Below are 67,823 nucleotides of genomic sequence, written 5' to 3'. Positions count from 1 at the left end.
AGATGTCTGGTCCTTTGGCATCCTCCTGACGGAGCTGGTAACCAAAGGCCGTGTGCCTTATCCAGGTATGGCCCACTGGGGCAGGTGCACCCCCGGGGTGGGCTGGGCGGGGCACAGACCGGGGCTGACCTCCTCAGCAAGGCTTGTCCCGTGCCTCAGTTTCCCCCTCAGAGGGACCAGTGCTGAACTGGGCTCCTACCCAAACCACAGGGCAGTGCCACTCTGTGCCTCAGTTTCCGCACTGGCTCGTCCCAGGGGGTGCTGTCACTGAGCAGGAGGGTCCTTGTCCCGCAGGGATGAACAACCGAGAGGTGCTGGAGCAGGTGGAGCGGGGGTACCGCATGCAGTGCCCGGGGAGCTGCCCCCCTTCCCTGCACGAGGTGATGGTGCAGTGCTGGAAGAGGGAGCCCGAGGAACGGCCCACCTTCGAGTACCTCCAGTCCTTCCTCGAGGACTACTTCACTGCCACCGAGCCCCAGTACCAGCCCGGGGACAACCAGTGACCCTCTGCTGGCACTCCCAGGAGGCTCTGGGGTGGCCTTGGGATGAATCTCTTTTTTTTCTTTAGAGGTGGTTGCTTCCTTTGTCTGTGCCCCCCAAAACTACTTTTTGGGGTGCTCAGGGTGGACACAGGGCTTTGCACAAGGATTCTGGACTCAGAGAGAAGACAAAACTGTGCACCCCAGCCCCTCCTTCCCCCACTCCCTTTATTGCCTTCACACACAGCTTTGAACCTGAGAAGGGCTTTGGCTGCAGAGGGGACTGTGGGGAACCCCCGTGAACCCCCCAGACACCCCAGACCCAGAGAGTAGCAGAGGGCTTGGGGGGAGCTCCCCATGCCAGCCCCAGTCTCTTCTGGGAGCACAGCTGGGTGGGGTTCAGCCCCCCCTAAGTCCTGGCACTGACTGTGGGAGGCCATCTCAATCCTCCCTTCCTTGGTATCTCCTTTAATTTATAAGATTTTATATGCCTCCTCCAAGCAGCCATCGACCCCACCAAGGGATCCCAGTACTTGGGGGACCCCCTTGTCCCCCACCTTATTTCCTCTGCTTTATAGTAGAGCCAAGTCCTGAAAGACAAACACCCACCCTGATTGCACGGGGGGGAAAGGGAGTCCTGGCAGGGGGGACACCGGGAGTGCTGGGGGCCCAGGCAGGCTGGGGGCAGCTCTGCCCCAGGGGCTGCTCCCTCCTGCCCCGCGGGGGCAGGACGAGGGTACGGGATGGGGGCAGCCCCGCAGCGCTCGTGGCTGCAGCTTGGCTGTGCCCTCTGCAGCAGGGATCAAGGGGGGACTGGGGGAGCGTGTGTCAATGGGAATGCGGGGTGCCCCCCTGCCTGCTGCCCCTCCAGACACCCCCGTTTTGAGTGGGGCCCCACTCCTGTGCCCCGTGGCCAGTAACGGCCCCGCACCCCGAGGGCAGGGCTGTGGGTGGGCAGTGCCATGGAGGGGGAGGGCAGGGCAGGGCAGGGATTTGTTGTTTATTTTTTTTAATGGAGTCTGTAAATACTGAGAAATAAAACCTTTCTAACAACCTGGGGGCAGCCCGGCTCCTTCTGCCCCTGCCCTGCCCCAGGAGAGATGAGCTGCCCCAGGTGGGCAAAAGCCCTGGGGGTGCTCAGAGCTGGGGGGAACGCTGAGTTACAGGATTTGGGGCGGGAACCCCCATCCCGGGAGCGGGGGGGCTTGCACGTTCAGCCAAGGCAGGACTGAGTGATGCCCCCTCACCCCCTCCAGCCCCAGGGCGCAGGTTTGGGGGGCTCCTCCAAGGGGGTGAGCGGGGAAAGCCCCCCTGCCCCCAAGGCCATGTGGGGAGGGGATGCACCAACTTCCCTTGCAAATAAAAGCCTGAAAACGCTGGGTTGGGAAGAATTTGGGTTTGCAAAGCTGCCCCCACGCAGAGCACCCTGCAGCCCCCCAGCACTCCCCAAGAGGGGACTGCCCCTCCTGCCAGCCGTGACAGGGAGGGGTCCTGTGCTGGCAGGCTGGGGAGGAAGAGGTTAATTTTCCTTGTAGCTTGGCCTCCCCAGCAGGGCCCAGCTGTGCCGGTAATGAATTCCTCAGCACTGATGGGAAGGAGGGACCGGCCCCCACCCCACTCCGGGGGGGGGGGGGGGGGGGCGCTCAGGCTATGGGGAAAATGCTGAGAAAATCGGGAGGGGGGCAGGGGGGCAATGCTGCTGGGTTTGGGGACATGCCAGGGCTGTGGGAATATGCTGAGGTGTTTGGGGACATACCAGGAGGCTTGGGAACATGCCACCATCCCTGGTACCCCCGGGCATCTTCACAGCTCCTGCTTCACCCCAGCTCCTACAAGGGCATTTAATCCACATGGTGGTGGAGTGGAGCAGGGCTGGACGTGCCCCTGCCTCCCCATCCCAGGGAAAAATCCCTGGGGAAGGGCCAGGCCCCCAGCCAGGAGGGTGGCAGGCTGCCGGGGGCTGGGGGACAGAGCAGATAGCATGGCAGGGACAGGAGAGGAGTGGCTGGCACCAGGCAGCCCCAGGCACAGCCCTGGTGCCTGATTGTGGCCAAGGGCTCTGAGCTCCACACCTGGGGCTGGGCCCCGAGGGACACAGCCAGGGCCACCCCATGGGCACTGCCATCCTCTAGTATGTGCCACACACAAGCTCTGGCACCCACCCAGCACCCCAAACCCCCTCTCCCTCTGGGTGGGCACACACACCTCACCCACCCAATGTGTCCTTTGTCCCCACAAGCACGGGGATGTGTGCTGTCCCCCTCCATCACTGGGGGGGACAAAAAGCCTTCAGACAAGGGGAGCACCCCAGACCAAACCCAGGCACGGCACTGGGACAAGGCAGGGGTGGAGTCCCCAGTCTGTACCCCCTGGTGCTGGGCAGGGTCCATTTGATTCATCCCCTGTAATTATAGTCCCTGTTTAATCCCAGGGCCGGCCTGGGGGGCCATGGGGACCCCAACCCCAACCAGGGAGCGATGGACCGAGAGGTGCCCTGGTGTGTGAGCTCCAGCTGTGCCAGCCCCACCTCCATCCCTGTTCCTGCCTATTCCCACCCTGTTCCTTCCCTCTCCTGCCCATTCCTGCCTGCTCATGCCTTCAGAGGGGCTGATCCCACCGTTCTCTGTCCAGCTCCAACTTGAAATGATGCCACCCTCCACGTTCCAGCCAAGGCCCCCTGTCCCCAGCAGTGCCAGTGGCAGGAGGGGGTCAGGACCCGTGTGGATTTGCCGTGTGCTTTTCCACCCACGGTAACCCCTGTGCCACCACAGCCATGTCAGCAGAGAGTGTCCCCATTTTGCTGTCATTGCTGTGAAAGCTCTTGGGGATGTGGGGCCCGAGATTGTGGGAAGGGGCTGAAGGGGGGACCCTGTCCTGGTCCCCATCCTTCCATCCTCCCCCTCCCCCAGCAGGAGGGGTGAGGGGCTTAAAGGATTTTGCTGCGGGGTGACCATGGGCTGGGCAGGGACATCGATTTTATGTTAATGCTGAGGGGTATTGATCAGGGTGGAGGGGCGACTGTGGGTGGGCACTGCCCGGGATCACCCTTCACAGAGCTCCTGCAGCTCCCAGCAGGGCCCACCCTGGGGCCAGCAGCGATGGGGAGGTGGGCAAGGACGCTAGGACCCCTCCAAAGGTGCTGCAGGCTTGTTTATGCTTCGGAGCTGATGCTGGGGGCTTGAGGGGAAGAGCAAAGCTCAGGGCTGGGGGCCGTGCTCTGCCCCCTTCCCCTCCCGGCTGGCTGGTCCCTGCAGCTGCAGCACGTCCAGAGGGGAGAGAGAGCAGCCCAGCACCCCTTCCCTGGCCCTGCCCTGCGCCCGAGGGTCTGTCCAGAGCTACCAGGTGCCCCCGGGGCTCTGGGACCCTGCCCCCCATGGTGCTGAGCCCCCTTGCCCCGCCGCTGCCCACACACCGTGCCCAGCCCAGGTGGCCCGGCTCCGGCCGGCTGCTCTGCCAGCCCGGGCCAGCATGGGGGGGTCTGGAGCCAGTAACCCCCCCGGTGCCAGGGCACAGGTGTGGGGATGCTGCAGATGGCCGGCGCTGCAGAGCCTGGCACAGGCAGCCGCAGCAGGGGCCGCCCTCCCCAGGGGCCCCTCGCCCCCAGGTGCTGCCGGGGACCCTCGGGGCCGGACAGGAGCCATCCCCACCCACAGCAGGGCGGGGGCTCGTCCCTGTGCCCCCTGGCCCCAGCTCCCCAGGGACTGGCAGAACCCGCAGAGCCCTGGGTCGTGGACTGGAGCCACGTCTCCGCGGCAGCAGTGGCCAGACAACAGTGGAAAATGGCCAAAAATGTGGGTTTAGGCTTGACCAGGCTTGAGCCTGCCGGTCCAGGCCTGCAGGCACTGTCCCCTCAGAGGGGAAACTGAGGCACAGATGGATTTATCTGCAATCACCCAACAGCTCAGCAGCAGTCACTGTGAGGGGACACCTTTTCCCACAGAAAAACAGCAGATACTGGGGAAGAGCCGTGCACTGACAGCAGCAGCATCTGTGATAGCAGTCTGTGGGGAGCAGCAGGATTTGGGGACAGAGGTTTTCTGAGTGTGGGAATGGTCGGGTGACAGAGCCAACACAGGAGATGGGGAGGGGCACAGCAGGAGCCTTGCTCTGCTGCCCACGGGGCTGCTCAGAAATGGTTTTATTGGGAGAAATCGGGAGTGGTTTTGCTGCTGCTCCAGGGCAGCCTGGTGCTGGAATTCAGGGACGGATTGGGCTTTTCTGCCGCAGTTACCTTTGTGGAGACAAAACCCGGCTGGCCACAACTCTCCACAGACGTTGGAGGGGCAGGACCCCCCTCCCCCCAAACCCCATCAGGGTCTCTGGACTGGGCTCCCACAAGGGCAGCTCCTGTGTCCCAGCACAGCATCAAACACCTTCCTCTGTCTCCTGGCCCTCTATCCCCGTGCCCTCCCCCCGGTCTCCCCCTCGGCACCCCGTTGCCTCCTACCCCTGCTCCCACCCGGGAGCTCTCGGGGTGACAGCTGCCAGCCCCCAGCCCAGCCAGGCGCATCCTTCGGGGGCCAAACCCGGGCAGCTCGCCCTGGCCCCGGGCACGGGGGGGCTGCTCGGGGTGGGAGGGGGTGGCTTGCGGGGACACGGACCGAGCTGGGGACAGCGGTGGCAAAGCAGCCGCTAGATGGTAGCGTAAGTCCACGCCAACGCTGCTGACACAGCACTTGGCGGGGAGAGCGCGCCCGGGTGACCCGGGTGGCCCCGGGGACCCGCCTCCGCCACCCACCTCCCCGGCTAAAGTGAAATCCTGGCAGGGCTGAGCGCTCGCGGAGCTGTGACACGAGTGGCATGGGCACGGCTCACCCCCCCAGTGTCCGCTGCCATGGCTGGAGCCACCTGTGCCCACGGGGACAACTGGGGGACCCCGCTGCCAAACCCACCTCTACCCCAAACTCAGACCCCAAACACACCCCCCAAACCAGCACAGGGCATGAGCCTGACGTGGGAGGGATCAAAGCCGGGCCTGGGGACGGGCAGGATGACCCACAAGGCACCCAGCTCAGTGTGGGGGTGCTGGGCACCCACGGGAGTCTGGCAGGGCCGGGTGGGGGTGTCCCTCCCCTGCAAAGCACCTCATTTAACTCCTCTTCCTCCTCCAGCCCTGCCTGGGGCTCCATGCCAGGCTGATATATATATTTTATGATAACTATAGAGATGCACTTCAAACCTGACAAAGGACTTTGACAGTTTTAAGCATCTCTTTGATTAATACATGACCTTTTAATGCTTTGGATTAAATTAATAAATCTTTTACATTCTAACCCATTCTGCTTGCAATGTCATGGGTTTTGCATGACCTCTCTCTTCCCTGCCCTGTCCCTCTGTCCCTCTCCCCCGCCCCTGCACAGGTACAGTAATCCACAGCCTTGCAATATTCATGGGGCACAGAGCCCTGCAAAGCGAGAAGGGAGGGGATACTCCTCGGTGGTTTTTTTTTTTTTGAACCGTCCCTAAAAATAGCAAGAAAATTCAAAGCTGACATTCAGGGCGAGGGGACGAGGAAGCCTGCAAAGTTGCTCACTCAGCCACCAGCAATTGCAGCGATCCTGTCTGCGTGTGCAGATTCCTCTGCTGACCGGGCTGGAGCCCAGGCCTGCACTCTGCTCAGCTCCCAGGAGCAGAGCAGCCTGCTCCCCATCCCTGCCAGGGTGGGCAGAGCCCAGCCAGCCCCAAACCCAGCCCTCTGACCCTGCTGGGCTGCACTCAGGGGACACAGCTGCACCTTTCCAGTTGCAATAGGTCCCAGCTGGAGGACAGCTCTCAAGCTCACCAGTTCATCCCAGTTTAGCAGTGAAGCTGGGGTGAGCAGTGTGTGTGTCTGGAGCTCAGATTCCTTCCTCACTGCCTGTTGATCCAAAAACACGCGTGAAACCCCAACGTGCCCCACGCAGGCGAGGCAAAGGGCTGCTGTAAAGCCGGGTGCTGTGTCTCTCCCTGCACCCATGTGTTATTCCATCGATGACTCACGTGTTATTAGCAGCCAAGCAATATTCCCAATTCCCTGGAGTTAACCCTTCACTCGTCACTCACAAAACCACGATGTCATAACAAACATCACTAGTATTATCTACTTTAATTATATTGTATCTACCCAGCTCCGGGAACATTAACAGAGAAGGCGACTTGGTGCTGGGGAGATGCTCCACGGAGCTGTGAGGAGGGAGGTTATGAGGTGCCCAGCAAGTTGGGAGGCAGCTTCCTGCCCTGTCACCACTGTCCTGAGGGGCCTTGGTCACCACCTTTCCTCCTGACATTCCCTTTAGCACATGGCCAAGAGAGGACACAAAAAAAATGGAGGCACAGGGTGTTAGCAAACAGCAGGGATAATGCCAGGTCTGAGAGAGAGCTTTTGATTAAAAAAAAAAAAAAAGAGTTACAAGTTGGCAGGGGGTCGGGGGAGAGAAGAAGAAAGGAAAAAAGGATGTGGTTGGCTCCATGGGCACACTGGGCACACTGGGCTCCATGGGTACACTGAGCTCCATGGGCACTCTGGGCTCCATGGGCACACTGGGCACTCTGGGCTCCATGGGCACACTGGGCACACTCAGCTCCGTGGACACACTGGGCACGTTGGACTCCTTGGGCACACTGGGCACACTCAGCTCCGTGGACACACTGGGCACATTGGGTTCCGTGGGCACATTGGACTCCTTGGGCACACTGGGCACACTCAGCTCCGTGGGCACACTGGGCACATTGGGCTCCGTGGGGTGTGTGAGGCTCAGGGGTGCTGACCTGGAGACAGCGCTGGACCTGCGCACCCCAGATTGTGGGGAGGGGGCTGCAGAGAAGGGTGTGTGTGCCCAAACCCTGCCTCCCTGCGGAGGGGGCGCGCAGTGCGGGTGCAACCCGGGAGAGGGCAGCAATGCCCCGCGCATCCCAGAGGGACCGCGGGGAGCGGGGGCAGCCGGGGGGTTGCGCTTCCCCCGGGGTGTCCCCCCCAAAGTGTCCCCTCTCTGTAAGGATCCCCTCTCCCAGAGCGGCGCTCCGCGGCCGCGCGCCCATTCGCGCCCCTCCCTGCGCGCTTCGCAGCGACTGGGAGGAGAAAAAAAGGGGGGGGGGAGGAAGGAGGGGAAAAAAAAGAGGGGGGGGAAAGGAAGGACTACAAGGCCCGGCATGCCCCGGCGGTGCTGCACGGCTCCCCGGGGTGCCGGATGCTGGCCGTGCCGCTGACAGCGGAGCGAAGCGGAGCCGCGGTCCCCGCCGCGCACGGAGAGAGGAGCGAGGGGCTGGGCGCGCCTGGCCGCCGGCTCTGCTCCCCCCCTTTTATCCCAGCCCCCACAAAGCCGGGAGCGGCAGAAGGCAAGAGAGAGGGAGGAGGTGGTGGTGGAGGAGGAGGAGGAGGAGGAGGAGGGAGGAGGAGGAGGAGGAGGAGGAGGAGGAGGAGGAGGAGGAAGGGGGGAGGCAGCGGCAAGCTAGGGCTCTGCTGCGCTGTGTCTTTCTTTGCTTTCCGCAGGCGGCGAGCGGCGGAGGCGCAGAGGGGAGGTCGGTTCCCCTCCGCCTCCCGCTCCGCTGCCTTTTGTGTGTGTGTGAGAGGCGAAGGGGGGGGGGGAGAAAAAAAGAGGAGGAAAAAAAGGGGGAAAAAAAGGTGAAAAAAAGGGGAGAAAAAAAAAAAGGAAAAAAAGGGGCAAAAAAATAAGCTGAGCGGTAGAGGGGAGAGAAAATCCCGGAAAAAATAAAATAGAGGGGTGGAGGGGGGGAGAGGGAAGGAGGAAAGAGCAGGCAGGGGACGGAGGAGGGGGCGGGCTGGCAGGAGCGGAGTTGCCTGGGGAGAATGTGAGCAGGAGGCGCTGGAAATGCTCTCGTTGAAGGTGGCGAGCGGTGCCGAGGGCTCCGGGACCCCCGCGGCCGGTCAGGACGCAGCCCAGGCGGGCGGCAGGAGCCTCCCCAAGCGGGCGGGCTCCGAGGGGCGCGGAGCGCAGGAGCCGGCGGGTGAGTACCGGGGACCCCCGCCTTTGTGTGGGGCTGGGAGGGGGGGAGGACACACGGGACACCCCGTTTGGGCAGAGCGGGGGGGGGGAGGAGGCGGCGTGTCGCGTGCATGTGTCCCCCCCCGCGCCGTCCCCTCCGCTGAAGTTGCGCGGCGAGTTGGTGCCAAATTGCCGGAGTTTAATGGCACTTGTGGTGGGGAGGGGCGTGCGGGCGCGGGGGGCCCGGGGCGAGCCCCCCATTGCGCGGGGGCTGCCATGGCCGCGAGTTCGGCCGCCTCCCCCTGGACGCCCCCCAGCTCTGCCCCCCCGGGTGCGAGCGGTGAGTGACAGCTGTCAGAGCCGGCTCCGGCCGCTAGAAGGCAGAGCCTGTCAGCAGCGCGGGGGGCTAGGGGGGCTCCCCGGAGAACAGGGGGACCCCCCGGGGCACAGCCTCCCACGGCCTTCCCCTGGCAGGCCGGCTCGGGGGAGCGGGGGCTGCCCAGCGGGGGCACTCCCGGGAGGCTGCGGAGCGAGGGGCGCGGGAGGCTCCCCCCAGCCCCGTCGGTGAAGTTGCGTGGTCCGTGGCGCGGGGCTCGGCGAGCGGTTGTTACTCCCGTGCCTGTCATCCCCCCTCTGATTTGTTTTTATCGATCAGCTGATTTACCCCCGCCCCCCCCCCCCCCCGCGAGGCCCCTCGGTGCTTGCGACAGGGACCACGGGGGACCGCGATGGCTTTGGCGGGGACTGGAGTCACCCCACAGGGTCACGCTGACGCCAGACCCTCTGTGCTTGATGTCCCCAAGGCCAACGCAGGTGGAGACACCTGAGTCCCCGCTTGTTTATGTGCTGGGGGGACGACGTGGCTGTGCCCACGACCAGGTGGCCTCGTGAATCCAGCCCGCCTGGCCGTGGCTGCCAGGACAGCCCCCCAAAAGCAGCGGGGTGAGCTCATTGTGTGCCACAGCGCGCGGTGGAGTCACTCCAGATTTATCCTGGCGTGACAGAGAGCAGAAGCGAACCCCGGGGGCGCCGGGCACAGATCCTGCCCCGCTCTCTTTCCCACCCTGCTGCCGGCGTGGTCTGAGTCGGGGGCGCGTGGTCCAAACTGGGGCCCCGTGGTCTGAATCGAGGCCCCCCCTCCGAAGCCTCTCCCCCTTTCCTCGCCCCCCCAGGTGTCCCCTTACACTGGCTTCTCCTGCTGGGCTGTGGAATTTGCAGGGGAGGGTGGTGGTGGTGGTGGGGAGCGGGGGGTGGAAGAGGAGGGCGGAGGGGGGGGCTGGAGAAGGGATGGCGCGGCGCCAAATTCCGCTCTGCCATGTCTCTGTAACCTGAATAGGCCAACTCCATCCCCGGTGCGAGTCCCCCGGGGCTCTGCCGCGCTCCGATGCAGTCAGGCGGGAGGTGGCTTTCGCTCGGCTCTTGGCGTGTCCCCCCTGTAGCCCGGCAGCCCCAGCCCGGTTCCCTCCCCGACACCGGCCGGAGCCACCGCCGGGAGGCGGCCGGGCAGGAGGTGGAGGCGGTTTGGGGGAGAGGGGTTGGCACCGTGGCGCCCACGGGGTAGCCAAGGACATCCCCGGAGCGGGGCGGCCGGCAGAGGAGAAGCCATGGAAGCCCATGGAAGGTTACGGGAAGCCTGGGGGGGCTGGCGCTGCCCTGGCCTCCTTAGAGGAGGCAGCAGAGACCCGGGGCAGGCTATTTCTGCTGAGATCCCGAGGAAAGCTCTGGGAGAATTGTGGGCTTCTATAAATAGTGTGTGTCAGCCGAGTGGAAACAGGGCCTTGAAATGCTCCTGCTATTCTCCCGAGTGCTTGGAACCAGCTCTTGGTAAACAGGGCAGCGGTGGGGAGGGCTGTTTCCTTCTTCCGGGCTCGGTAACAGGAGCGGGAGGGATGTGGGGGGGATTTTTGCCTGGTGATATGGCAGCGTTCCCCCCCTGGGGCCGGCCGGCTGGATGCTGGGCTGTGGCCGGGCTGCCCGGATGCGGGATGGCCCCTGAATGCGTCGCAGATGTGTGTCCTCCCCCACTGCCGTCCCCTCCCCGCCTCACTGCCCGCCAAACTTCGGGGCTGGGATGCGCCGTGCGCTCCGGCCATGGTCCTTGGGGAGCCGGTGATGCTGGGGGAGCTTTTCGGGATGTGAGGGCTCAGCTGGCCAGGAGATGCTCAGCACACCCCCTCCTCTGCTGGCATAGGGGTGCATGGGGTCACAGCCTGGTTCCCTCTCTCCCATCCGTGTCCATCCATCCATCTGTCCCGGCTGGAGTTGTTCCCGCTCTGCCTCGGGGCACACGCTGAGCCATGCCTTGGCCCCGTGCTGGAGGGCAAGGATTTGATCCCATGGGACCTTCCCAGGCGTGTCTGGACACCCAGGGTGCTGGGGACCTTGTTCCTCAGGGGGCTCTGCATGCAGTGGGGACATGGTGACATGTTCCCAGGGTGTTTGCTTGGCTCTGGGGCACATCCTGGCAGTCCCAGTGCTGTGGTGAGCGTTCAGCTTCCCACGAGGACCCAGCATCGTGCTCATTTGTCACCACCCCTCGCACCCACACCCCAATATTCACCTTGTGCTGCAGACACTGGCTTGAAAGCTGCCTTGTTATTATTTTCCTTAAAAATAACACAAAAGGGAAATAACTGGGCTGTGCTTAGCTCCCCACTGGGAGTTTTTAGGGTGATGTACAGTGGGCTGAACAGTGGGAGGGATCCAGCGCACTTCTGGTGGGATTTGGTGTTGGATTGGGAGTTCACCAGGGTGTCACAGGGCTGGGGGGCCCACCCCATCCCCGTGTGCTGCCTGCCCGGGTGCTCAGTGCTGGCACATAGGAGCGTGTTCAAGGCGTGGGTGGGAAGGGGCGAGCGCCAGTCCGGTGGGGTTTTTTTCCCTTCTCCATCTTTCTTTTTTTTTTTTTTTTTTCCTCCTTTTTTCTTTCTTTTTTTTCCCTCCCTCTCTGTGGGTTGAGCGTTGGGGCGACAGACAGGGAAAGTCTGAGCAATGGTCTCCGTGCTGGTGCTGTCTTCAATCACCGCGTCCCAGAATCCCTCGCTCTGGGCCTTCTAGGCACAAGGGCTTACAGCGAAAATCGGCAGCTGCAGCTGCGAGTGAAAGCACAAGAGCCCGGCTGGGTCTTTGGCATCGGCAGGAGAGCAAAAAAAAGCTGGGGGAGGCGAGGAGGGAAGGGAAAAGGCGGGGGGAAATGTGCCCTGTGGTTTTTTTCCAGGCTTGCCACCGAGGGTTGTGTTTCAGAGCATCGGTTCCCGGGCGCGGGAAGAGGCGGGAGGATGGGGGGTGCGGAGCGATGCCTCCGGGGAGCTCATTAAAATCTGTCGGCTCCCCCCTTTCGCCGGCCGAGAGAGGCTGGATGTGCAGGGAAGGAGGGAGGGACGTGCTGGGAAGGAACATGCCGGCAAACCGGCTGCCCGGTGGGGACAGTTGCCGGCCCGGGCAGGAACGCTGCCCCGGGGGCTCACCTGTCGGAGCACGTCGGCCGCGGCGTGCCAGCGAGGCCGTGACAGGGCTGGCGTGTGCCGGGGACTCCCTCGGTGCTGCGAGAGCCCCCGGGCTCGGGGGTGATGGGCTGTCCCGGTGCCGGCGTGGTGCCGAGCAGGGGATGGTGTTTGGGGCGATGCCGGGGGTCAGTGGGGTGCAGCAGGAAGGGGAGTGCGAGTGGGAGCTGTCAGCACGTGCTTGGGCAGCGTCGGGAGTGCTGGCTGTGCAGGCAGGGTTTGGTGTGCAGGTAGGGTGTGTGGACAGGGTTTGGTGCTCAGGCAAACACTGGCGTGCAGGAGGGGTTTGGTGTGCAGGTGGAGCTTGGTGTGCTGGCAGGGTTTGCTGTGCAGGTAATTTGGTGTGCAAGGCAGGGGCTGCAGGCAGGGATTGGTGTGCATGGGCAGAGTTTAGTTTGCAGGCAGGGTTTGCTATTGAGGCAGGTATTGATGTGCACAGGGAGGGTTTGGTGTGCAGGCAAAGATTGATGCACAGGGACGAGGCTGGCATGGAGATCCTGGGTGCTAAGGTGGGGCTGGGCAGGTGTTTGCAGGGGACACACCGCCCTGGCAAAAACATCTCCTTCTCCTCCCCAGTGAAAGGGACTGACAGTGTTGGGCATCCCCCTTCCCATTCCAAATCCCATGACATGCCAGAGGGAGAGTGTTGGTGCAGCCTGGCCTGGCACAATGCAGGGAGACAGAGGAGAGGCTGAATGTGGTATTGATCCTCTCAGAGGGAGAGGGAAGCAGTTCTGGCATCCTCCAGCTCCAATCCTCTGCCCTTCCCACTGCTAAACCAGCTCCAGGAAGAGAGGGCCATGCCATGCCAAGCCATGCCATGCCATGCCATGCCATGCCATGCCATGCCATGCCATGCCATGCCATCCCATCCCATCCCATCCCATCCCTCAGCTGCTGATGCCGCCTCCAGGGCCTCAAACCCCACGCACACTCTCCCTTCTTCTCTCTTCTCTCTTCCCTCTTTCCTCTTCCCTCTTCGCCTCCTGCTGACTTCAGCGCATCGGCTTGGGCTCAGCGCCTGAACATTCCTTGCAAAACCTGGGCCTAAAATATCTGGAGGAGGATGGAGCGCCTTGGGCGAGGGAGATGAGCTCCTCAGCTGCAGGAAAGAGGGAGGCTGCTGGGCTGGAGGCAGCAGGGACGCTCTGCTCCCTGCCAGCTGCCAGCCCCGCTGGCCCCCCGGGAAAATGCCAGGAATAAATCTTGCCTGGCGAAGTTGGCGGCTTGGTTTGGTTTGGTTTGGTTTGGTTTGGTTTGGTTTGGTTTGGTTTGGTTTGGTTTGGTTTGGTTTGGTTTGGTTTGGTTTGGTTTGGTTTGGTTTGGTTTGGTTTGGTTTGGTTTGGATGTGCCCAGCAGAAGCATGGGCCTGAGCACCCTGTGGAGCACCAGATGAGTGACACAGGGAGCAGGGATGGCGTTGGAGAGGGGTGACAGAAGGGCAGGGTGGCATGGAGTGTGATGACAACAAAACAAGGGGACAGGGAGAGTAGGGTCACAGGGGAAAGGGTAGCAGGGTGACAGTGGATCAGGGTGGCAGGGAGTGGGATGAAGGGGGAGCAGGAGAACAGGGTGCCATGGGAGAGGGGTGGCAGGGAACTAGGATGGCAGTGGAGCAGGGTGACAGAGGAGCAAGGCGGCAGTGAAACGGAAGGGTGACAAGAGAGCAGGGTGGCAGGAGAGTGAGCTGGGTTGGGGTGGCTGAGGAGGGACAATAACTGCTGGGAGGGAGGTGCTAGGCGGTAGCTGTGTGAGAACCAGTTTGCGAGGTCCAGATTGGCAGCAGATCCTGAACCAGGAGGAGCTGAGCATCCATACGGCCCCTGCCGAGATCAGACGCGACGACAGCGACTCGGTTTGGGGGAAGAAATTGGAGGCGGGGGAAGCTTTTTTGCTGAAATGAAATTTGAACCCCAAAGTGGGAGGGAAGTGGAGGTGGGGGGCACGGCTCTCTCCACATGGTTATTACTGCTGTTTTCCACCCAGCTGAAAGGAGAATGTAGCTTAATATGGACCCGCGGGGAGGAGAAGCACTCGGGAACGGGGATTTGGCAGGAGGGAGCTGGGAAACAGCGAGAGGAACGTAGAGGTGAGAGTGGCCAGGGCTTTGCCCAGGAAGGAGAGGACGGAGCCGGGCTGGAACAAGGCGCTATTGTTCTTGGCGAGCAGGGGGCCAGCCGCGGCCCCCCCAGACCCGCAGAGCTGGCGCGGATGTGGGGAAGGTTTTTGGGACCGGTTTTTCCCGGCGGATTGCTGGCTGGGAGTGAGAAGAGCTCACTGTGCTGGGGTGCACCAAAGGGAGCTCACGAAACACCCAGAGAGGCAAAGGGAGACTCTGGCGTTTGATGGGGAGGTGATGGCAGGTGAGAGGACAGGGGTGAGTAGGGGGAATTTTGGATCAGTGAGCGGGAGTGGGGGTGGTGGGGCAGGGGCTTGGTGGCCGGAGGATGATGTGGGAACGGGGCAAAGCGTCCCTCATTCTGCCAGCACAGCAGAATGTGCTGCCTCCTTGATGTGTGTGTGGGGTGGGGGAGGTCAAAACGGAGAGTCTGGGGACCTTGCTGGCCTGGGGACCTCTGTCATCCCATGATTCGTGTCCTGCCATGATCCTCTCTGGGCTGCTGGCACCTCTGCAGTGGTCCCCATCCAACCCTGCTATCCCACATGTCCCCTTGGTCCCTTGCCCCAGCACCTGACATCGCCGCCCTCAGCACTTCACTGCTGCTGTAGATGTCATGTGCCACGTTGCCAGAGCCACCAGCTGTCCCCCAAGCCATGGCAGTGCTTGGGGACGCCCGAGGGTGCCAGTGAGAAGGAATGTGAGGAAGCAGTGAGGCTCATGGGGCTGGAGGAAGAGGAGGAGAACGGAGGGATGTGCAGTCCCTTGGGCTCTGGGAGCAGTGGCCAGGGAGGGGGAAACAAGGCAGGGGCCAGGCTCAGGGCAAAGCTGAGCTTACTCCAGCCTTTCCTGGGCTCCCGTGCCTTGGCCCTCCCAGCACAGCTGGAAAAGAAAGACCCCCCTGCAGCACATCCCTGGCATTTGCTCCCCATCCCCCCAGTTCCCACCTCTCTGATGCTTCCAACGCAGCGATGCCCTAAAGGCAGCAGAAGCACCTTTGCAAGTGCACACTAAATATTTGAACACGCTTGGGTGGCTCTGGTGCCACTGCTGCTCTCACCCTTCCCCATCCTCTTCCCTGGCCTCTCTGGACTCCCCAAATTTAGTGGGTACCCCTCCTTTCCTTTAGTGGGTGCTCCTCCTTTCCTTCCAGAGAGGGGTGTGATATTTGCTCAGCAGCTCTTGCCCAGAATTATTTGCTCCAGCCGAGGCAGTGCTTGGCATCACCATGTCACCCCGGGTGTGTGTCATCCCGTGTCCCCCCCTCCCCAGCCCACCCGCTGCCAGCCCTGGCTGCACGTGGTGGGACCACGGCATCCGCGCGACGCCCGCCTCCCCATCCTTCATCCCTCCTCTTCCTCCCAGCCTCAGCACCCTGCAGCCGGGCTGGGCGCCCAGCGGGGCGGGAAGGCGGGGAGCAGCGTTCCCCTCCCCTCCCCGGCATTCCTTGGGAGTGAAACACAAGAGCTGGCAGGGCACTCCTGCTTTCTCTGGCCTCCGCTCCTCCGGTGCCTGAACAAAGCCCTCCTGCCTCTCCCAGGAACCTGGGGTTTGAAACAGGAGAGAAGGCTGGTGCTGCGTGGCAATGCCCTCCTCAGGCATATTTTGGGTTCTGTGGTGGGTGGGGGACAGAGGTGGGCATAGTCCCCACGGGGGGCAGCTCTGGTCAGGGTACCCCAGGGCACCCACGAGCACTATGCCTGCCTCAAGAACTGTTGGCATCCTCCCCAACCTGGGTTTTTCGTCCCCACCATCTCACTGCCATCATATTGCCATGGAAACTGAGCCCTGAAGAGTACCAGTTCAATTCCAGTTTGCCCCCAGTTTGATCGTAGTTTGGCCCCGGCTCTCTCATGACAACATGGGCTGGTGTATCCTTCATCCCATGATCCAGGATGATGCATCCCACAGGGAATGTGCGCTCCGTCCCCCTTCCCAATGTCCAACACCCCCCTCCTCACCACACAAAGCCCCCCCACCCTCCCCACCACCCCCGGTGAAACAGGCCCCTGTCGGAGCGCAGTCCCCGACAGCGAAGGTTATTTTAATGGATGCATTACTTTAAACGAACCCTCCGCCATCTGTTCCACCCCCTAATTACGCATGCAAAAAAAAGCCCATCTCACAGCCAGCGCAGGAGAAAGTAAAGATATAAGTGATTTAAATGCATGTATCCGCAGCTCCGCCAGCAGCTGGGCTGGGCTGCGCTCCTCAGCTGCCTGGTGAGCTGGGCAACTTGGAGGCAAGAAGGCAAAAGGGATGGTTCTCCTGGATCCGGCCGTGCCAGCCCCTCGGGAGGGTGCCGTGGCACTGGGTGGGTGGTGGGTGCAGCAGGCTTTGGAGCACTGTGGCTGTATCCATCCGTCCCTCATCCATCCCTCCGTCCTGCCATGGCCTCTCCCCATCACCCCCTGAAGGTTAGCTCTGCCCGCCGGCTGCCAGCCTCGGTGTGGCTGAGCCTTCAAAGCGCGGGGACACGCCACCATCCCCGGGCTGCCGCGGTGCATGGCGGGGGCTTGGGGGGGAGAACCCCCCGGCTTGGCCAGGCTCCTTGTCCTGACGCTGCCCAGAGGTGGCTGAACGGGCAGGGCATCCCGTGGGGATGGGTGTGGGTGTGGGTGGCCTCCGGGTGACACTGGGTGCTTGTCCTCTGGCTGAGGAGGGGAGGCTTTTCCCCCATGCTGCTTTTCCCAAGCAGTAGCTCTGTTTCTAACGAGCCATCCCAAGATCCAGGGAACCTTGAGCCCTGAATGCTCCCAGAGGATGTTCGACCCTGGCAGTCTGCCCTTTGGGACAGCGGAAGGTGAGAGTGGGCTGGGGGGGCTGAATGAGACCTGCTTGGAGAGGCAGAGCTCGTAGGTGATGGAAAAACTCATTTTACATCAATCTCCTGCTTTGGGGGGTCCCAGCAGGGACAGAGAGGTGACAACAGTTTAGGGGGCTGTGTCCATCCCCTGTCTAGGGGGAAATGGGGAAACCCTGCATCCAGGGCTGCCCCACTCTGACTCAGTTTCCCCATCCCCAGTACAAACCACCCACAGGGATGGGATGGGATGGGATGGGATGGGTGACTGGCATGGCTTTGGGTGACCCCACAGTGACAACGCAGGACCACGACCACCATGGCAGGGCCACCGCCTGGCGCCGGAGCCGACGGCGGTGCTGGGTGCCCGTCGTCCCCCCCTCTCCCTCCGTCTCCTTCTCTCCGTGCCTGACTGCAGCAGATGCGCCAGCTCTGCAGGAAGAGGGAATTAAGTTGGGCTGGAGGAATTTTAAAGATTGCTGCAGGCCTGAGGGTCTTAGATCCCCCCGCGGAGATGGGCAGTCATGCAGAATTAATCCTATCGGCAGCCTGGCTCGGCTTCAGCCGGTGCAGAGCTCCGGGAGAGCGCGCGGGAGCGCGGGGGGCGATGCTGGGGGCGGCTGAGAGAGCCCCGGTGCCTCTCGGCGTCGATGGGAAATTAATAATGAAAAATTAAAAGCCCCAATTCAGCCTTTCACCCCCCTCCTTCCTTCTCCCCATCAGCCTGGAGGTGGGACTCGTAGGGGGGGAGGAGGTGGGTGGATTCTGCAAAGCTTAAGGAAAACCTGTTTGCCGTAGCCAACAGAGCCCATGGTGGGAGAAAATGCTGGGGCCACATCCTCCTCCCGGTGCTCGCCCGTGTGCCACGGAGGGCTGGCACGGGGACACCCCTTTGCTGCCATCCCCCAGCCCCATCTGCAGTGAGGTCATGCAGAGGCAGGAGCAGGCTGGAGTGACAGCGGGCGGGTTGGGGTGACAAGAGGGAGGTTGAGGTGGCAAGAGGGAGGTCGTGACAGGAGCAGGTTGGAGTGGCAGTAGGAAGGCTGAGGTGGCAGGAGGCAGGCTGGGGTGGTTCAGAGCAGGCTGGAGTGGCAGGAGGCAGGCTGGGGTGCTGTGCCAGCGCAGGGGACACAGGGACACACAGACATCCCCACGTGCTGCCCCAGCCGCCCGTACCATCCAAGGGGACACCAGGGTGACATCTGGGTGCCCCGTGGCTCTGCCGGCCCCACAGGCAGCCTTGTCCCTGTCGTCTCTCCTGGCTGCTGGGGCTGCGGTGACACCGTGCCAGTGGGCTCGGTGGCTGCGTGACGCCGGGCAGGGTGGCCCTCAAGGGCTCTGCAGCTGCTGCCGAACCCTCTGCTCCTCCAGTTTATAAATAATGCAGCACCGAGGAGTGTTGGCAGTGCCCGCGCACGCCTGCAGCCCCGGCGTGGCAGCGGCGCTTTGGGGGTGAGCGACGGGTGCTGTCACCCCGGCAGGGTGACACCGAGCCGTGTCATCCCGCCGGGGAGGTGGCGAGCCCTGGTGTGTCCCCCTCGCTTTGCTCCCCACCCTGTCCCCCGGCCCCACATGCCCGGGGTGGGGGGTGGCAGTGGTGGATGCCCGCGGTGACCCCACGCGTGGGGACGTCCCCAAGCCTCACGACAGCGGCGCGGATGGCGGCGCGCAGCTTGCAGCGTTGCCATGGCGATATGCTGGCGCTAACGAGCCCGAGTAAACATTAACGAGGGAGAGCCCCACGCGGGTGGGTGCGAGCGTGGGGACCCAGGCGTCCTGCGGGGCTGGGTGCTGGGCTGGGGACACATCGTGCCCGTGTGGGGGCCCCCCGGGAGATCCCCCCAGGCGTCCCCTCTGTGTGCTCTGTGAGGCTGTGGTTTAATGGTTGGACTGGGAGCTCTGGGCGCTGGGTGAGGCCCTTGGGGGCAGGATGTCAGTCCCCTTCTCAGTTTAGGGGCACCCAGAGTGGGAAGGTCCCCACCCTGAGGTTCCAGATGTCCTGTCACGCCCCGGCACTGCTGTCCCGCTCTGGCCACGGTCACCCTCTCTGTGCAGCGCCCGTGGGTGCTGGCTTGGAGGTCAGCAAGTCCCCAGGGTGTCCCTCGGTGGGCACCTCGGGCTGTCCCTGGCAGCAGCTGCCACTGCCGTCTCAGTTGTCACCGTGACTCAACTCCCCGCGTTCCTCCTCTCCGGTGGCCACGCCGGCACAGGGACCCGCAGCTTTGGGTGGGGGTCAGGGTGGGGGTAGCCCCCGCACCAGCACCCCCACCGTGCCCGAGGTCCCCTCCAACATTTAATGGTGCTGCAGCTCATTAAACCGAGGTGCAGGTGCCCCCGGTACCTTCATCCTCCCGGAGGGCTCTTAATGAGCGGCTGCTAACGAGCTGCCCGTGCAGCCCCGGGAAGAGGCTGATTGGCGACAGGCACCGCGAGCCACGCGCGGGCTCCTTTCAGGGGCTTCCAGGGGTCCAGCGACCCCTTTGCCATGCTGGAGACGTGCACGAGGGTCCCACGTCTCCAAAACTGCACCAGTGTCACAGCAGTCACCAGTGTCACTCAAGCTGTCTCCAGCTTCAGTGTGTGCGTCGTGGGCACCTGGTGCCCTGTGCCTCAGTTTCCCCCTTCAGCCCTGCTCGGGGACACAGGGCCTTGGGGATGGGCACCAGTGTTCACAGACATGCAGAGCTGTGGGTTGAGGCTCCTGTTGGTCTTCCCAGCCCCACTGTTGTCCCCAGAGTCACAAAGCCACCTGCCCCCTAGAAGGGTGACCTGCTTGGGTCTGCCTGCATGGGGGAGTACAGGGGGTTTGGCAGAGGGGCTGTGTGGGTCCCATGCACCCCAAAAAACCCAGTGGCACTGATGCCGTGCAGGGTGCAGGGCAGTGGGGGCCCAGAGGAGGTCAGCTGTGGGATGCCTGGCTCAGAGGGGCTCTTAAGCTTGTGCCCCTCTTTTGGGGGCTGTAGTGGGGAGACCCCATCCTGCAAAGAGCCATCGACCTACACCAGGGCTGGGTCCCCCAGCTCCCCACTGAAGGGAGCCCTAATCCTCGTGACACGGTGCCCAGCTCCATGGTGGCTAATTGCAGTGTCCCCAGCTGAGGATTACAGTTTAAAGCAGGAAAGGAGCAGCAGGAGCAGATGAGCTCCTGAGCAACAAAGCTCCTGTTCCCCTGCAAAACGACTTTTATTAGGGGTATAATTAAAAGCTGACAGGAGGCAAAAATCATGGGGATGGTCAGGGTGAGGGATGAAGCCACCTGAAGGTCCCTGTGTCCCCCCAGGTGTCCCACCCGCCAGCTTCCCACTCTGACCACAGCCTTGCTGGCAGGGCAGGAGGGAGTGAGGTGCTGGGCTGGCAGAGGAAATCCAAACTCAGCCCCTATGAAAGGGGCTTTGTGTGCCCGAGAAGGAGCAGCCCTCCTCCTCCTCCTCCTCCTTCTCCTCCTCCTCCTCCTCCTCCTCCTCCTCCTCCTCCTTTTCTACTGGCCGTGGGGCCACTTTTCTCCCTGGGGGTGGCCTCAACATGGGTGCCAGAGGGAAAACAAGGCACAGAGCAGCACGGCAACCCTGTGGCCTCCTGCCCTGCCCAGACTCCTGAGATTTTCCCCATTACTTGTACCCCTGGCTGTGGATGAGGCAGTCCTTGGGGTTGTGCTGGGGTCACCCGTGGGTGCCTCAGCTGGTGCTATCCCTGCAGAATCCCTGGTCCTCTGTACCAGGCCTGGCCAAGGCACTTGCAGTAGAGAAGGAGCAGCAGGGACAGAAAGACACAAGGACAGAGGGACATCTTCCCCTGTCCCCTTCATGCCACCTGGATTGCCCTTTCCCAAAACCGCCATCTGCCTCAGTTTCCCTTTCCCCCCTCATGAGGGCTATGCCTGCCCTCCAGCACGACAGGACCCCAGATCACCCTGGGGGAGCTCAGCTGTCCTTGGTGACCCCAGCTGCCCCCACAGACGTGGCTGATGTCCCCTGGGAAGGGAACACTTTGGGGCACCCGGTGTCTGGCACCTTTCTGGGTTTGTGCTCACGGGAACATCGCTGCAGTGCCAGTGTGGTCCCGTGGCAGGGAGGGGGGTGGGTGCAGGCAGGGACCCCCAGCTGGGAGCTGGGCACTGGCCACCTTGGCCTGGCCCAGCCCCAGCCCCAGCGGGCAGTGGAGGGCTTGTTCTTTGCCTGGACAGGAAGACGAATGAATTCCATTATGGGATCGCGATTTTATTCCACGTGTCAGGGAGCCTGAGATTAACTTGCTCACCGGGCTGTGACAAACCCAGACACCCGTGTGCACGCGCTCCAGCAAGGGGGCTTCGCACACTTGCCGGGCACGGAGCTGCTGAGCCCCTGCCGTGCCCACCCGGGGCCAGCAGGGCTGTGCTCACCAGCACCGATCCCAGCAGGAGCCCTCCAGCACCTGGGAGGTGGCAAAGAACAAGGCCAGGGCTCTGGCACTGCCACTGGGCTGCCCCGTGTCCCAAAGGTCCTTCGGCCGCCCAAGGACTCATGTCTTGCAGACAGGCGAGGGGAGAAGCATGATCCCAGCAGGGCTCTGGGAGGCCATGTGCTGCCAAATAACAGGCTGGGAGGAAGGGAGGAAGTGGGACATGGGGGCCTGGGGACCTTGGCGATAGCTGATGACACTGGGGACTTGACAAGACCAATGGGCTGCTCTTATCTCAGCTCAGCCAGGTGGTTGCCCGCGTTGGGAGGACATCAGGGCCGTGCAGTTGTGTCGGGGCCGTGCCGTGCCGTGCCGGGGCCGGCTGCTCTCCCCTCACCACCCCCCCTGCGCGGGCGCAGGCAGCTGGCTCTGTTTGCTGGAGGCTTTGCGCATTCCAGTTCGTGGGTCACTCGCCTTCGAAACCTCTCCGGGGACAGAGGCAGTTGGGAGCCGTAACAAACAAGCCAAGGGCTCCAGTGACGCCCGCGCCCGGCGCTGCCTGCCAGCTCTGGGGTGGGGGGCTTGGAGAGGGCCCCCTGCTCCCCTGGGGTGCTGCAAGGGAGCTCTGGGGTGGTGCTGGGAGGTCCCGGTACAAGTAACCAGGGAGGAGGGACATGCCGAGCAGGTTCCCGTGCAGGATGCAGAGTGATTGCTTTTTGGGGAGCAGGGAAGAGTGCAGGAGGAATGCTGTGGTCACTTGTGCACTGGGGACAGGGTACAGAGTGGGGCACTGGCAGGGGGGCCTCATCCATGATCGATATGGGAAAGGGTGGTGGAGTTGGCCAGGCACAGTATGGGCGAAAGGACAAGATGGGCAGCAAGTATGAGGTGGCTCAGCATCCTGGTGTCCTGGAATGTGGGTCGGAGCCATCCCGAAGAGTTCCTGGGTCCGGTGGGTGGTGGGAGAGTGGTGGGAGCGCAGCACGGCTTGGGGAGGCTGGGCGGTGCAGGGAAGGTCAGCCTTGGCCAGATGCAGCCACTCCACCCTCCTCCAGTGCTTTGCACATTAATGCAAATGCACTGGCCTGAGTGGTTCATTAGCAGCATGTGGAATGGAATAATGCATCCGCATCCCATTAGCCTAATGAAAAAAAGGGAGCCGGCACCTGGAACAAAGCTGCCGACTCTTGGCTAGTGCTCTGGCTCGGCCATGCTGGGCCGTGGGGGCCCTCCCTCCCTCCCTTCCCCTCCTTCCCTTCCCCTCCCTCCCCTCCCCTCCCTTCCCTTCCCCTCCCTTCCCTCTGCCACCCCAGCCCTCTGAGCATCCCTGCGCCCAGCTCTGCGGAAGGGGACCCCATCCCCAGGGTGTCACCACAGATTCCATTCCCAGGATATCGCCACGGCAGGGTGCAGCCCCAGGAGGACTTCAGGGAGGTCCCAGCATCACCCCCAGCATCCCAGGGTGGGAGAGGGATCCAAGCCAGTAGTGCCACAGGGGCATCGGCTGGGTGTTGAGATGTCTCCGTGTCTCTGGGGAGTGCAGAGCCTTGGAGGATTCGGGGGCACCCGGGGTGGGCAGAGCCAGTCGCAGCATCATCCTTCTGCATCCGCGAGTGGGAGGGGGTCCAAGCTGGGAGTGCCGCAGTGGCGCTGGCCGGGTGTCGAGATGTCCCCATGTCCCTGGGGCCGGGAGCGCGGAGCCTGAAGGATTAGAGGAAACATTGCCAAACAAACCAGGCTGTGCCGGAACCAATTAGCCTCCAGCAGGCAGAGTTTCAGATGCTGTTATTTCTGCCTCTTCTCTTTTCTCTCCCTCCTTCTGTCTCCCCCTTTCCCCCTCCCCGGCCCTCCCCAGCCCCTCCTGCCCGCCCCCAGCATCCCTGCTCTCGCCATTCCTCTCCGTGTCGGAGCTTGTTTTGGGCACTGGCTCTGGAGTGAGTCATGCCGCGCGTAGGGGATTTTAAAAGCTTTCTGCTGTCGCTGGGAAGCCGGTTTGGGCTGCTCCGACACTGGGGGTGGAGCGCCATGCCTCGCAGACAACCCTCGTCTGGGGAACCCAAAAAAATCCCCCACCCCGATGCCCCGAACCCCTGGGACCCCAGGGCCCCCCCTTTGCAGGGTCGGCTCCGTCACCCCAGCCAGCGGTTGAGTCACAGGCGAAACTTTCGAGCCGTTGGAGCTTCCTCCGCCGGGCCCCTCTCCGAGGAAGTGGTCTGCCGGGGCGTCGAGCCCGGCGGGGCGGTTGCCCCGTCCCGGTGGGTGCAGCACGCAGGCGCGGGCGGCCGGCGCTGGAGCTCGAAGCGTGGGAGACCTTTTTTTTTTCCACCCCCCCCTTTCCCTCCCTCCTTCCCTCCACTGCCGCCTCCGCCGGCCCTGCTGCCAAACCCGGGGTGGGGGCCCTCCGGCACGACCCTCCCGCCAGTCCGCAGCTGGCCGCGGTCCCCCCCTTCATCCTCCTCCTCCTCCTTGCCTTGAGCTGTGCTGCTGAGGGACTGCAGCTCCCGTGGATCAGGAGGAGATTTAGGTCAAGCGCTCGACTGAGTCGAAACAGCCATCTGTGTGCGGAGGAAGCCGGCCACCCAGAGCCCCCGGCGCGGCTGGCCCGGCATCGCCACGGGGTCCCGGCACCGCCGGCACCCCCCGGACCCCGCGCCTGGGCACACAGCCTGCCTTTGTCTCCGGCAAGGGAAAAAACCCACCCAACGAATAAACAAATGGGGAAAAAAATCCCCCTTCCTGCCGATCCGTCACCCCCGGCTGTGCCGCGGGCATCGCCGCGAAGTCTGGCACGGAGCGGCCGCGGCAGCGCTCCAAGGTCGCCCTGACACGCGGTGGGAAGGTGTGTGCCGGCGGGAACCGGGCAGGGACGCGGGAGCCAGGGCCGGAGCCGGCCACGGGGCCGGGGCAGGCAGGGCGGGAGGTGCAGCAGGAGGGAGGCCCTGGCTGCCTGCCCGGAGCCCGGACTCCTGGGTTCCTGCAGGAACAGGGTGGAGCGGGAGGAGGATGGGGAGCTGGTGTCATCCCGGCCGCGGCGGGGGGGGAGCGGTTCCCTGCCCGGGAGAGCCAGGGGCTCCGCACGAGGCTGCGGCCGCTCTGCCTCAGTTTCCCCGGATGATGAAGTAGAGCAGCCCAGTGGTGGCAGCGCAGCCGGGCACCCCAGCGAGGTGGAGACCCCCAGATGCCCCTCGGCACCCCGCACCGGGGCGGAGGTGACCGCGGCCCCTCCTGCTCTCCACCTGCCAGCTTAGTGTTGCTTTCTCCATTTCCTTCCGGAGCCTTTTCTCGCCCGCCGGTGTCTGTGCCGCTGCGCCTGTGCGCACGCTGGGCGCAGGGAGAGGAAACGCCGCCTCGGCCGTGGGAGGGCTGGCGCCGGATGGGCCTCCCAGCCCCGGGCGGTTTGGCAGAGCCCAGCCGTGTGCCGGTGTCAGGCCGGAGCCCGGCGGGCGCGGGGATGCTCCCCAGCACCTCGGCCCGTCCGCTGCCCGCCCCGAGCCGGGCCCGCGCCCCGCCGGGCCCCCCGCGAGCCCCTCGGTCCGCCCGCCGAGCCTGGTAAGGAGCTTTGTCCGGCTGCGCGGCCAGTTTGCACAGTAATCCCGCCTTGGCCGGGGGATTATTCGTGGGGAGAGCTGTGGGGGGCCCGGGGAACCCAGCAGATGGGGTTTGGAGGTCAAGGTTTCCCTCGGTGCAGTGGGCTCTGGCCAGGAGGGTGACGGGGACATCCTTGTGCCCGAGCTGGTCACACAGGGACCACAGCGTTTGCCCCCAGCCTCCGGACAAAGCCGGCAAGAGCTCGGTGCCCGTGCAGGGCCCTGTGTCCAACCAAGGCAGAGCTGGGGCCGGTGCTTCCCGCTGGGATGGTGTGGAGCATCCCTGCATCCTTCTCCAGCGTCCTTCCGTCCAACTGTGGCAGCAGCAGGCATGTGCAGGCAGCTGCGAGGCAGGAGCTGCCGGGAGGTGCGGGTCCCATCCTGGGTCCCTTCCCAAGGTCCTGTTCCAGGTCCCATCCCAGCTTCCCCACAGCCCTGCGTCCCCGGGCGGGCTCGGAGGGGGCTGGTGGATGCTGGGAGCTCAGTGGTTCTTTATGGTCTCAAAGGGCTCCATTAATTCTTTAAATATCCAGCCTTTCCAGGTGGGTTTTGTTGAAAATTAATTTCCGGAGCTATTTTAATTTTGCTGTATTTAATTTGCTGTTTATTTTAATTAATTAACGTCGGGAAAATCTCTTCTCCCCAGCATCCTGCAGCCGTCTGGGGTGGCTGCACCCGGGAGGTGAGAGCAAGGGGGTGTCATGGGTGTGAGGGGCACTGGCAGGGAGGGTGCCCAGCCCCCACGGTGCCCACCTGGCTCCATCCCACCTGCCCCAGGTGACAGGATTGGCATGGGGAAGCAGCGAGCTGGGTCTCTTCCCACCATCCCTGCCCCAGGGCTCATCACAGGGCTTGCTGCTGGCTCCATGGGACGTTTGTCTCATCTCCTGGTGGGAGATGGCTCAGGCAGTGCTTGCAACCACCCTCCTCCTCCTCCCAGCGATGTCTGGGGGCCTGAGGGTGTGCATCCATGAGGATACCGTGCCATGCCGTGTGCCAGGCAGGACAGTCCTGGTTTAACAGCCCAGCTCGGAGCTCTCTGGAGCCACACCCACACAGAGGGATGGATGCTCAGCCCAGCCTCCCGCTCCGTCCCCGCTCCCTCCTGGTGCTCCGTCCTCGAAGCTGGCCAGACCCCAGCGAGGGGGTCCCTGTGGGGCGGCGGGCAAGGGCTGGGGGAAGGGATGGAGCCGCCTTCCTCCAGATCAAGGCCTCTGGTCTCTCACATGTCTAGACGCTGCCACACACACCTAATGTGGTTCTTGGCAGGAGCCGCGGCTGCTCTCTGGAGGTTAATTGCTGCGCACGGAGCTCTGCAGACAGATAACCCGGCTCCACGCTGCCCCGGACCCCGCCTCACCCCGCCCTGCTCGGCGGAGCCCCCAGGGATGCTCGCCCCGCAGGGAGGAGCGGACTGGGGGTGCAGGGCAGTGACACTGAGGTGCTGTGCCCAATGCGTGGTTTGGGGCGCAGCACTGACCGATAACGGGGGGGCTCTCCCGGTGTTGGGGACAGGCAGGGGCGGAGGAGAGGTGCTGGCAGCGCTTAGCAGGGGGTGACATGGCCGCAGGGGCTTTGGGGCAGGAGGAGGAGGAGAGAAGGGCCCCAGCAGGCCGGGCTGCCGCCATCCTCTGCCGGCTCTTGGCACGGCGGCTGGGCTGGACCAGATAAGGGCAGCGCGGCGGGGGGGCCGGACAAAGGCTCGGCCTCGTTCAGCCTGCCCGGCTGGATCCGGGCTCCGGAACGGGAGCTGGAGGGAGATGCGGCAGGGACTGGGCTGGGAAGAGCTGTTTCATTCTCCAGCCCCAACATCTGGTGGGAAGAGGGAATGGGAGGAGAGAATGTTGGGCAGGCTGCAGGGGTGAGCCCCAGGGCTTGGCCACATCCGGACTCCCTGGGATGGGCTGGATGAGGCCATTCCCAGCAACTGCTCTTGCAAAGCCCCTTCCTGGGAGCAAACACTGCTCTAATGATATGCTTGGAGCCACTGGCACCCCAGTCCTGGTCCCTGCTTGGCCCCATCCATAGGGACCAGTTTCCCTTTGGACAAATCTGTGCTTTGTCAGGCCTGGTGCTGGCTGCCAGGTGCCATCACCAAGGCAGGGTGGTGTAGACCAGGGCTGGGAAGTGGTACATTCCAAGGCTGGAATTACATCGGGTCCCTGGAGGGATCCCCAAAGCACAACATCCCCTCACCTCCCACAGGGCTGGGGCTGGCGACGAGGTCTGGGCTGGGTCCCGTGTCCCACGACTGTGTGGGGGTGATCCCAGCCCTGGGACCAGCCCCACATGGGATCCTCGGGGAATCGGGTGAAGGTTTCAGTCCAAGCTGTGTTTTGGTTTGGGGTTTCGTCATGATTTCATGGCAGGGAATTTCCGTTCGTAACCAAAGACAAGAACAAAAAAAAAAAGGAAAAAGCCGAAACCAAAGAAAAAAACCCCAACCCCTTGAATTTTTGCCAACAAAATGGGATGTTTCCATTCTTGTTTTGGCTTTTGGCAGCCCCAAACTGCAGCCAGTGGAAGAAAATATCCATGTGGAAACACTGCTGGCCTCCTCCAGCAGTGCAGTGGCCGGGCTGGAGCTCCTGCCCCGCAGCCGTGCTGTGCTGGGGGGACCAGGAGCGTGGCCCCTCCAGAGCGTGTCACCGTGCTCCCTTCCCTGCGCTCTTTGGGGAGGACATTGCCATGAGAACGGGCTTGTTGTTTCGTGGGGAGCACCGAGACAGAGCAGGCGAGCGTTTGCAAGGACACCGGTGGCACGCCGCGCTCGCGCTTCCCACTTGTCCTTGCAGCGGGTCGCTCTCTCCTCCCCAGCTGGCAGCAGAGCCCTGCTCAGCTCCAGCGTGTGCTGTGCCACGCCATCCTCCCTCTGGGCATTGCCTTCCCTCCTGGCATCACCCAGCCTCTCCCTGCTTTGCCTCTCAGGTTCTGGGGGACCCTCTGTGGGGCTGCGGTGCTGTGGATGCTGGGGAAAGGAGGAGCAGCCACTGCAATGCTTAAATGAGGTTGGGTTTTTTTCCACACATCCCCCCCTCCATCCATGCTAGGAAGAATTACAGTCGCCCAGGCATCTGTTCTGGCAGAGTCGAGCTAAAGAGCTTGTCCTGGGCTTGGCAAACCAGCCAGCACAGCCGACAGCTTTTCCAAGGGCAGCCTTGGATGTGGAGCAGCAGGTTGACATTGCAGGGAGAGGAGCCTTGTGCTGCAGGCACCAGTGCTATGCCCCTCAGGTCCTGACTGGATGGGATTTGGCAGGGAGTTCTGCAGGCAAGATGCTGCAAACCCCCTTCCCAAAAAGCAGCACCCTCTAGTAGGTCTTTGTTTGGAGCCAGGAAGAGGGCAAATGGTGCCAGCACATCCCAGGGTCCTTGTCCTTGCACAGAGAGGACAGCAAGTGCCACCCTGCAAGGGACCACTGCCAAAAAAAAACCCCTGCTAAATTCTCCTTGAAGCTGGAGAGGCTCCTCTGTGCCCCCAGGCTGTGCAGCATCCCTGTCACTGCCACATCTCCGCATTGGCCACCCCACGGTTGTCACCCCCAGTCCTCCAGAACACCGTGGAAGGGAGCATGGTGGCACCAGGAGACGCCAGGAGCATGGCTGCCCCCTGTGCCAGCAGCACCGTGCACGGGCCCTGTGCCGTCAGCAGTCGAGGCAGGGGGAGGCGAGTTGGAGTGGCTTGGCAGGGAGGTGTGGGAGCCCTGCCGGAATGCTGGGCTCGGAGCTGGAGCGTGTCAGGCACAGATGGGATCGTTAGTGGTGGTAAAAATTATCCAGCCCCTCTTAAAAACCCAGGCGCAGCAACCTGACCCCGCAGCTCCAGTGGTGGCAATTCCCACCGGAGCAGGGTTGGTGTGTGCTCCCCCCGCCCTTACCATCCATCCCGGGGATCTGGGGCCACAGCTGCCTGTCACATGCCACACGTTCCCCTCTGCAGTGCCAGGGTGAGGGGTCTCTCCCCCCTGCCCCAGGGACGAGCACCCTGACCCAACACCCACCCCAGTGCCACCGCTGCTGGGCAAATCCCATCCTTGCGGGTGCTCCCACCCTTTGTGCCATTTCCTATTTCTTTTTTAATGCACCCAAGTCTCCTGTTTGCTTTTTTAACTGCAGTAACCACAAGAGGGAAGTTTCAGAGCGGTACGAGCCCGTCTCGGCGAGGAAGGGAGAGGCAGCACCACTCTGTGCCCATCGCCGCAGCACCGTGCCCGGGGGCTTCGCCGCCATGGTCCAGCTCCTGGTGGCTGTTGTGCTTTCCATCCCCCTCTTCCTGCCGCTCATCCCCAGCTCCTTTTCTCTTGGAAGTGAGGAATTTGAGGCTGGTCTGGCGTTGCCAAAGGGCCTCAGGCCCCCCCAGCGCCGATCGATCGCTCTGCGCGCTCCTGCTCCCTGTTTTTTCTGTTTGTTTGCAGCCGCTTGAGGGCTCTTGTGATGAATCCAGCCTGGACAGAATTCAACAACAGCTGAAACGCAGCCCGGGGTGGGGGTGGGAGTGAGAGGGCAGCGGGGCCGGCCCACGCTGGAATGCGAAATGGGGCAGCGGGCAGTGCTGGGACGGCAGGATGGGATTGTGCCAGATCCCGCTGCAGGGGTGCGGAGGGACGGGGAGCACCGCCGGCACCGCCCCAAAGCTGCGGCTGCTCTAGGGTGGCAGCGTGGGGACCTGCTCGCTTGAGCATTTGGGGCGTCTCCCTGCGTCTCGCTGCTGCCCTTGGCTGCTGCTCAGAGCTGGGCAGGAGGGAGAAGGGCTGGTTCCAGTGGCTGGGCTGCAGGGTCACAGATGCAGGGGACAGAGGTCTGTGCCAGCTCCGCCGCCCACCCCGCCGTGCCAGGTGCCGTCGTCCATCCCTCAGCATCCACAGGGACTGGCTGCCCAGCCTACCTGCCATCCCTGTAAAATGGCGGATTTCAATTAAAAAGGAAACATTCCCCAAAACCCCAGTGCAAGGAGGGGCGTGAGCACCACCCTGTGCCCCCAGCCTGCTGCTGCCAGCTTTGCCAGAGGGGCCATGGAGCAAAGCGGGGGGCACAGGCACACGGGGGGCACCGGAGGGGTCTCAGAGGGCATGTTCCCCGGCCAGGGCAGTGCCTGTTGGTTGGCATGGCTGCCTGGTGCTCGGTGCAGCCCGGGGTTGGCTGCGATTCTGCAGCTGTGGCTCCGGGAGGGAGCAGGACGCGGCTGCGCCGGCGTGCGAGGGTGCGCGCAGGCGGGAGGGATAATTAGTTCCTACTATAGCACTTCTCAGTCAAAGTGCTTTTTAAAAGCCTCCATTCATTAGTCTTCACGGCTCCCCCGAGGTGTCGTGTCCTGGTTCTCTTCCCCCCTCCAGCTCCCCACCTTCCCTGGAGCAATTGGGGATCCTGAGCTGGGGAAGGGGAGGATGATGTTCCTGTTGAGGCTGAGTCCTTGTAAAACCCCTCGCAAATGAGGTGTCAGTAGTGGGGACAGTCTCGGTGGGCAGTCCCCTGTCCCAGCGGGGCTGCTGGGGTGCCATGGCCACATGAGCATTGTGGGGAAGTTTCCATAGAGGCTGAGCTGTGCCATGTTTGGAGCACCAGGGAAGAGAGTGGGAGGGCAGGGAAGGGCTGTGGGTCCAGTGGGTGCCACTGCCAACTCGCCGCCCTCACCCGCACGCCAGGGAGCAGCATGGTGGCTCCAGTTCCCAAATTACCCAGTGTGTGCTGGGCTCCCAGGGGTCACCTGGGAGGACAGAGGGGGCTGGAAGATGCCAGGGGGTGCTGGTGTGGCTCAGCCCCCAGATCTGAGCATCATGTGGGGACAGGCATGGGGGTACCCGGGCATGTGCCCCGGTGAGGCGGCAGGGCCGGAGGGGCGCAGAGGCAGGCAGGCTGGCAGTGGGCCTCCACTGCAAACCCTAACCTTATTTTCCCAGGTCCGACGCCAGTTTCCATGGAAACAGCCGGGAGCAGAAACGGGAACCAGAATCCAGAAATGTGAAGCTTTGAGCTCCAGTTTGCCTTCCTGGATTCCTGCTCCCCGTGACCCCAGCTGGGTGCTGGCACCCACACTGCTCCCGCTGTGTGTCGGGGGGCAGGGCTGCCCCGCCTGGGCACCCCCTGGCCTTGGGGTGCCCCTCTGCCCCTGCACGCTGCAGCATCCTGGGCATGGTGTGTGGGCATGGGCTCGGTGTCCCAGCAGGGATGTGTGGGGGTACTGTGGGAAGGGGACACTGCAGGCAGGGACGTCGTTGGCTGGGGATGCTGCTGGCAGCCCCGTGTTCAAGCAGCACCTGCACACATCTGTGTGTCAAGGTGCTGCACAGGGTGGGTGGGATGTACATGCCCCTGTGCTTTTGCAGGCACATCTGCTTTATAGGTGTAATGGGTGTAGGCACAGTGTGGGTCAATATGTGGTCTCTGTATTACTGGTTAGCACTGTGAAGACCCCATCCCAGGCTGGTTACCTGCCCTGGTGTCTCCATCCCCAGGATGCAGAGGGGACCCCAGAGCCTGGAGAGGGGCAGCACCAGCTGTCACTGAATGCAGGGGCCTGGGTGCTGCCCCAGTTCTGGGTGTATTTGTATGACCCGGGGGGAGCCCTGCTCAGCCTCCTGGGGCTGGGAGCCCCCAGGACTCTTCTGAGCATCCCCTGCTGAAGTGCATCCTCTTGGGACACATCTGTGTCCTGCAGAGCCAAGCTCTGTGCTGTGCTGTGTCCATCATCCAGCCCATGCCATGTATCCATCCTGCCCCTTCCCTGCTGCCCACTGGCCTCCTGCAGTCCCTCAGGTGTGCAGTGACCTGCCCCATTCCTTTGTGAGCTCGTGGCAGCCAGCGTCGGTGTCCACAGCGTGGCACATGGGTGTCCCCCGGCACCTCCTGGCCGGTGACAGGGACAGCTCAGTGCCATCCCAGTGCCAGCTGGCCCCATCCTCCCTGCAGCACCCCGCTGCTCCCCACATGCCCATTTCACCAAGCTGCCAGCAGGCTGGGACACACCGGCGCAGCTCGTGGCCGCCAGATTCCACCCCCATCCCTCTGTCCTGTCCCCCATCCCCGTGCCACACCTCAGGGGTGATGGTGGCACTGCCACCCCGCCTGTCCCCCCTCGGTGGCGTGCGGAGCCAAGGGCAGGAGTGCTCCGTGATACATCATTTACCCACGGACAGGTATTAGGATACATTATGGATAACTCACGGAGAGAGACGCTATTAATAATACAGACACATACAGAGGGAAGAAAGTGCACACTTGATTTCCATGTTGCTACCAGGAGTTGTGAGGCTGGCTCTGGCTGCCTCTTCCCACACGTGACTGCAACACAGTGGGTAGCTGACAGCCCAGAGAGCCTGGCTTGGGGCCAGGAAAAAGCAGAAAACACAATGTCTGTGCATATCCTCTCTCTTAAAATAACACTCCAACACCGTCTGAGACGAATTAAAATAAGATCAGGAGCGGTCTCGCGAAGAGAGGAAGACGAGGAGGGAAAAGCCAGGCAGGGGAATGGCCGGAGCTGGGCGGCTTCAGCCCCTGGCGCAGATGGAGAGGGGGAGTTTCGCAGGGTTAGAGTTGAAAATAATTGAAGGGGAAAAAAGCAGAGGAGAAGGAGAAGGCGAAGAGAGAGCAGTAGATGCCGATCCTGGGAGGGAGGATGGCGGCGGCGCTGGCTGTCCGGCACATGGCTGTCCTCTGGAGGGGAGCCGGGCAGGGCGGGGGATGCGAGCACAGGCTGCATGATGGAGAGCATCAGGAATTTCCTGCAGCTGAGGAACACACCAAATACCAGAATGCAAGAGCGAGCGGAGGAGAGCAGGGTGCCGGGAGGGAATGGGGAGGAGGAGGAGGGGGATGCAGAGGGCTGGAAATAACCGGCGGGGAGAGCAGCAAGGGCAGGGGGCAGCGTGTGGGGGTGACCTGGGGCTCTGGGGCTTTTTCCAGCTGTTTCCATGGATTTCTTTTTTTTTTTTTTTTTTTTTTTTTTTATTTCTCCTTTCTTCACCCCATGGTGCCTCATGTGCCTGTATGGGGTTTTGGGATATTTTGTGAGTTTTATGTCTTTCCTCCCTTCTTTCCTCCCCCTTCCCCCTGGTTATCTGTGATCAGTGACAGCCAGACACAGGGGTCCCACAGACCCCTGCCTGCCCCTGGGGCAGGATCTGGGCTTGGGGAGCCAAGAGCAGCCTGGGGAGTGAGCACATCCCTGCAGAACAGTGTCCCAGGGAGAGCAGGGGCCCTTTTGGGGGACCCTCCATGTAGGCAGTGAGGTCAAAGGCTGCCCCAGGAACCTCGGCAGCACCTCCCACACGTGCAACGGGTTTGCCAGGCTCTCTCTGACCATGCTCCTGCTTCTGCCTGGGCCAGGCTGGATTAAACACAACAACCCAAGCCTCCTGAGGCTGGTCTTGCATCCAGGTGCAGCCCGACCTCTCCCTCCTCCTCCTTCTCCTCCTCCTCCTCCTCCTCCTCCTCCTCCTCCTCCTCGGCCACCCCTAGCTTCCCCCTGCATCCCGCTCCTGGCTGCATCCAGCCCTGGCTCCCCCGGGGATGCTGGGGGGCCGGAGGGGAGGGGGGATCAGAGAGGGCATCTTGCAGTGCCGGATCCAGGTAGCCAGAAGGTCGCTCTGAAAATCTGGAAGTGGAGTTTGGAGCTCAGCAGAGCGGTGAAATCTGTCTGGCTTCAGGGCAGAGAGGAGAAGGAAGGTGGGAGACGCAGTGGAGGGAGCAGGAAGGAGGGGGGCTGTGTCCCCTCATCCGGGGGTGTGGGGTGTCCCCAGGTTAGTGCCGTGTCCAGCTGGGGCTGTGCCAAGCATCGCTGCGGGGCGGACTGGGGATGTCTGGGAGACGGAGGGTGAGGAAGAGGAGACAGAGGACCCGGAGCAAGTGCTGGAGCCCATCCCACCGATGCCGGAGGCTCTGCAGCCCCTCAGCAGGCGCCTCCCGTTTCCAGCAATCCAGAGCACGGAGTCCCTGAGGCTGACCCTCACCTGCCGGGGCCAGCCGGGCCCGGGGCGCTGGGAAAGGGCCGAGCTCAGAGCTCATTAGCAGTTCCCAACCTCCCCGCACAGCGGGTCAGCAGGGAGCAGCAGCCCGGGGCACGGGGAGAGGCTGGAGGGGCTTTGTGTGGGCTGGCACCTCCCATCATCCTGCTCAATGGAGCCCGGGAGCCGTTCCAGCTCCCGGGGGTCTGGGGGTGCAGTACTGCCCGGAGGGGATCTGACGGGAGACTGCTGGGGGCTCCCCCCACCCACTGTGTGCTGCACCCACTGTGTTTGTTCCTTCCCCTCCCCGCCCAATCACCCCATTGCTTTCACTGCAGAGCAGGAGCCTTGTCTGGGTGCAGGGAGTGCCCGCCCGTGCCGCTGCCCTGTCCCTGCTGCCCTGTCCCTCCCTGCCCACCTGCAGCAGGGTTGCATGCCAGGAATCCCTCCAGCATCCCTTTGATCTCCAGCCTGAAGGGGTCAGAGGGAACAGGGATCCTGCCGAGGGGCAGAGGGACAGGACTGCAGCGGGGGGGGGGGGGGGGTCTGGCAGCCTGGGACCCCTCCTGGGCAGTGAACCTGGGGACAAGGGGCTGTCATGCCCAGTGTCAGCCTGCCTGGGTGGGAAATGCAAAGCCTGTGCTCCCCCCAGATTTCACCATTTCTTCTTAGGCATCAGCTAATTGCCCTCTCTGCAATCGGGGTGGTGGGGGGCGATCCTTTCCCCAGATGTGTCCCCAAATCTTCCAGTTGTGCCTGCCTGGCAAGGGACACTCAGGGTGCTGGTACCTCAGGGTGGGGACAGGGGGGCATTTCACCCCCCAGCAGATGGGAGGGTGCCCCACTGCCCCACCTGCCCCTGCCCAGCCTGCCCCCCCCGCAGATGCCTTTGCGTGGGGGCTGGAGGCAGGCAGGGAGGGGGGTGGGAATACTGGCTGGAGCGAGTCTGAACCTGGCATCTGTCGAATGTCACCTTACCCAGACAGTCTGTGCTTCCCTGTCTCCATATCAACCGTTCTGCTCCAGCCACCTGCGGGGGGGTGGCAGGGAGCGTCTTTGGGAGGAGGAGATCTCGCTGCTCCCCTCACTCCCTGCAGCCTCCCTTTCCCTCCCTGCTGCCCCCCGCGTGCCAGACCCTGGGCTGTAAATCATGGGCGATGCTCCTCCAGCCTGGCAGCTGGGGGTGACCCCGGTGCCCGAGGCTTCGTGACCCCACATCACACTGTCTGGCTTCACCTTGCCTCAGTTTCCCTTCCCCAGTGCAGCTGCGGCACAGGAGGGGTGCTGGGGCCTGTTCCACCCCAGCCGCGGCGGGGAGGGCCTCTTCCAGGAGCTCGGCATTCTTCCCTGGACTTGTCCCTCTTCCCTGCGACCAGATGTTCTCACCCTCCTCCCTGCAGCAGGGTCCCGGCCAGAGCCGGCACAGCAGCAGCCTGCCCCGCACCTGGACAGCGCCGGGGGGCAGGGACAAGGACACGGCACAGCCGGGGGGCAGGGACAAGGGACACGGCACAGCGTCCTCCCTGGCTGTGTCCCGGCTCCCAGGGCACGGCTGGGAGGAAGGGCCAGCCCTTCCCGCCCCAGTTGAGCTGCGGCAGCACCGAAGGCAGTGGGGAGCTGAGCCCAGTGTGGGACAGGGGGTGGTGCCATCAGGGCTTGGTGTTGTGGGGATGCTGGAGCCTTTTGCGGGGTGCTGGAATGTTTGGGAGATGCTGGAGCTTTTGGGGTGAGCATGCTGGACTATTTGGGCAGATGCTGGAGCACTTACAGAGACACTGGAGCATTTGTCATGGGGGTGCTGGAGCGTGTGGGGGATGCTGGAACACTCGGGATGCTGGAGTGCTTGGGGTAGGGATACGGAAGTATTGGATGGATGCTGGAGGACTTGGAGAAGTGCTGGAGCATTGAGGAGACTCAATTTGGAGCATGGGGGCAGTGCTGGAGCATTTTAGGGGGTGCTGGAGGACGTGGGGATGTGCTGGGGCACCGAGGTCAGGGCATCTGTGGGCGCGCAGGACCCTGGCGGGTGCGAGGCGCGGGATGGGCTGCTGGGATCCGTGGATGGCGCTTGTGGGGCCACGCAGGCGCTGCCCTGGGGCTCGTGGGTGCTGCTGCTGGTCGGGGTGCCTTGGGAAGGCTCAGGGCGTGCAGCAGGCGGGGCGGACACACGGACAGCAGGACGGACACGGGCGCCGCTCCCTCCTCTCCCGGCCATGCGCAGCGGCTCCTGCAAGTGTGTAATTTCACCACAGTGCCTAAACCAGGGACAGAAGTAAATTGACCTTTTCACCCGTTTTCCTACCAGGGGGATTATAGCCTGTTTCCTGTTAAATCTCTCCAAGAACTGGCTCCATCCTGCTCGTGGAGAGGGGCGGGGAGGGGGGGACAGACACCCACCCAAAGTGGGGGCTTTAATTTCCCTCCTCATCCCCCTACTCCGTGCCTTCTCCACCCCATCCCATCGCTCCACCACCTCTCCTCTCATTAAAGTCTTCGGGGTGATTTCACCAACCCCGGGCAAAACCAACGTGGAAAAAATTGCTGGGAGGAAGGAACCGAAGGCGGAGAGTGATAAATATTGAAAGGGTGGGATTTCGATGTAGGCTGCAACAGCTGTGCCGGTTACAGTGTCACACTATCTCTCCACAGGTTTACTGACCCATTTCCATTCACACGGCTGCCAGTATCTTAGCAACTGCAACAGTCCCCCAAGAACAGGCATATTGCCTGCTATTAGTGACTGCTGCAACTGTGTCAAGGTTAGCTCTCTCCCTCCAAGCCCTGCCGGGTTTGTTTTTTGCCCAAAGCCAGCACAGTCTGTTCGGTGACATGTCCCCCGGCAGCCGTCCTGGGTGCTGGGTGTTCATCTCTGCCGTGGAGAGTGCCAGCGGGGCTGGAGGGCTGGTGGGATGGTGCTCGTGGGGTTGGTGATGGGTGGGATGAGGGTTTGGGCGATGGGACCTTCAGGGTGTGGGTTTGGGTGCTGGGATGGAGCAGGATGCGGGGTAGGGTGCCCTGGGAGGCGCTGCCGGGTGTTGGTGATGGGGTGGGGTGCAAAGAGTGTCCCCAAAAATAGGACTGTTGCCATCTAGTTGGGTGTCACTGTCACCCTGTGCAACTCTGAGCCCTGAGAGCCTGGAGAGGGCTGGGGGCTGTGCTGGGTGTTCATCCTTTCCATGAGAAATGTCAGCAGGGCTGGAGTGGTTGGCGGGGTGGTGATGGATGGGATGTGGGGCTGTGTGGTGGGATGGTGCAGGATGCAGGATTGGTGGTGGGAGGAAGGAGGAGGCAGGGTTGAGTGGTGCAGTGGGGTGGGATGCACCTTGGCTGGCAGGATGGATGAGGATGCACTGCTGGGTGGTGGGATGGAGCAGGAGGTGGGGCTGGCTGCGCTGGGAGATGCTGCAGGGTGCTCAGGAGGTGTGGGGTGTGTAATGTCACCCCAAAAGAGGAGGGTTGTCATCCAGCTGGGTGACAGCATCATCCCAGCCTCGGCAAGTCACCTGGACTGGGGCCTGCACCGATCCCACTTGGCTGTCACAAGCTGGGCTGGCCTCACCCTGTGCCCTCAGGGGCTCAGCACTGGGCTGGGCATGGCAGGGGATGGCACGTGTCCCTGGGTCCATGGTGGCACCAGGGGCTTGGAGGACAGGGCACATCTGTCCAGGCACCTCCACACACCAGGCTGGGACAGCAGTGCCACGTGGGTGACATCGGCTGTCACCATCTCTGTTCCCACAGCACCTGGCCCTGAGGGGAGGAGCGAGTGAGAGAAGGGTCCCTCGGTGTCCCCAAAACTGCAGTATTGGGGTGACTGAACCCACACAGCAGGGAGAGCAGCTGCTGCATCCCCAAAACACCCCACAGAGGGAGGGAAACTGAGGCATGGGGCCCCAGCCCGGCAGGCAGAGACCCCCTCAGGCAGCTCCCAGGGGCTGAGGAGCAACAGGGTGGCTGCTGGGGTGGGTTTGTGTCCTGGGTACCCCAGAGGAGCAGCGGGGTGGCTGCTGGGGTGGGTTTGTGTCCTGGGTGCCCCAGAGGAGCAGGGGGGTGGCTGCTGGGGTGGGTTTGTGTCCTGGGTGCCCCAGAGGAGCAGCGGGGTGGCTGCTGGGGTGGGTTTGTGTCCTGGGTGCCCCAGAGGAGCAGGGGGGTGGCTGCTGGGGTGGGTTTGTGTCCCAGAGGAGCAGCAGGGTGGCTGCTGGGGTGGCTGGGTGCCCCAGAGGAGCAGCGGGGTGGCTGCTGGGGTGGGTTTGTGTCCTGGCCACCCCATCCCAGCCATGTCCCCGGCAGTGCTGCAGACAGCAGGCTCCACACCGGCACGGCCGCGGGGACGGCTGCGAGGGAAGCCACAAAAATGATTTAAGGGGCTGGCGGGATTGATTTATTAAGAACAATTAAAAGCACTAAATACGCTTAGCTCAGCCAGACAGCGAGCAGGGAGCCTGGGGGGAGAGACCTGTCTGTGGATCCGGAGGGCGCGGCCGGCAGCAGGATCCTGGTGGCAGTGCTGGGGGACAGAGTCACGCTGGGCTGGGCTGGGGCAGCTGGGGAAGGAGAGGGTGCTGGTGGAAAGGCAGTGGAATGGGGTGCAGCACCCTGGGGCTGGATTTGCATCCAGGGTGGATTTGGGCCCAGGGATGAGTTTCCATCTGGGGATAAATTATCACTCCGGGATGGATTTTCACCCAGGTGTGCCCTTGCACCCCGTAGTGGGATGAATTTTCACCCAAGGATGTGTTTGCATCCAGGGATGAATAGTCACCCAGGGATGGGTTTGTATCTAGGGCTGGGTTTGTATCTGGAGATGGATTTGTATCCAGGGGAGGGGTTCACCCAGCTGTGGGGTTGCACCCTGAAGTGGGATGAATTTGCATCCAGGGGAGTGTTTGCACTCCAGCTTGAAGGGATGGAAGGAATGTCAGGGACCAGGAGGCCCCCGGGCAGGGCTGCACTGAGGAGCTCTTTGGAGGCAGTGCCAGCTGCAGGATGCCCTGCAGGAGCAGTTAGCCACACTGGGCAGGGTGTTGCTGTCCCAGTCTGACAGTGCTACCCTGGGAGCCTTGGCAAAAGGATCCCCCACCAACGGGCACCCACGAGGCTGACACGAGTGTGGGTCCAAGGAGCTCATGGAGCAGAAATCCCGGAGTGTTGTGACATCTGCAGACCTGTATCCCTCGCAGGAAATCCCAGCCGAAAGTCCTTGGAGGCTGGGAGAGTCCTTGGACGTGTCCAGGCCTGCCCAGCCCGGCTCCTCCCAGGCACCAGGGCGGCGGTGGGGGGAGCTGGGCTCTCTCCTGGGGTCCCCTGCTGTCCCCGTGCAGGATGAGCTTCAGCCAGCAGTTCTGTGTCCCTGTGTGCTGCCGGGCTCTTGGGGTACCAGGGAGGGGAGCAGAGGGCTGTGCCCTGCATTTTTCCAGTCCCAGTGGCTGCCTGCAGTGGGAGCATTGGTTTTGTGCACATTTTCTACTGTCCTGCAGGATCCATCCCCTCCACTGAGCTCACCAGGCTGGCTGTGCTTTGGGACGGGCTCCAGGGGATGTCCCGGGACCCTGGGATGCCAAGCCGTGCTACCTTCCTCCCCTTCACCCCCCCAGGGCTGTCAGGGAGGTGGGGGTCAGGTTTTTGGGGTTGGGTTGAGATCTCCCTCACAGAGCCCCCACAACCTCCTTCAGTCACCTCACCTTGGGGCTGGATGTGCCCACGTCCCCTTCATCATTTGGGTCCCTGTGCCCTGTGCCACGCTGGGCACATCCTGCTCGTCAAACCCACAGGATCGGAGGGGGCCCCCGCCCTGGCCCCCCGGATAGGAGCCCGGGGAGCAGGAGGTGCTGGGAAAGGTGCGGAATGGGAACAAAAGGTCCGCGGAACGGCTGGCAGGGGCGAGCGGAGCCGGAGGCGTTCTGCTGACCCCGCTCTGGCGGCCCCGGCCCCGGCCTCCCCCCGCCGCCCCCACCCGCTCCTGCCGACGTCAGCGCTTCCCGGCAGCGCTTCCAGGTCTACCTGGAGCTGGCTGAGAGGTGGAAAAGCCATTTCTGCCTCTGCCCCGGTGCTTGCGCCTGTGCCAGCCCTGGCCAAAACTCCCGGGGCAGGGTGGGTGCTCGTGCCTTGTGCCCGAGCGTCACCGTGGGCTCGTGTGTCCTTTTGCCACGAGGATGGAGCCGTGGTGAGGTGTGGAGTGTGGTGTGAGTTGGGAGGTGGCCGTGGTGGGGTGCCGGCACCCCTCTGCACCCCCTGAGCTCACTGGGTGTGCCCGTGGGGACATGGCTGGGAGCAGAGATGGACGGAGGTGGCCAGGGATGGAGGTACAGGAGGTGACCAGGAATGGAAGTGGCCTGGGGTGGAGGTGACCCTGCTCGGTGGCCCTGGCACAGAATTTGCCTCTGTGCTCCTGCTTGCCCAAGGGTGGCACAGCCACGGCAGTGGAGACAAAGGCAGAGCCCTTGGGACGAGGGGGCTGCCCACGGTCACCAGCGGGGACACGCTGGTGTCCCAGCAGCGACGCTGGGGCCAGGTGGGTGCAGTGACCCTCCCAGGGCCGTGCGAGCGGGGCGGTGGCGGAGCTGCGGCGGCCCCAGGACACTCGGCCGTGGGTGCCCGGGTGCCCCCGGCCCCGCCAGCACTCCCGCCGCCGGCCGCCCAAGGGTTAACGAGAGTTTGCTGCTCCTGCAGACAATTAGTGACATCTTTGCTGACAACGCCACACTGAGCCTCTGCCGCCTCCCCGGCAGCACCAGCCCGGCCGCCCCCGCGGCCCCTCTCCGCCGCCTGCCCTCGCCACCGTGGTCCGGCCGGCACCGCGCCCCGACACCGCGCCCCGACACCTCGCCCGGCGGCGCTCGGCAGCGGCGGCAGCGTTGCAATCCCAAGCGGAGCAGCCGGCTCCCCTCGCTGCCCTCTGACCCGCTGTTGCTGTGGAAACTGCATCCCACATAGGATTATGGAGCCGGAATCTGCAGGCTCCAAACCCCTCCAAATCCAGACGGTCACCGGGGTCCCCCCGCCCGCAGCTCCAGCCCCCCCTGCCCGCGGCGCCTGCGGGGAGCCCACAGGGTGCCCGATATCCCCAGTGGGGTGGCATCTGGGTACTGGAGGAGGTGGCAGCAGCACTCCTGCGTCCTCTGGTTTGCACCCACTGGCTGGTAACGTGCTGGAGGTGTCACGGTGTCACCACGAGGCCATCAGTGACCCCATCTCCCTTGTGCCATCACCTGAGCATCATCTCCCTGTGTGCCATCCCTGCATCTCAGGGGGACAGGGTGGTGTGCTAGCAGGACCCTCTCCCTCAAACAGCACCCCGGGAATGTGGTTCCACACCAAGGACCCATCCCCAGCACCTCTGAGGCAGCAGCAGGAGCGGGACACCCACCAGAGACCCCCACACCCGCAGGGACCGGCAGCGTGGGGCTCCCAGGGGGGAAGGGGGGCACAGGGGAGAGCAGAGCATGTTTGGGGAGCTCTGTGGGCTGCGCTTGTGTCTCAGCATCTCTCCTGCCACCCGAGGAGGTAGGAGCTGAATTAATCGCGATCAATTAGTGCTGCTTGCAGTCCCTGGTTCCCTCCCTGCACCAGCTTTGTGCCGTCGCACCCGGCGAGGGGGGCCCCGCTGTCCCCCTGTGCAGCACCCGTGTGCCATCGGGGACTGCAGCCCCTCCGGACCTCCAGGTGGGGACAGGGAACAAGCAGGGTGTCCCCCAGCCCGTGTGGCCACGAGAAACGTTTCTGCTGTAGAATTTGGTGGAGGGGATGAGGAGGGGGCTGCACGAGCCCCTCAAGGTCCCTGTACCAGGCTGGAGCAAGGTGCTGGGGTGTCCGGAGCGAGTGTCCGGATCCTGCAGGATACTGCAGCAAATGCCCTGCAATCTGCAGCCGGATGAGTCCCACCTTCCTTCCCCCGCAACGTGCTGCCCTGGGCTACAGCTAATCTATTGTGTGCTGGGCTGCAGCCAGCACAAGCTGCAATACAGTAAATCCTTCTGCAGTATCCTGCAAGGGGACCGAGCCCAGCCGCAGCCGCCCGCCGCCGCCAGACAAAGACGGGGGGCCCCCGCGGGGATGGGGCACAGGGGAACAGGGCACCCGGGGGTGGCAGGACCCCCGCTGCCGTGCCAGCCAAGATGGGAAAATGAAGCCCTTGAGCAGGGTGGGAAGTTCTCCAGGGAGTTTTGGGTGGTGCTGTGCATTCTCCTGGCCCCCCAGATCTGCAGGCAGGGAGATGCTCAATCCCCCGAGTCTGGGTTTTCCCTGAATGTTGTCACCACCATATTCCCCTTCAGGGTCCCAGTGTGATGCAGGGCTTTCCATGCCTGCCCTTTCCATGTGCGTGGTGCATCCTCCCCTGTGCCTCAGTTTCCCCACCAGTACAGGGCCAGCAAGCCCCTCAGTCCCCTCCCTCAAGCAGGCTCCATCACATGTGAGTCCCACTGCCCTTTTCCAGGGGATTTTGCTTGGATACTGTCATTATGGTTATTATTACTATTATTATTATTATTGGGATGTTGGTGGGGCTCTGCGGCTCTGCCGGACCCGTCTTTGGCGAGCAAGGCATCCTTCAAAGGGAAGGCGCTCCGTCACCGCCCCACAGCAGCTGCGTTCTCCTCAATTAGAAGAGGTAATGAAGCAATTTATGGGCATCTACAAAGTGATGTGTGAGTGACAGGCTGTGTACGATCCGCGCCGGGGCTCTGCCGGCAAGTTGTGTTCTTCCAATTTTAATGGAGAGCTCCGCGGTGAGGGGGGAGAGCAAACATTGGTGTGTCTGTAGGTGTGTGTGCTCCGAGGGGCTGGGTCGGGGTGCCAGTGCGGCGTGGGTGGGTGCGAGAGACCTGGCTGCTCCAGCCCCCTCCCTGGGGAGCCTGAGCCGCGGTGTAACCGGAGATGGGGGCGGCTGGGTGGGAGCCCAGCCTGGGGCTGGGGCACTACAGGACCTCTGGAATAGTTGGCTGCAGCTCCCTGTTCCCATCAGCGCCCCTGGCACTGCCCACCCTGCTCCTGCCTCAGTTTCCCTGTCGCTATCCATGTCCCTGCTGCGTGGCGCTGGCAGACCCCTTCTTCACACCCCAGATTTTGGGGGACCACCGTGGCCTCTCAGGGGGGGAGGGTGAATTGTGTTTTGGGTCAAACCCCAGCAGCTTCCACTGCCACCACCAGGGTATGGGATGGGGGTGTGCAGGCCTGTCCTGGTGTGTTGGGTGCCTGGGGGATCCCTGCAGCTCGTGCATGCTGCCATGGGGTGTTGTACCTCCAAGCAGGTGTGATCCTGTGCCACAGAGGTGGGTGCTGCACCTCCAGGTGCCAGCACACCTGTCTGTGTACCTGTAACACAGGTGTGCACCCATCAGTGCGTTCGCCAGTGCCTGTGCGTGTTCCTGTTCCTGTCTGTGTGTACCTGTACATGCTTGGCACATGTGTGACCCACCTGTGTGCCCGTTGGTGCCCACACGTGTTCCTGTACCTGTGTGTGCCCACAGCTCCGTGGGTGTGTGTGGGTGCACCTGTGTGAGGCCCGTCTGCACACGTGCGTGCAAATCCTCCCCCGTGCCTGTACCCGTGCACACACCTGCGTGTGCACAACCATCTTGTGCACATTCAGACCTGTTAGTGGGTGCACCACCTCCATACCCACATATTTTGGGGTGCCAGGCCTCCAGCGTGATGGGGCAGGGGCTGCCCCCGCCTCCCCGTACCCCTGCCCCATCACGCCGGTGTTGGCATCGTCCCCAGCGGCTCCCACACCCCAGCTCGGCCCCAGCCGGCCGCATCTCCCAGGAAACAGGATCCACAGCCAGGAGTTTCCGCTCAACTCGTGTGTGCCTCCCACAAAAAAAAAAAAAAAAAAAAAAAAAAAAAAAAAACACAAAAAAAAAAAAAAAAAAAGAAAGAAACCCCCCCCCTGACACCAGCACGGCCGTTAATCCTGCCCGGCTCATTCTGCTTTTCTTGTCTAGCCAGTTTCTAAAATTGGCCAAGGGAGGCAACTGGCTGCTCTCCCCCCACCCAGACCCCCCCTCAGTCCCCACCTGGTCTCCCCGGCGCGGTGTCAGCACCTGGACCCCGTCACCCCATCGCCTGCGGGATGGGGCTGCTCGGGCGGCTCCGGTGCCCGGTGTGGGCTGTGGGTGGGCACCAGCGGACCCAGGACCCCGCTGGGCGCATTGTCAGCATCCTCCCCTCCCGGCGGGCGCCCCTGTGCTGCCCTGGGCAGCCCCCCAGCCCCAGCGCCGGGGGAGCATGGCTGTGCCGAGCGAGCTTTCGGCATGGGCACGCGTCCATCTGGCGCCTTCCAAATGTTACTGGCCTCGCAGGATCCCGGCCCCGCTTGGCGTTAACCCGCAGCGCACCGGCGGGGAGCGGGGGCACCGCCGCTGCCACCCCCGGGGGCCTCCAGCGGGGTGTCGGGGGGCTCTGCAGCTGCCCGGGGTGCCGGTGCTGGGGGCGGGGGGTGGCGTGGGCAGCCGGCGGAGCCCCCTCCGCGCCAGCGCGGCCGCGGGTGTTACATGACCCGGCGTGGCCGGCGCTGGGCAGGGACACACCGGGGCTGTGACTCATGCTGTGGCTATAACAGGGAGCCCGGGAGGGGGGCCGCGGCCATCTGCGCAGCCTCAGGGCTGCCAGCACACTGCGGGGGCCCTGGGGTGCGCTCCCCACGCTGGGCACAGCCCCCCGGGGCACCGCCGGGAGCGGCCGGCGCACGGAGGCCGCGGGCAAGCACAGCCGGCAGCGCGGGGAGCGCCCGGTACCGCGAGCTGGCACCCCGAGGGAGGAGCGCTGGTGTGTCCTGTATCCTCCCGCAGGCAGGGAGAGGGCAGAGGAGGGGGCCCGCAGGCTGCTCGCCTCCCGCGCCGGCTCGACGGGGCGGGGGAACAAAGCTGGCACCGAGGGAAGAGCTAAATTTAGCCCATTTCCCTGCTAGCTCTGAACTGCGGCGCTGGGCTCCAGCCGGCCGAGGTGCCACCATCGCTGCGGTCCATCTGTCAGCCCCTCCCCGAGCCCCCCCAAGCCAGGGAGGGGAGTCAGACCCCTCCACGACCAAGGGAGTTGGGGGCTGCATCCTTGCTGGGCGATGGCACGGGGGTCACCTGAGCGCCCCCAGCACCCGGGGGGCAGCGGGTACCCACGTTTGGGGGGCGGTGGGGGGGTCCTTGCGCGAGGGAAGGGGCTCCTGACTGGCAGGATGGATGATTGCTGGGAGAGATGGTCGCTGGAAGGGCGTTGGTTGTTGTGGGGGGATGGTTTCTTGTGGGGGAGATGGGCATTACAGGGATATGGTCTTTGAAGGGTAATAGTCATGAGAGGGGGAATGGTCATTAGGGGGAGATGGTCCTTGCAGGGGAGACAATTTCTCATGGGGCAGATGATCACTGCAGGGAAGATGGTCGTGGCAGGAGAGATGGTCCTTGTGGGGAAGGTGGTGCTTGAAGGCCACGTGGTTCTTGCAGGGGAGAGTCCTTGGGGCAAATGGCTTGTGGGGGAAATGGCCATTGCAGGAGAGATGGTCCTTGCAGGGGAGATGGTCAATGCCCATTGCAGGTGAGGTGGCTGTTTAGGGGAGATGGTTTTGTGCAAGGAAGATGATCCTTGCATGGAAGGTGGTCATTTCAGGATAGATCTCTTCTCCTGAGGGAGGTGGTCCTTGCAGGGGAGACGGTTTCTCCTGAGGGAGGTGGTCCTTGCAGGGGAGATGGTTTCTCCTGAGGGAGGTGGTCCTTGCAGGGGAGATGGTTTCTCCTGAGGGAGGTGGTCCTTGCAGGGGAGATGGTTTCTCCTGAGGGAGGTGGTCCTTGCAGGGGAGATGGTTTCTCCTGAGGGAGGTGGTCCTTGCAGGGGAGATGGTTTCTTGCAGCAGCAGGAATAGGAGCCTGGCCAAGCCTCCCCACCCCTGCCCAGCTCAAGGGCACCGTGCCACGTTCTGGTGCTGAGGGCTGAGCCTATCCTGGGAGCCATGGTTCCAGGAGCCCCAGGCCTGGAGGATGCCACCAGCCAGGGGGGCGTGCTCCAGGAGACCCCAGTGGTGCATCCAGAGCCAGGCCCAGGAGAAGGGCCGTGTCCCCTGACTCAGCACTGTCCCCAGCAGCACGGGGGTGTCCCAGGGGTTCCTGTAGCCAGGACCAGGGGGATTGCAGGGAAATGAACTCCCCAGCCACCTTCCTGCAGCTCTGGGTTATGAGGAGATAAGGTCAAGACCTTGGGCACCCCTTGTTTAGAGGCCAGTGGTCCCAGACCCCCCTCCCAGTGCCAGGGCAGGTGTCTGAGCCTGCCCTGGGGATGTGACACCCTGGGATGATGGGAGAGGGCAGAACCCCGGTATGTGTGCCCCACATGCCAGCCAATCCCTGCTGGCACTGCAGCCCCCGCAGCATCCCCGCAGTGCATTGGAGGCGCAGGGCCCCTCACCAGCTCCCTGCTTGGGGGACACCCCAAAATCCTCTCCTAGCCCCACAAAGGGAGCTGGCGGCCAAGCAGCTCGTCTGGACCCGTTACCTAAGATGAAACCCAGGCGCCATCTGCTCCATCTCCTAATTAAGAGCATGGCAGAGGAGTCAGGGCAGCGGGAGGACGTGGTGACGGCAGGGGGGATGTGGCAGCGGGGTTCCAGCCGTGGGGTGACAACTGAAGGAAGGGTCAGGCTGCCTGCAGGCACTGTATGCCCCAGCACCCATCTGTGCCCACCCTTCCGAACCCCCGGCTCCTGCCCTGCTCCCAGTGCCAGGGTGGTGGGTCCCCAAGGGGGGTGGGGGCTCTGGGAGCTGCCAGTGGTACCCAGAGAGGACCCCAAACACCCCTGGCGCTGATGGGTGCCCCCTTCAGAGGAGGGCAGGGGGCTGGCAAGGGATGAGGGGTGGGGAGGAGGAGGAGGGAGCAGGACCCACGTGCTTTGGGGTCTGTGATGCTGAATTAGAGGGGATGTGGAGGTCGGCGTGGAGGGGGTGAGGGCGGAGGGACCCCCCGCGTGGCTCGGGGAGGAGGTGGCCGGTGGGGGCTGGCTGGGGAACACGGAAACCCTCGGCGAGCGCCTGCCAGGAAGCTGTCACTGGAGGGGATTTTCCATTGGTGTCAGCAGGCGCAGGACGGACTGGGGGAGCTGGTGGGGCGGGGGTTGGGGGCTCCTGGGAGGGGCCCGGGGGGGGCGAGGGACGGGGCGCGGAGGGGACAAGCTCCGCGATGCCCCGGGGGTGGGGGGCTTGGTGCGCGGGGGAGTTGCACCCCCGTGGTGCCCCCAGATGGGGAGGAGAGCCACCGTGGTGGGCGAGTGTGACCATGGTGTGTGAGTGTGAGTGTGCGAGGGAGGGGCACCGCCACGGCCTCCCCGCGTGCGACACGAGTGGGACACCCCCGTGCCACTCGGGGGGGCAGGTAGGGCAGGTCGGGGAAGGCCGGCTGTGCCCACGGGACGCGGGTGACAGCGGGAACCGGACACGCCCCTACGCCCGTGTGGGGGTACTAAGGGCCACCCCAAAGCTTGGCAGCGCCCCGCGGTGCCCGAGGAGCCCCGAGGCGGCGGGGCACTGCGGAGAACGCCCCGTCCCCAGCGCTGCCGCCGCGGGCGGCTGGGCACGGCGCCCCGGCGGGGTGGGAGGCGTCGGGCCAGCGTGTCCCCATCTGTGTGGCGGCTGTGTCCCTGCCGCCTGCCTGTCTCCCGGTGGCATCTCCGGCCCCACCCTGACGTCTGGGTGGCCTCGGAGCCGGGCACCAAACCACGTCCGTGTCCTGCGGGGCCATCCCTCCATCCCCCCGCCGCCACGCCGGTGCCAAGACGGCCCCTCCGTGCCCGCCCTGTGCCAGCGCTGCGGGTCGGGGCTGGGTGCCAGCAGCCTCGGGGAGCTGAGGGGGGCTTGGGGGCGCCTCCAGCCCTCTGCACACTCATGCTGCCACCCCGCGGCACCCTTTCCACCAAGGGGGAACCCGGTCTGGGCGGAGTAGGGGAGGTGGGAGGACATCCTGCCGGCTTGGACGGGGCTTGGAGCAGCCTGCTCCAGTGGAAGGTGTCCCTGCTCCTGGCAGGGGGCTGGAAGGAGATGAGCTTTAAGGTCCCTTCCAACCCAAACCATTCCACGATTCTGATTCCTCCCGCCGCCAACCTCCGTCAAGCCTGAAACCGTTAAACTAATTAAAGCTTTGCAGCAGCAGGATTAAGCCCGGGCAGGGGAGGTGGGAGCCCAGGTAGTCGATTAGTTCACCAGGCGAGGATATTGGATTTCTGCGAGGCGAGTCAGCAGTCTTCGGGGGCTGTTATCTTTGCAGGGCTGCGGGGTCAGGAGGTGGGAAGCGGAGGTGACTGCAATCTCGCCCGCTTCATCCCCCCGCTCTTCATCCTCACCCCCCCGGCCCCACCGCAGCACCCGGTCTGGCCGGCTCTCCCCCGCCCGCGGCGCCCATCCCTATCTCTCCTTCTCCCTCCGTCCCTCCTCGCTTGTGTGGTCTCGGCTGGTGTTTTGTAACCAGGGAGGAGAAAAAAAAATTAAAAGAAATTTTTTTTTTTTTTTTTTTTTTTTTTTTTTTTTTAAAGGGGAAAATAAAAAAAATAAGGAAAAAGGCCCTACCCCTGGCGAGGAAGCCAGGAATGGCGAGGTCCGGAGAGCCTAATGGGAAACATGTGGCGGCTGCCTGGGGCTGAGCGGGGAGGTGAAAGTGAGCGCGGCGGCGCGGCGAACATCCCGGTGCGCCCCGCTGCCCCCCCGCCCCGGAGCCCCCTCCCCACCGCCGCTCCCACCTGCGCTCCGCACCGCGGTGGGGGGATGCTCGGGGGTGCAGGTGGTCCCCGCTTTGGACGGTGCTTTGCACGGGGCGAGGGCGGAGTCCCGGCGCTCCGAGGGTCCCCCGCGTGTCACGGGAGACATGGCCCCCCCGTGGCACCGGAGCCGGACCGGACACCGGTGCTGTGGGGTAAGGGCCGCCACCTGTGCCCAGCGCCTGCGGCATCCCCTGCACACCGGCGATGAACGTGGGCAACGGCGACCGTGCGGAACGCGGGCGATGGCGCGTCCAGAGACCCCCCCCACGCCCCGGTGGGGACCCGCGGGCGTCCCGCAGCGTTTGCCGAAGCAGCCGCAGCTCCGTGCGCCACGGACACAGCGGGGGACGGCGGCGCAGAGCTGGGGGGTGGCACCCGGCGCCCCCGATACCCCCCGACGCCCCCCGACACCCCGAACCTCCCCTGGAGCCGCGCAGCTTGGGCAGCGGGGACCAGCTCTCGGCGGCTGTTCTGGAAAACCTCCCGTTGGTTTCCTTCCTGCCTGCCTCCCTCCGACAGCTCCCTGGGCACACCAGCAGCCTCAGCAGAGACGAGACCGGTCTTTCTAGCACATATTTTCCTGCTCCTCATAGCCCTTGGTGTAACTTTACACCGAGGTGCCCGCAGCTCCGCGGTGCCAGCGCTGCGCCCAAAGGCTGGCGGGGAGACGGGGAAAGGGGGGGATGCGGATGGACTGACAGGTTTGAATTCTCTTTCCCTGCCTTGTTGATAAGTTGTCACGCTAATCCAGACACCGGGAAGAGCCTGGATCACGCCGAGCGGCTGCGTGTGTGTGTCTGCGGGTGTGTGCTGGGGGAGGGAGCCAACCGGCAGGGATTCACACGCGGCGCTGGGGAGGGAAAACAGGAGGACGTGCTGGCACGGGGGGATTGCGAGGGGCTCGGGGGCTCCACCGTGCACCCCTGTGCCACGCGGGCAGCGGCTGGGGGTGCCTCTGCAGGAGAGTGGGGGGCCAGAGCTTTCTGCACACGCCTGTGCAATGTGCACATCCGTGAGGATGAGCACACGTGCGCCTACAGCCTGGTGGGAGATGCTGTAGGTATCTCATATGGGCAGCCCCCGGCTCAAGGCATGGACACGGTGGGGAGGAAAGGGTTGTCCTGCCCCAAAACGCCACCCTGGGCATCCCGTGATGGGGTTAAGGGCACAACGTGGGTGTCCCCGTGGGCTGTGGCTTCGAGGGGGAGGCGTCAACGGGTGGCACACGGTGTGCCCAGCCCTGCGGGCACCCAAGGCAGCCGGGGCAAGGGGCACTCCCAGGGGAGGAGGCTGCTGGGCTGATGTGCGGGGGTCTCTCTCGAGCAGATGGGAGCTCGGTCGCCTGCCAGCCCCTCGCACTGGAGAACGGTGCCAGCCCGCCAGCCGAGTGGTTCCCGCGTGCCCAGGGCTCCGGCCCCCGCCAGCCCGGCAGCGACGGCGACAGCAGGAGCTTCCGAGTGAACCTGTACTGCAAACACCCCCGGAACAGGTAGCTGGGAGCCTCACCCCAAAAATGGGGTGCGGCACCGGGGGGGCTTGGCGGCACACCTCGCTGCCGATGTTCTGTCCATCCCTGCCCGGGAGATACAGGGCGAGGGGGGATGGCCGGCTCTGCACAGCCTCCCGGCTTGGGCTTTTGGGGTGAACAGAGGGGCTACAGCCCCTGTGCAGTGGGCACGTGGTGCCCGGCACCCACTCGTGAGTGCCCGAGCCACCCCACCACAACCGTCGCTGTACCCCCTTCCCAAGAGGGGAAACTGAGGCAGGCGCCACCGAGGGGCGTCCCGGCGAGGGGAGGGGTGGCCCCGGGCAATGTCCCCGCGGGTGGGAGTTGCAGCTGTGCTCGGGGTGGGTGGGAGCCGGGGGGATGTGGGGTGGGAGGTGCTGAGCACCTCCTCGGGCGAAGCCCCCCCGCGTGTCCGGAGCGCGGCTCGCCGGGGACACCTAGTGGCAGCGCCACCGAAGGACCCCCGCCACCCCCCGCCCCGCGGAGGGGGTGCTGGGGATGGGAGGGGGGCGTAAACCCGTCCCCTCTGTCCCCCAGAAGAAAGGCAGCCTCCCCCTCTTTGCCCATCCCCCGCAGCCCCACGGTGACGGGCGGCCGTGGCAGCTCGGGAGGATCAGCCCCTCAGGGACTGGCACAGGGACTGGCACAGGGGTGGGGGGCACTTAAGTGAGCCCCCCCCGTGTGGGGCTGACCCTGCACACCCCTTCCTTTGCAGAGAGCTCAAGTGCAATAGCAGGAGCAGCAGCAAAGCCGAGGGTAAGTTCCAGCCCCGGCCCTCCCCGCAGACACCCAAACTCTGCCCCTGGGCTGGGGTGGGAAAACGCAGGGAAGCAGCTATCCCTCCTCACCTGGGAGGGGGAGTGTGCCGGAGTCTGGCACGAGCTGTCCTGGTGTGGGGAGGACATCCAGCCCCCTGCTCCTGGGCTGGGGAAGGCACCCAGTTCCCCCAAGGCCCCGTTTTCCCAGCTGTGAGCAGGGCTGTCACATTCCTGCGGTGCCTGTCGGGTCCTTGCTGCTGACAGGGCAGAGGGAGCTGGGGGATGGATATGGGCACCTCATCCCTGAGAACAGGGGGTTGGAGTGAGGCTCTGCTGGCTGTTTGTGGCCGGCAGTGCCTGTGGAGCCTCACTGTCCCCCTCTCTGCTGCCCGTAGGTCCTGGTGTCACCTTCCCTGACCCCCATGTCAGCAACTGCTCGGCCAAGCGGCACGCGGGGGAGGAGGAGGTCAGGATGCGCGTGAAGCCCCCGGGCCCAGTGGTAACGACCAGCGTTGTGCGTGGCTCGCCCGACTACGTCCGAGAGCCCAAGTTCTACCCGCCGGGACACCCGGTGCAGCGGCCCCCCGCCTGCCCGGCCGAGAAGGCGTTGTCCTGCAGTGTGCTCAGCTTCCCTGAGGGGTCGTGCCCCGCGCTCGGCCGGGAGCACCAGGCAGGCTCGCTGCTGCACGGCGACCCGGCCGACCGCTGCCAGAGCGTCCACGGGGGCACCAAGGCGGCCGAGGACCTGCTGGGCTGCGCCGGGGAGCCCCGGATCCTGGGGGGCAGCGCAGAGGAGGCATCTGCCCGCGATCGGGCTCCCAAAACCTTCCCCAACGCGACGCTGGCCTCGGGCCGCTGCAACGTAGACGGCATCCTCGCCTTGCTCCGGAGCAAGTGCGGCAACGGGCACATCAACCTCCACCCTGTGGTGCAGCTCATCGACATCATGAAGGACCTCAACCGCCTCTCTGAGGACCTAAAGAACAGCGGGGTGCACCTGGACTGTGGCAGCCTCCGTGGCGGCGGCGGGGCTCACGAGGACAGCCGCCTCCTGCCCGCTGACCGTGACCTCCAGTACAGCTTCTTCTCCTCGCCCTCCCTGGCCAACAGCATCCGCAGCCCCGAGGAGCGGGGGGTGCTCCTCAAATCCGACCCGTCGCGGCATCCCCGGCCCCCAGCGCGTGACGGAGAGGCTGACGGAGGCGGGGGGAGCACCCCGCAGCCCCCAGGACACGGTGTGGGTGTGGGAGATGTCTCCAAAGCTCCGGCAGATGAAGCTGGTTGCTCCCAGCCCGATGCCAGCGATTACTCGGAACTGGCCGAGGCGGACATCCTGAACGAGCTGGCCTCCCTGGCTTGCCCAGGGACGCAGCTGCTGGAGTCGCAGGCGATGGAGCCGCAGCCCCAGTTGCTGCCAGCCCAAGAGCTGGACTCCCAATCCCGGCTGTTGGATTCCCAGTCCCTGGAGTCACAGCCCCAGCTGCTTGATTCACAGAGCCTGGAGCCGCTGCCAGAGTCGCTGGAGCTGCAAAACCTGGAGCCGTTGGGGCTGCAGTCGCTGGAGCCGCTCTCTGAGTCTCTGGAACTGCAGTCGCTGGAGCCTCTGTCCGAGTCGCTGGAGCTGCAGTCACTGGAGCCACTGGCAGAGCCTCTGGGGCTGCAGACCCTGGAGCCGCTGCCCGGGGCGCTGGAGCCCTCGCTGCTGCCCACTGAGCCCTCGCTGCTGGAGCCACAGCCGCTGGGAGCCGTCTCGGAGCTGCTGGAGGCACAGCCGGGCACTGGGGACCCTCTGCGGCCCCACGGGCTGCAGCCCCGGCTCGGGGGGTGTCCCCTGAGCGCGATGGTGAAGCGGGGTCCCTGCGGGGGCCGGGGGGCCGGGCGGTGTGGCGAAGACCACCGCAAGTACGCCCTGCGCCGGACTGATAAGCCAAAGATGCTGTGCCGCCGGAGGAGGGCGGGGCGAGGGCGCCGGGTGGACATCACCCCTGAGAGCCACGTCCTGTCCCCCCTCACCCTGCCCGCTGAGCTGCCCCCCGGGCCCGAGGAGCCTGACACCCCGGTGCTGAGCCCCCCACCGCCATCGCCTCCCACCACGCTGGACCCCAACGAGATGCCCAAAGCCCCCACGGCAGGGAAGAAGAGCAAGTGCCGGGGGGTGAGGAAGATGGTGGTGAAGATGGCCAAGATCCCCGTGTCCCTGGGGAGGAGGAACAAGACCACCTACAAGGTGTCATCGCTCAGCAGCAACTTGAACCTGGAGGGGAAGGAGCTGGCAGCCAGCAGCTCCATGGAGCCCACGCCACTGCTCAAGATGAAGAACAATGGGCGCAACGTGGTCGTGGTGTTCCCCCCTGGCGAGATGCCCATTATCCTGAAGCGCAAGCGGGGCCGGCCTCCCAAAAACCTGCTGCTGGGCCAAACCAAGCCCAAGGAGCCCACCCCTGAAGTGAAGAAGAGGAGGAGGAGGAAGCAGAAGCTGGCCTCGCCCCAGCCCTCCTACATCGCCGACACCAATGACAGCAAAGCCGACTACTCGGATGTGTTGGCCAAGCTGGCCTTCCTCAACAGACAGAGCCAGTGCTCGGGGCGCTGCTCACCGCCCCGCTGCTGGACCCCCAGCGAGCCCGACTCCATCCACCAAGCCCCCGACACCCAGAGCATCTCCCACTTCCTGCACCGTGTCCAGGGCTTCCGCCGGCGCGGCGGCAAGGCGGGGGGCTTCGGTGGGCGCGGGGGAAGCCACGCTGCCCGCGCCGCACGCTGCTCCTTCAGCGATTTCTTTGAGGGCATCGGGAAGAAGAAGAAGGCCCCCACTGCCCTCCACGCTGACCCCGTGCACCCCCGCAAGCGCGGCCGGCTGGAGCCCGACCCCGTGGGCAAGCCCAAGCGGAAGCGACGGGCACGCAAGAACGGGGCACTGTTCCCCGAACCCAGCTCCGGGCAGAGCTTTGGGGACGGCCCCGCCACAGAGTGGGGCGGGGGGGAGAAGGGCAGCCCCTGGGCCCCCCACCACGGCCACCCCGGCGGCCAGGCTGGACGCAACGGTGGCTACCAAGGGGCCGAGGCCAGACCCTTCCATGCTGCGGGGTTGGAGTCGGGCTCCTCTGGCCGCGCCGGTTTCTACGCCGGCAGCGCACCATCCTCGCAGGCAGAGACCGGTCCGGAGCGGCACAGCCTCTTCACCGGCTACTTCCGCTCCTTGCTGGACTCCGATGACTCCTCCGACCTGCTGGACTTTGCCCTCTCCGCGTCCCGCTCCGAGTCCCGTAAGTCGGCGGCTGCCTACACGGCCCCCCCGGCCGCGCTGCCCGGCCAGCGGGGCATGGCTGCCTACGCTGCCCGCGGCGGCAAAGTGCCGGCGGCCAGCCCCGGTGCCGAGGCCTTCCACGCGGCCATGCAGGGTCGGCCAGCGTTCCCGCCCGGCCGCGCCTCCAGCGGCTACGGCGTGACCCAAGGCTCGGCAGAGTGCCGGGGCACCGAGTCCTTCCCCAAACTGGCCCCGCCGTCGGCTGTGTCCCGGTCGCCCACGGCTCACCCAGCGGCCAGTGGCACCCCGGGCTACTCCCCGTACGGCAGCTATGGCAGCGCCGGGCAGAGCGTGGCACCGGCCAGCGTGTTCCCGCCAGGGAAGCAGTACCCATCAGCACAGGACTGCCCCAACAGCAAGGACTGCAGCTTCGCCTACGGCAGTGGCAGCAGCCTCCCGTCCTCACCCAGCAGTGCCCACAGTGCCGGCTACGCGCCACCGACAGCTGGTCCCAGTCTGCCCCTGGGAAAAGCCGCCTTCTTCAACAGTGCCGAGCAGGGGGGGCAGTTCTCCAGCGCCGCGCACACGCCCCTGCGCTGCGACAGCCGGGCCAGCACCGTCTCGCCCGGCGGCTACATGGTGCCCAAGGGGTCAGCGTCCTTCCAGCCCTCACCTGAAAACTGCCGGCAGTTCCCCAGTGCCGCGCCGTGGGCCTTCCGGCAGGGCTACGGCGGCTTGGATTGGAGCTCAGAAGCCTTCAGCCAGCTCTACAACCCGGGCTTCGAGTGCCACCTCAATGAACCCAACGTCATCCTGGACATCTCCAACTACACCCCGCAGAAAGCCAAGCAGCAGACGGTCTCCGAGACCTTCTCGGAGTCCTCCTCTGACAGCACCCAGTTCAACCAGCCGGCTGGTTACCGGCGCGCCAACAGCGAGGCGTCCTCCAGCGAGGGCCAGTCCAGCCTCTCCAGCCTGGAGAAGCTGATGATGGACTGGAATGAGGCATCCTCTGCTCCTGGCTACAACTGGAACCAGAGCGTCCTCTTCCAGAGTAACTCTAAGCCCGGTCGAGGCCGACGGAAGAAGGTGGACATGTTCGACACCTCCCACCTGAGTTTCTCCTCCTCTTCCTCTTCTTCCTCCGTGTACCCCTCCAAGAGGAACACTGGACCCCGTCAGCCCCGGGGCTCCCGAGGGGCTTGTGCCTCCAAGAAGGAGAGGGGTACAGGCAAAGCCAAGTTCCCCACCAAGTCACAGGCGGTGAACCCCCTCTTCCAGGACAGCACGGACCTGGGCTTGGACTACTACAGCGGGGACAGCAGCATGTCCCCCCTGCCCTCCCAGTCCCGGGGCTTCGGGGTGGGGGAGCGGGACCCCTGTGACTACACCGGCCCCTACTCCATGAACCCCTCCACCCCCTCGGATGGGACCTTTGTCCAGGGGTTCCAGAGCGACTCCCCCGGTTTGGGGCAGCCGGATTTGGAGAGCAAGCACTTCCCTGCCCTCCCGCACCAGCTGGCGGCCCCCGGCCAGCAGACTGTGTTCGAGGCCGGTTTGCAGAAAGCCTTCTCGCCCAACTGCTCCCCGACCTTGGCCTTCAAGGAGGACCTCCGGGCGGGCAGCATCCGAAAGCTGCCCGCCTGCGACTCGCTCAAACACAGCATGCAGGGGGGGGCCCTGCCGCACGCCCCGCACCTGGCCTGCCGCGACCTGCCCATGCCTCAAGCGCACTATGACTCCCCCAGCTGCAAAAACCCCCCGTACTGGTATTCCCCCAACGCCAGCACCCGCAGCCCTTCCTACGACGGCAAGGCGGGCGCTGGCATGCTGGTAGACTTCATGGGCAGGACGGACCCCCCATGTCTGAACCCCCACTTGAGCAGCCCGAGCAGCACCCACCCCTCCAAGGGCGAGAAGGAGCCCTTGGAGATGTCCCGGGCTCACCACCGAGGACCCTACGCTTGTCCCTTGATCAATGACTTGAACATCTCCCCCGTACCAAGAGACTCAATGTTGCAGCTGCAGGACAACTACAGGTACCCCAGTTTTGCACCCCAAGGGCACCCCGTCATGGCCCCCACCCAGAAGAGCGGGTTTTTGGGACCCATGGTAGAGCAACAGCACCCTGAGGACACTTTTACGGTCACCTCATTGTAGTGTCTGCTGACGTGCCAACGGGACAACGAGGTTTTGTTACAGGGTAGGTGGGGGAGAACCTGGGAGTGAGGGTGGCAGAAGGGGACACAGGGGACCCTCAGGGCCCTTCTCATCGTGTCCCCCTCTCTCTCCATGTTGTGTTTCTCTTTCAGAGGTAATTTAGCCAGCACTTTTTTCTGGAACACTTTTCAAGTTCTGTATTTAACTGGGATTGGAACCGTTTGTTTGTTTTCTTAAAAAAAAAAAAAAAGGAAAAAAAAAAAGAAAGAAAAATGGAGAAAAAAAGGAAAAAAAAGGAGAAAAAAAGATAAAAAAGATAAAAAATAAGTGAAACAAAAGGAAAAAATTAATAATAATGGATGAAGAGAGAAACCCCCCGTTTTTCCCCCTCCGCACTCAAACCCGCTCTGCCTGCCAAGCTCCGGCTCTGCTTTCCGGACTGCCGCCCCCCCCGCCCCGCAGCAGGACAATCGGATGGACGGACGGACAGACGGACGGACGGACAGAGCGCAGGCCCGGCGCAGGGGCGCGGGCAGGGAGGGCAGGAGGGGATCTGGGGGTCAGCGCTGGGTGCCCCCTGCCCCCAGCCCGGCCGGGGCCCCCTGGGCCGCCCCGGGGAGGCTGTTTGGGGATTCTTTTCTTTTCTTGTCCCTCCCCGTCCGCTCGGCGCCTGGGGCTGCTCCTGCCGGATGGACAGCGATGGCTCTTGGTGAAGCGCTGACCCCTCCAGGCTCTGGCAGCGTCGCCAGCGGGGCTCGGAGACACCACCGTCCCCAGGTGAGTGCCAGCTGTGTTCCCCAGCCAGTAGCTGTGCCAGCTGTGCTCCCCACCCAGTAGCTGTGCCAGCTGTGCTCCCCAGCCAGGCTGTGCGGGTGCTCCGTGCTCCGGTGGGTTCCCTGACCCACCTGCACCCACCCTCAGGGTGCCCCCGGCCCCTGCTGCCCTGTGGGCACTTGGCCCGGGTGTTGTCCCACCACGCACCAAACTGGGGACCCTGTCGGCTGCAGTGTCTGGGGGTGGCTGGAGCTTGGGCTGTGGGGTGCAGGAGCCAGGGTGTGCCAGGGTGAGGGGGTGTGGGATGCCCCAGACCCCCTGTTCCGGTGCCTGACTGGGTGAGCAGGACCTGAGAGCTGCGGGTACGTGGGTGCCAGACAAGACCGAGCAGGACTCCAGAGTGCAGGGTTGGATGGGAAGGACCCAGAATCCCTGGGACATGGGTGCCAGACTGGGGTGAACAGGACCCCCAGATCCCCTGGGACATGGGTGCCACATTGGGGTGAGCAGGACCCCCAGATCCCTGGGACATGAGTGCCAGCTGGGGTGAGCAGGACCCCCAGACCCCCTGGGACATGAGTGCCAGCTGGGGTGAACAGGACCCCCAGATCCCCTGGGACATGGGTGCCAGACTGGGGTGAGCAGGACCCCCAGATCCCTGGGACATGGGTGCCAGACTGGGGTGAGCAGGACCCCCAGATCCCTGAGTGTTGGGGTGGAGGAGATGAAGGAGATGGGCAGGACCCCGGCCCCTGGGGATGGGGGTGCCAGATTTGGGGAGCAGACCCCGGCCCCTGGGGATGGGGGTGCCAGATTTGGGGAGCAGGACCCTGGCCCCGGGGGATGGGGGTGCCCGATGTGGGGAGCAGGACCCCAGCCCCGGGGGATGGGGGTGCCCGATGTGGGGAGCAGGACCCCAGCCCCTGGGGATGGGGGTGCCAGATTTGGGGAGCAGGACCCCGGCCCCTGGGGATGGGGGTGCCAGAGCCCAGCTCGGCGGGTGTTGGTGGCCAGGGGTTGGCAGTCACCCCAGGGTGCGACCCTCACTCCTCTCTCCCTCTGTCCCCAGCCCCAGCACCCCCAGCCCTGCGCCCCCCGCCCGTCCCGGCCGCCGGAGCAGAGAGGAGAGGAAAGGAGAGGAGAGGAGAGGAGGGGGCCGCCTCCGGAGGGGACCCCGCCCCGCCGCCCCCGCTTCGCCCCCGGCCCCGCCTCGGCCGTGGCGCCGGCGCCGCGTTCTCTCCCCCCTCCCAGCCAGAAGCAGAGGGACTCTTTAAGTTTTATTTTTTATTTGATTAATTTTCATTTTCTGCACAAAACCAGCAATTGTAAATACTTTTGAAGAAAAGAAGTTAAAAAAAAAAATGTTTAAGGATTACAAAAAACAAAAAAAAAAAATTAAAAAGCTGAAAAATGACAAAAAAAAAAAAAAAGAATCACGCACCGGAGGGAGAATCCAAAAATTATGGAGAACAGGCCTAAAGCATCCAAGAGGTGAATATGCAGCAGAAAAGAGCAAAACCCCCCCAGTATGCACTGAGAAAAAATTTATTTACAGATCGAGCAACAAAAAAAAAAAAAAAAAAAAAAAGAAAAAAGTGACAATAACCTATTTATTGTATATAATGTTTTATTATAAATCGTGTCTTGTATATTGCATTCTGTACATCTGCTGTGGTTTTGTGGTGTGCAACTTCCGCATGGGTTCCTTGGGTTTCTGTTGCCTTTTTTTTTAATGATTCAATGATGATTTGAGTTTTATTTTTATTATTATTCTGAAGAACGAAGGCGGGTTTTTGATTTTTTCGTTGGGTTTTTTGGTTGGTGTTTTTTTTTTTTTTTTGGCAGTACACACCCAAAGATCCAAATTTGTATAAAAACAAAAAGGAGTTTAAAAAAAAAAAAAAAAAAAAAAAAAGAAGAAAAAAACTTTAAAAAAAAAGGAAAAAAAAAAAAAAGGACTAAATCAATCACAGACCCTCTTGGTGGGGAGGGGGAGTGGGGGGCTGGGGTAAAGGGGGGACCCTTTCCCAGGGTCCCCGGGGCGGTGGCGGTGACGAGCTCAGGGTGTGGGTGCGTGTGTGGGTGCCAGGTGGGCTTTGGGGTCCTCTCCTCCCACAAATTCCCTGTGTGTCCCCCCTCCTCAAGGGTTTGGCAATCTCTGTGCAGCTTTGTGGGTTCTGCAAAAAAAGAGAAAACACACACACACACAAAGAGAAGAAAACCACCCTGAAATGGATAAAAAGGCAAAATTCACGAAAAAGGAAAAAAAAAAAAAAGGGAAAACTACCCAAATTTGGTCAAAAAACCCCTCCTTCCCCCACCCCCCCAGCTGCCCTGTGCAGTGCTCGTGCTGCCCTGGCCAGAGGGGCCCCCCCGTGAGCCCCCCCGGCCCCCGCTTTGCCCCTCAAATGGTCTTTTTGTGTTATTTAGGAAGGAATTTTTAATAGGCACTTTTTTTATATTAAAAAGAAACCTATATATTGAGCGATGCCCACTGCTTTCTTGCTTCTCTTTTTTGGGGGAGCACGGCCTGGCTGTGCCGGGGGTGGGGGTTGGAGGGACAAGGACCCTCCCTGGATTTCGGGCAGAATTGCACCCAGAAAGCTGAATTTTGGTACAAACGGGGACGTGGTGCCACCCGGGGTCCGGGGAACAGTGCCAGGGGCCCGGTGGCACTCTGGGGACTTGTGCAGGGGGCTTTGCAGGCAGGAGGGGCTTCGCCCACCTGGCACCGCCGGGGGAAGGGGGCACAGGGAGGTGGAGGGGAGAGGCGTCACCGCCAGAAAGCAGCAAAAAGAGGAGGAAAATAAGGAGAAAACAAATAAAATTCAGAAATGCACCAACTTCCAGCCTGGGAGGGTGAAGGCAGCAGCCTCCAGGAGAGGAGAAGGGGGGGTCCGGAGTGGGGGGCACAGCTACCTGTGGGTGGGACAGGTGGGCAGTGCCAGGGTGGGAGAGGTGAGCGGTGCCCAGGTGGGAGAGGTGGGCAGTGCCAGGGTGGGAGAGGTGGGCAGTGCCCAGGTGGGAGAGGTGGGCAGTGCCCAGGTAGGAGAGGGGAGCAGTGCCCAGGTAGGAGAGGTGGGCAGTGCCCAGGTGGGACAGGTGGGCAGTGCCCAGGTAGGAGAGGTGGGCAGTGCCCAGGTGGGACAGGTGGGCAGTGCCCAGGTAGGAGAGGTGGGCAGTGCCCAGGTGGACAGGTGAGCGGTGCCAGCGGGGTCGGGGCTGCCCGAGAGCTCTGGGGCCGGGGAGCAGGGGTTGCTATGGAGAGGAACTCGCGGCGCGCACTGATGGATGCGGGAGCGGAGGGGTCGGGCTGGCAGTGCCACCCCAGCCCGCCGGGATGCCGAAGGGGTGGGGGGATGCTGAGGGACCCCCTGTTTGCTGGGGGGCTGCTGGTGAGGGTGGGATGAGGGTTGTAGCCCCTCCTTCGCACCGTGCTCACACAGAGTGACAGGGCTGGGGGGAACGGGACCCACCGGGGGCACCCCCGGTTGTGCTTTCAGCCCGGTGGGCACCAGCTGTCCCCTGACTGTGACATAACGGGGGGAAACTGAGGCACGGGAGCAGGTTGGGGGCGGGCAGCCATCCGTGTGCCGTGCCTGCATCCAGCACCCATCCCAAGGGTCTGAACCCCCCCTCTGGCCACTCCATGACCCCTCCTGGCTGGCCTCTTGGGGGTCCATGACCCTTCATTCCCAGCTTGGCTCCCATATGATGCTTCCCACGAGCATCAAATTCACCCTCTCCCACCCCATTTTTCCTCTCTCCCATTCCAGGTCACAACAAGCAGCACTGAAAGATGATGAAATTCCCCCCCAGCAGGTAAATCCCACCAGGAAGCATCACCTGGTGCACCAGAGCCTCGCTGGGTATGACTGGCTGCTTGGACCACAGCTGGATTTCACTTATTTTATTATTTTTTGTCTTTTTTTAAAGCTTCAATTATATCTCTCAAGCAGCATGAGCCACTCCGGTGCCTGAAAAACCTCGTGATGGGGCTGATTGTTGGGGATTGATCTGCACAGCCCAGCATCGCCCGGGTTTGCTGGGGGAAAGGAGGGAAAAGCTCAACATTTGGGGGGAAATTATTGCTTTGCTATTTTTTTATTTGTTTAGCACGGATTTTTGGAAGGTTTCTGAGAGCTGCGTTTGGGAGCACCCAGGGTGAGTCCGGCACGGCCACGTGGTGTGCAGGGATGCGGGGTGAGCCAGGTCCTGGTGCCTGGCTGTGCCTCGGGATGGAAATGATGGTTTTAATTAAGCAGCTCTGCTGGGAGGAGGGTTCTGGCCTCTCAGGATGCTGCAGCTTGGAGACCAGGGATGCTGCAGGACCGTGGGATGAGGGATGCTGCACGTCAGAGGGGTCCAGGGCTGGGCCAGCACGGAGCCAGAGCACTGGCCACTGGGTCCATGGGGAAGAAGGACGTAGGGAGGCTCAGAGGGCTGTGCCAGGATCCAGCACCCACCTGGCAAAGGCAGCTCTGCCTCCATTTCCACTGCCACTATCCCCTTGGAAACGCGGCAGGAATTTGCCCCCCTGCCCCTGCCTTCCCCCCGCCCACCACCTGGGGCCGGAGCCGGGGGGAGTCCCCGTTCCCAGGACTGTGAGTGGGGCACGGGATGGCGTGCACGGATGCACACGTGTTGCACACCCGTGTGCACCACCGCCCCGGCGCGGGAAGCACACGGATGCCGGTGCCAGGCTCTCCGAGGGTCGCGTCCCCCTCGCCGGGCAGGGCAGCAGCAGGAGCCGCCCTCGCCCCGCAGGGCTGGAGCTGCCGGGAGCTTTGGACACCCCCTTCTCCTTCAAATTAATGGCTGTGCCGTGAAGAAAATTGAAGCCATTATTCTTCGCTCGCATCCTTTATACCCACCAACTTCAACCACTTGACATGCTAATCACAGCTAACGAGGGAGGGAGGCGATTTCCCACGTCAGACCTGCAATCCAGCGGAGCCGGCTGGGGAGCGGCTCCGTGTCGGGGGCACCGGCACCCCCCGAGCGGCACCTGCGCCCGCCCCGGCCCTTCCCGGCAGCAGCCCCGCAGTGGCAGCTCCTCCGCAGCCCCCAGGGCGGTGTCACCCCGGAGCGCTGCGCTCCCAGGACAGCCGGGATGGGTGTGCGGTGCCGGCGGTGCCACCCCGCCGTGGGCAGCCGTGCGGTGCCAGCCCGGCCCTGCCGCGGCAGCGGGGCCGGCAGAGCCCAGCTGGGGCACCAGACCACCCCTGCTCTTCCCAGAGGAGCGGCCAGGCCCGTGGAAGGCACTTCCAAGCGCCGTGTGTCCGTCCCCGCCGCCCTCCTGCCGCCCTGCCGGGTCCAGCCGCGCTCCTGCAGCCGCCTGCCCATCCAGGGCTGGATCCAGCCCAGCCGCCAGCCGGGCAGAAAGCTCTGGAGTCCATTAACATTCCCCGGAGCGATCTAAACCCCCTCTCTGCCCTGGCTCTGCCTTTCACTTGGGTTTTAATCAAGCCCAGCCTGGCGCCTCTGCAATAAGGGGGGCGGATGGCACCCAGCTCGCCGGTGGCACATGGGTGCTGCTGGCCCCCCGTGGGTGCCAGGGAGGAGGGGGCAGCCGGGGCAGCGTGTTCGCAGGGGTCTCCACTCTCTGGTAATTTTAAAAGGCATTTTGGAGCCAGAGGAGCTGAGCTCAGCAGAGCCAGGGCCAGCAAAGCCAGGGAATAAAAGCACAGGCGGTTGCAGGGCTGTTATTAATATTTGCTGGATGGTGACAGAGGGAGGGCTCGGCACCAGGGGGAAGTAGCCGGCTGGGGTCCCTGGGAAGGGAGGGGGATGTGGCAGCTGGATGTTCCTTTCCAGCACCCCAGTGATGGGTGGGGGGGGTGCAGGATCTGTGCCAGCACTGCTGGGGGCTCAGCTGGGGCTGAGGTGATCCTCCCCACACCAACATCCCTAAAATAAAGCTCTGGGGCTCAGCTGGTGTGTCGTGGGGGCTGCAGGATCCCCCAGGGTGTCCCTGGGGAAAAGGAGGGTGCAGGGGGGACATCCCTGGCATTGTCCCTGGGCAGCACAGGGGCACCTGGGGTGCTAAGCTAAGCTTCCTGGGGCTTTGCCACTTCCCTGCTGCAGAGGAAGGAGCTGAGAGGACAGAGCCTCCATGGGGGCCTTGAATGGGCCCCCTTTGCCTGAGTCTGGGGGCTCTGCAGGGCCACGATGGCCTCACTGAGAGGGAAGGAACCAGGAGCGGTGCTGGATCCTACCAGAATGGCAGTGGGGCTGGATGGGGGGGTCTGGGGATGTGGGAGAGGGAGCCTTGGGCAGCACATGGAGTTCTGGGGGGCAACGTGAGAGCCAGAGCGTTTGTTTTTCTGGGGGCCTGGGTGTGAGTTATCAGCAGCGGCAGAAGCGCGGTGCTTCCCGGCCGGGAGTTCACGCCGGCTCCTCGGGGAGGGATTAAGGGGATTATATTATTATTTGTTATCACTGAGGGGGGGAGGAAGAAGAAGAAACCTCCATGGCTGGGAACTCTGCCTAATCTGTGCACAGATTAGCTTCCTGCCTCCGACCGGCCGGGATGGGCTCCCCTGCGCCCGTCCCACTGGCACTGGGAGCACTGGGAGCCCAGTGGGTGACACGGGGTCATGGGGAGGGACACTGCCCCAGGGGTGATGAGAGCCACCCCCAAGGCTCTCAGTGAGGCTGAGCTCATGGCCAAGCCAAGGTTTTCCATGTCCTCTTGCCATGGTGAGGGGACCTTGGACGGTTGGGGGGGATCCTGGCAGGCTCAGAGGGAGCTGGAGCTCAGCTTGGCAGCACAGGCAGGGAATTTGAGCCTCCCCCAGCAGTGGGATGAGGGTGAGACCGCCAGTGACACCCCAGCATGTCCCAGTGACATCAGAACCCTGATGGGTTCTGTGCTGCTCCCTGCACATCCTGAGCCTCCCCTGCCCGGGGGTCTCTGGTGGTCTGGGGATGGAGATGCCCCTGGACACCTGGCACAGAGGGGTCCCTTGTCCTGCTCCATGGGTGCAGAGTGCCACACCACAAGGCAGGGGAGGTGTGGGACCACCCACCAACCCTGGGTGCTCTGGGAGCTGGTGCAGTCATCTCAGGAGATCCAACTATTTCTTCCTCCTCTTTAAGCCCCCATCTCTACCTGCAGGGCCAGGAGTCCCCCCAGAACAGCCTTACACATGCACATCTTGAATTTTCCTTCCCCAGACCCCCAGTTCCCAGCAAGCAGGGGCTAAACCAGGTTCACACTGGCACTGGGACAGCCCCTCTCCAATTTTCCCTTGCCTGGAGCCTGCAGCCACCACCCCACTGCAGAGGGCCCATCATTAGAGCCCCTTCCACACACCCCATCCGCTGATGGACCCACAATTTCCTTTAGTCTTTTATTTACACTTTATTGCTCTTGTTTTTGCACTGGCAAAGCGCTGCTGGAGAGCACAGAAATCCTTCAGATCTCGGCTGGCAGCAGAGCTCTGCCTAATCATAGTCATTATCTGGAAGCAGGTAATGGGCATCTTTCCCATGTTAATTTGAAAACAGAATCAGCGAGAGCAGGACACCGGGGACGGAGCATGTTCCCAGCACCAGCCACTCCCTTTGGAGGGTTTTTGGGTGGCTTCGTGGGTGTTGGGGTGTGGGCTTGGGATGGGGGAACACAGAATCCCAGGCAGAATGACATGCCAAGCCTCGCGGCTCAATAAATCAGCCAGGAAAGGGGCTGCTGGCCGGAATCCCGCACGAATGGAGCCTGTCCTTGCTGCCACAGCAATAAAATCCCCCGGCCTTGTTTTTTTGGCGGCGAGGAGGATGATGGTGGCTCTCCCTCCTCCCTGCACCGCCGTCAGAACTTGCCCCCGTGGCTGGGTCCTTCGCTAACAAGGACTCGTCCCTTTTATCCCCAGCGGCAGGAGGGGATGGGGATGGAGGTGAGAGGCGAGGATTTCTCCCGGGGCCGGGAGGGGAAGGCTGGGTGGCGTTGGAGTTTCTTTCGCTGAGATACCATTAACGAGTGAGCAAAGGTTGCAGAGTCTCCATGGAGACAAGACAGCAAGAGAAGGGAGCGGGTGTGCGCTGGGTGAGAGCTGATTAGTAAATGTCAGCGGCACAGCCACTGCCCGCGCCACGCTGGCGCGGGGACGCGCCGGGCACCCCGCACCGGGCACCTCCCGAGTGTCCCGGGCACCTCCTGAATGTCCTGGGCACCCCGGGGCATCCCACCCGTCCTGTGTGCCCCCGGGTATCCCACACACCCCTTCCATACCCTGCACCCGCGGCGTCCTGTGCAACACCGGTACCCGTGTGTGCACCCAAGGCACCCCGGGCAGCCCAGGCACCCCGTGGGCATCATTCCATCCTGGCTGTTCCCTGCATCCCAGGTCGCCTGTCCCTCCTGTGAGCCCCATTCCACCCCCGGAGTGCCATGTGTCCTTGTGCATCCCGGTCCGTGGGAATCAGGGATGCAGGAGAAGGACTGGGAGCAGGTTCCCGAAGCATCCTCACGGCTCTGCTGCTCACAGCCCTGGCTCCTTTCCCGCAGGGATGCAGGGATGCAGCTGTGCCTGCTGGGATAGGGGCAGTTGGCCAGGGAAGAGACATCCAAGGCTTCAACAAGCTGCCATCTCCTCCCTCCCGCCGAGAATGTCCCCTCTCCCAGTCCCTGAAGCACGCAGAGAAAGGATGAGGCTGGCCCTCCTGGGTCCCACCTGGTTTCCAGCGGGATCCAAGCCCACGCTGAGGGAATCAGGGCTGGGATGAGGCACTGATTTGTGCCAGGGTCTGCCTGGGGTTATCAAGGGCTTGGACAGGGCTGCAGCCCCCCTGGGAGGGAGGTGGGAGGCAGCAGCCTGGCTGCCCTTCCCCATGCCCTGGAGCATCCTTTACCTCCAGCAGGACACAGGAAAGCACCTGGCAGGCAAGAGCACCAGGGAAAAAAGTGTCAGGGGGCACGGCAGTGGTGAGGGGGGGCTGGATCCTGCGGTTTAGCAGCTTTTATTCAGCAGCTATAAACAGAGCAGGAGAGATAAAGGTTGCAGTGCAGATACAGATTAGGTAGGTCCCTTGAGGCTGTGACACCTTGAGATAGAGGCAGATCTTCAAGGGAACGGCTCGCTGGCAGCTCGGAAAACACGGAGCTGAGCGGCCTCCAGCAGCACCTGACAGGGGAGAACTGGGGGGCTAGGGCAGGGTGGGGCACTGGGGCAGCATCCTTTGTGCCCCATCCTTTGTGCATCCCAGGCACCCTGGGCATCCCAGGTACCCTGTGTCCCGTGTGTGCCATCTCATCCTGCCAGGACGCACACGGGCAGCGGGGAGCACCAGGAAGCGCTGGCCATCCTGCAGAGGTGGGACTCACGGAGCAAAGCGATGCAAAAACCAGGCAGAAATGGCTGTTTGGGTGGGTCTGTGTGTCCATCTCTCCCAGCAGGATGTGGAGGGACCCCGGGGCAGGCACAGGCTGTGCCACAGGGCAGAGGAGGCACAGACACGAGGGACAGGCACGGGTCACAGCAGCGACCCTGGGGGCTGGCTCTGCCGTGGGTTTGTTTGTTCCTGGCAGGAGCACTGCTGATTTACTCCCTGTGGTTTGGTTTAAAGCAGGAGCACAGAGCAGGGAGGAGACGGATGTCTGTGCCAGTGCCCTTCATCCCGCTCCCTCTTCCCCATCAAGCCCACAGGCTTGGTTTGATCAGGCAGGGAGGCAGGATTTAATGTCCAGGTGCACCAGCAGAAGCATGGAATGCCAATTGGGGGCATTTCTCACCAGACCTCTGCTCCTGCAGTTTCTGGAGGGCATCAGCATCACCCTGGCTCTGCCAAGGACCAGGATGGGTGGCAGGATGCTGGCCCATCCCTGGAAGTGTTCCAAGCCACGCTGGACAGGGCTCACAGGGCTCACCTGGTCCAGTCAAAGGCGTCCCAGCCCATGAGTTTTAAGACCCCTTCCAAGCCAAGCCGTGCCAGGGCTCTGCCTCTCTGCTGTGCTGGAGACCAGGCAGGGAGCAGGGCTGTGACCCCCACGAGCTGCCCTGTCCCTGTGGACACCCACCAGGGCCTGTCCCCGCGTCCCCAGCAGAGCTATTCGCTACTCCAGGCTCCTTTAATCCCTGACTTTAATTCCCAGCCTCATCAAGTCATCCAGGGAGCCAAAGTCAGCATCACCCAGAGGGTTCCAGTGGCCATGGCCCCTGCCTGGCCAGCCAGGAGGGTGGGGGCTGAGGACCCCCGTGAGGGGAACCTGCTTTGGGGCTGGGGACACCCTCCTCAGCAGGGGCTGGACGTGGGCCGGGGTCCTGGGAGTCGTGGCAGGACCGGCAGCTGCAGGCTGCAGTGCCAGCTCCTAGTGCCAGCCCAACACTGTCCCTGTCACCTGCACCCCTGCCCAAGGCCCCCGGCCCTGCAGCCCTCCTCCTGCAGGCCTGTCCCCTAACCCCGCACACCTTGTCCCACAACTCCCACCCCAAACCCCAGACCCCAGACCCCAGCTCCGACACCCCAGCTCCCAAAGCCCACAGCCCAAATCCCAGAGCCTAGACCCAGACCCCAGACCCAACTCCCGGAGGCCACACCCTAAACCCCACTGCCCAAATCCCAGACCCTAGACCCACATCCCGCTCCCAGAGCCCACCCCACACCCCACACCCCAGCTCCCAGAGCTCACCCCACACCGCTCCAACCCCCCACACCCCAGCTCCCAGAGCTCACCCACACCCCAGCTCCAGAGCCACCCCACACCCCACACCCCAGCTCCCAGAGCCCACACCCCGCTCCCAGAGCCCACCCCACACCCGACACCCCACCCCACACCCCACACCCCACACCCCACACCCCGCTCCCAGAGCCCACCCCACACCCCAGCTCCCAGAGCTCACCCCACACCCCACACCCCAGCTCCCAGAGCCCACCCCACACCCCGCTCCCAGAGCCACCCCACACCCCACACCCC

The 67,823-nt window shown here is 63.5% G+C and overlaps 2 protein-coding genes across 7 annotated transcripts in view; both read left to right on the top strand.

The window, feature by feature from the left end:
* The window catches only part of FGR (FGR proto-oncogene, Src family tyrosine kinase), a 9,808-nt gene extending 8,261 nt beyond the window's left edge, over positions 1 to 1,547 (top strand). For all 3 annotated transcript variants that reach the window (XM_030232633.2, XM_050983308.1, XM_050983307.1), the window contains 2 exons: positions 1 to 65; positions 295 to 1,547. The exon at positions 1 to 65 is cut by the window's left edge and continues 67 nt beyond it. In XM_030232633.2, the coding sequence (XP_030088493.1) occupies positions 1 to 65; positions 295 to 503 (274 nt within the window). In that variant the 3' untranslated portion in view covers positions 504 to 1,547. The remainder of the gene's footprint in view (positions 66 to 294) is intronic.
* Positions 1,548 to 7,871: 6,324 nt separating this feature from the next.
* Positions 7,872 to 56,407, top strand: AHDC1 (AT-hook DNA binding motif containing 1). 4 transcript variants are annotated; one of them, XM_050983224.1, is made up of 5 exons: positions 7,872 to 8,423; positions 49,789 to 49,951; positions 50,685 to 50,725; positions 51,123 to 56,177; positions 56,287 to 56,407. In XM_050983224.1, the coding sequence occupies exons 1-4, from the start codon at positions 8,288 to 8,290 to the stop codon at positions 56,132 to 56,134; spliced, it is 5,352 nt and encodes a 1,783-aa protein (XP_050839181.1). In that variant the 5' UTR covers positions 7,872 to 8,287; the 3' UTR covers positions 56,135 to 56,177; positions 56,287 to 56,407. The 4 variants fall into 4 exon arrangements, with proteins under 4 accessions (XP_050839181.1, XP_050839180.1, XP_050839179.1 ...); XM_050983222.1 differs by lacking the exon at positions 7,872 to 8,423 and adding an exon at positions 13,496 to 13,993; XM_050983225.1 differs by lacking the exon at positions 7,872 to 8,423 and adding an exon at positions 49,213 to 49,265.
* Positions 56,408 to 67,823: the final 11,416 nt, after the last annotated feature.

The sequence above is a fragment of the Serinus canaria genome, chromosome 23, assembly GCF_022539315.1.
Source record: "Serinus canaria isolate serCan28SL12 chromosome 23, serCan2020, whole genome shotgun sequence".
NCBI lineage: Eukaryota > Metazoa > Chordata > Aves > Passeriformes > Fringillidae > Serinus > Serinus canaria.
Note: the sequence above shows the minus strand (reverse complement) of the source record. Positions and strands in the feature narration are given on the sequence as shown.

Excerpts from the sequence above, each read along its gene's own strand:
- AHDC1 (XM_050983223.1), top strand. The coding sequence starts at position 13,804 with ATGAAATTTGAACCCCAAAGTGGGAGGGAAGTGGAGGTGGGGGGCACG. Across the intron at positions 13,994-49,788 it reads ACAGCGAGAGGAACGTAGAG|ATGGGAGCTCGGTCGCCTGC; the intron begins GTGAGAGTGGCC and ends TCTCTCGAGCAG. Across the intron at positions 50,726-51,122 it reads GAGCAGCAGCAAAGCCGAGG|GTCCTGGTGTCACCTTCCCT; the intron begins GTAAGTTCCAGC and ends TGCTGCCCGTAG.